Genomic DNA, 67,665 nt, shown 5'->3' with positions numbered 1-67,665 from the left:
ATAGGCTCCTGAAGCAAGCCATTTCTGACTGCCAAACTGGGAGCAGGCTTCTTCAAGACAAAGTTTGGGGACAGCCAGCTGTGGGCTTAGCTGCCTGTGTGGGGTGCAACTGCAAGGCAGCATTCCCATGAAAGTCTCCGAGGCCAATGCAGGTGACCAGGGATTGAGAAGCTGTTGTCTCAAGCAACCTGGCCAAGCACAGATGAAGAGGTTCACCTGTCTGATTGAGAAAGCCTTTGGGAGCAACAGTTCAGTGTCTGTTTGCTTCTTTGTTTGTTTTTTCCTTGATAGCAGCAATGAGAGGAAATGGCAGTTAGCAAGGCTGTGGAAGTGCAAAGGCTGAAGCACTTTCTGGAGTTGGAGTCTGTAGGAAAGCTGCCATTTGCAAGCGTCTTGAGCAGCGCTGGGAAGGCTTGGCATAGGCCTGGTTTACTGCAGTCAGCCTCTCTACTAAAGCTAGCACTCAGCGCCCCTTGCAGCTCGGCAGGAGTTTGCTGAGGCCTTGCACATACCCCACTGCCTTCTTGTGTGCATGCCACCTTGTTCAGCAGCTACTTGCACAACTCTGCAAGAGTTGGACAAGACCTCGTCTTGGGCATGCCTAGTTTCTTGGCAGGAGACTGACCTTGAGAGGTACAGGCCCATTTTCTCACTCGAGCTTTAACATTGGCAGGCCGCAGCAAGGGCCAGCTGCTCCCTCAGCTGCTGCTGGGAGCTGGGAGCCAAACACAGTCCCACGGCTGCCATGGCAGCAACGTCCCCAGCCAGGGCCCCATCCCACAGTAGCCACATGAGGTGAGCGAGGCAGGCCCAGAGATGGCAGCTCGCTTCAAGCAAGAGTCCAGATCCTCAGGCGTGCTCGTGGGGATGAGACAGGTGCGAGGTCAAGCCGGGAAACCAATGCACAGGTCAAGGTCAGCATGAGGTCTGACGAGGGTGCCTAGGGTCAGACACAGCCCAGTAACCAGCAGGTAGGCCCCGGATCAAGCCAAGAGGTCTGGCCATGGGCCAGGTGTCCATGACCAGGCACAGGCATGGCTGGAGCTGAGCAGAAGACTAGTGCTCCTACAGTGCTCCTTGTACTCGCCTCAGGAGAAAGCAGCAATGGCCAGCTCTGTGTGCAGGCCAGCAGCTCAGCTCTGCTGAGCCCACAGAATGGTGCAAAGGAGCTCTTCTGCTGCCTCTCAGCACCTGGGGCCCTCTCCTGACACACATGTTCAGAGTTGCTCTTTTGATGTCAGCCAGCACACAGGCCATTCTCAGCCAGGCCCTCAGCCTGTGCCTGATGCCCAAGGAAAGGGGAGGAGGTTATGTAAGAAGTCTGGCAGATGTGGAGACCAGAGGAGGATGCAGCAACGGAGCGGAAGGTGTGTTTGTGGCAGGCTGAGGAGGCAGGTGCAGGCATTAGGAGTGGGAAATAGGAGGAGGTGGCAGCAGAGGTCGAGAAGAGATGGGCAGGAGAGGGCAAGGAGGCAGTGGCCGTGCTGAGGCTTCCAGGTGGTGGCCGCTTGGAGAAAAGGCTAACAAGGAAAGGAAGGGGATGACAGTGAGGCACAGAGTGTCTGTTCCAGGGCCAGTGGCCACATCTACCACCATCTGTTTCAAGAGGTGAGGGCCACCTCTGCTGTGAGGGCCGAGAAAGCCCTGCCACAGGAGAGCTCCGGCCGCTCTCATCTCTGGCCCACTCTAACCCCAAGCCAGGAGGCAGGCACTGAAGACGCCTTGGACACAGGCTGCTGAGACACACCCACCGCCCCCCCAGCAAGGGCTGGGGCAAAGGCCAACCCTCCAAACTCCCCAGGGCACGCGGCAGGACAAGCCCCGTGGGCAGCAGGGTACCTGACAGCGCAGCTGCAGCAGCAAGCTCTCAGGCCACAGCCAGGACACGCGCAACACAACCAGCACACCTAGGAGAGGACAACAGCACTTTGCTTTTATTGTGTGCATGCAGGCACAGATGGCAAGGGGCAGCTCCTCATGGATCCTCCAGCCTGCAGCCTTTCCAAACACACTATGCTGCCTTGCACAAGCCAGAACACCCCAAGAACGTGGAAGCAAGGGCAGGCCCTGAGCTCCTGCGACAAACTTGCCCCAGGGCAGGCAGAGACTGAGAGCTGCAGGGCGCAGCTGGTGTCTTGGTGCTGCAAGAGCAGGCAGCCACTGGCCTGCAAGGGCCCAGAGGAGCCTTGGCAATGGGCCCTGCTCAATGCTGCAGAGGAAGGCGAAAAACCCCCAGGCACTGCTGCCAATGTGTCCAGGGGGAAAATTCCTTCCTGACCCCAAAGCTGGCGATCGGCTCTTCCCTGGGCATGTGAGCAAGGCCTGCCTCCCGGCCAGCCCTGCGAGGCTTCTCACGCCCACCTGGGCATCAGGCACCAGCGCTGCCCAACCCCTTTCCTCTCTCAACCTGCAGCCACCTTAGGGGCTCCAGAGAGTGGCCAAAAAAAACCCCAAAAACTAAAACAAATAAAACCAAACACAGACCTGGCAGAGCTGGGGGGAAAGAAATCTTTCCCGCACCCTGCAGGAAACCGCCAGCTACTCCAGAGGGTTGGCGGAGAGGTATGACACTGAGGAGAATCACCTGGAACATCCTCACATCCCATCGCCTGCATTTCCTGGCTGCTGCATCTGGCGTCAAAGCAGATCTGCATGGGGAGCTTTGGAGGGGTCTTTGGCTGCCGAGAAGGCATGTCCTTGTTCTTTGCAGGCCCTCGAGTTCACTTTTCCCACTGATCTGCAGCTGGAAAGGCCTGGTGCCCTTGGGCATCTCCAGGTGTGTGGGGGTCTTCTCGTGCCAGCAAGGGCTTGGTCCAGTCTCTGCAGGACAACAGCTACATCCAGCTTTGAATCCGAGCCTGCTCGGAGCATGCCTTGGATCAGAGCACCTGCAGAGAACTCTTGCGACGGAAATGCTTCCACGATCCAATGGCTACACAAGGGCTGAATCAGCTGTGAGATTCAGCCTGTTGCCTTCCCATCAGGAAATGCCTGGGCACAGTCTCCACTCCCAGAGGAATGGCTGCTGACAGTGGTGGGAGGTGTCCCTTCCATTGCCCACAGCAGGCCTGCAGAGGCCAGCAGTGCCCAGCAGCACACCACGAGGACAGGAAGAAAGCCTTCAAGCCTGCTTGCCTTGACCTCCTTGGGTCCGCTCAGCTGACGGGGCTTCCAAGAGACCTGCAGCTGGCAGATGCTGACCTCCCTCCGCTTTCCGGAGAGGGAAAACACTGTGAAAACATTGCTGTGCCTTGGGATTGCTCTCTCCGTCTTTGGAGGCGTCCCAGCAGAAGAGGAACAGCATCAGCAGTCTTGCTGAGGCTCAGACAAGCCAAAGGCCCAATCTGAGAGCAGGTGCTGGCCACTGCAGCAGCACTCTCTCCCAACAGGTAGCTGCTGCCCAACAAAAGCCCCTCCTGGCACAGGCCCCTCTCCCAGCAGGCTGCAAGCACTTCCTCTGAAGAAAGAAGGCTATTGGTCCACAAGCAGCAGGCAACCTCTTCTCTGCCCGTGCTGCTGCAACCTGCCACCGGTGCAGGCAGACGCGAGACGCCAAGCACAGGCAAGGAGAACTGGCACCTCCGAGAGTCCCTTGTCCTCAGGGGGAACATTGGTGCCGTGATGGGGAAGGGCCGCCTGCTTCCCACTTCCAGCAGCTCTGCGAGGCTTTGCCAGGGAGCTCGGACTACCCCTCTACATCAGGCTCTCAGCAGTCCTCATCCCAGGCAGCCATTTCCTGAGGCTCTTTCAAAGAGCCCTCTCTCCTGTCACAGCTCAGGCACTGAGGGCCACTGCGCTCAGCAGTCCAGCAAAGGTGCTGCACATAGGGCAGTTGCCACAGGCCAGGTCGTGGCCACATGCCACGAGCATCAAGAGCTGCTCTACGTCATTTGACTGAAAGCACACACACAACACTGCCTCACAACACACATCCTAATACCCATTGCTGACTCCTGCCACCACACTGAGTCCTTCAATGAGCCAGCAGATTACTGGCTCCCAAGATGGAGCAGCCCCAAGACAATTTCCACCATGCCCCTTGAGGGCCTGACAAGCACCAGATGCCTGAGGTCACGGCAAGCTTTCAGAGGACACCTCCAAACACCTAGCAGCACACCCGGAGTCAGCACAAGGCAGAACACAGCCAACCTGGGAGCTCCACAAAGGCAGGGTTTTCTCCACCCCAAAAGCACAGGACAGCTTGGGCTTTGTCTCAGCACTGCTGAAGCTCATGCAGCCTCCTCAGAAAGCTCCCGATGCAACACCAATGGCCACCACAAAGGGAGAAGCAAGGGCAGCAGGGGCGGAGCAAGAGGAAGGCAGAGCTTTGTTGCACTGCATGGGAAAGTGGTTGGGCCAGCACCAGGCTACTCGGTTGCCTGCAGTCTCTTGCCAGTGGGACGTGCAGGCCAGTGCGGCCAGAGAGATCACTAGTGCTTTGGGGCTCTCCTGTCTCCCTCGTGGCCTGAGCAGGCTGCAGAGTGGTGCCCCTCTCTTTGCTAGGCCCCTTCTCTCACGCTCCTTGGCCAAGAGGCATCCTAGGGTCTCACCATGCCTGTCTTCTCCATCTTGGGTTTCTTCAGGCCCTGTTGAGGCAGTGTTAGGGAGCGGAGCGGCAGACACAGGCACTCGACGAGCCCGCGAAGCAGAGCAGTGAGTGGTCTCTGCACCAAAGCCGGGCAGATAAGGTGCAAAGCAAGGGCTGGAAGGATGGTCAGAGGAAGGCCAGGAGGAGGTCTCCGTACCAAGTAGAGGTGCAGCTGCTGGGTGCTTCCATGGTTCAGTGTGCTGAGGTGCAGGCACTGGTGCCCCTGCATGTGCTGCGATAATGCCCTGCTCGGTAGCCATCGATAGCCCTGCTGGCCTCGCAGGAGTGTGTTCGTGCCCAAGGACAGCCTGCCGAGAGCCTGCCGAGAGCCCTTGGCTGCAGGCAGCTCTGTGCTCTGGCAGGGGGCCCGGGAGGCTGCGCCTCTTCTGCTGCCCCGGGGCATTGTGACTGCGTTGCCGGGGGACAGCACTGTGACATCGGGGCCCCGGGGCCCCGCCGCAGCCTCCCCTGCCAGCTGCCTGCTGGCCCAGCATCAGCGCATGGCACAAGGTCCCTGGGGTGCCAGCCCTCGCGCAGTCCCTGTGCCCAGGACGCCAGGGCAGCTGGTCCTCTCCTTGCCTGGCTGCACACTGGGCGTGGCCGGCAAAGCCTGCTGGGCTCCTTGCTCTGTGTCCCTGTGCACCAGGGTGTCCCTGTCACCGCAGAAAGGGCAGGAGTCCAGTCACATGCTGGCATTGGCAAGTGGCTTCTCTCGCAGCTCCACCAGCAGCCGGGGAGCTTGGCAGAGCTGGGCACAGTGCCAGCAGCTGGGCAGCAGTGACCTGCTGGCAGCTGGAGGTGGGGGTGTTGGAGGGGAGGGCGAGCTCAGTTGTTCTGGGCACCAGAGCGTGGCCCCGGGCCACGGGTGCAGGCCCATCTTCCGCCCTGCCGCACAGCATCGGTGCCAGGGCCCTAGCCGGACTTCTTCAGGCACAGAACAGCAGCAGGTCCAGCAAAGAAGGGCTCTCTCTTCTCAACACAGCTTCAGCAGAAGCACAACCTCTGGAAGCTTACACAGTGGCTCCTGTGGCTGACAACACTAAGACCATGCCCTGAGGCAGCTGCTGCCAGGCCTTCCAGCTGTTGGCGTCTGCAGGTTGAATCACATGTGCCTAGGATTTTCCAAAAGGCCGGCCTCTAAACCTCCTCTCTTTAATAGGCTCCTGAAGCAAGCCATTTCTGACTGCCAAACTGGGAGCAGGCTTCTTCAAGACAAAGTTTGGGGACAGCCAGCTGTGGGCTTAGCTGCCTGTGTGGGGTGCAACTGCAAGGCAGCATTCCCATGAAAGTCTCCGAGGCCAATGCAGGTGACCAGGGATTGAGAAGCTGTTGTCTCAAGCAACCTGGCCAAGCACAGATGAAGAGGTTCACCTGTCTGATTGAGAAAGCCTTTGGGAGCAACAGTTCAGTGTCTGTTTGCTTCTTTGTTTGTTTTTTCCTTGATAGCAGCAATGAGAGGAAATGGCAGTTAGCAAGGCTGTGGAAGTGCAAAGGCTGAAGCACTTTCTGGAGTTGGAGTCTGTAGGAAAGCTGCCATTTGCAAGCGTCTTGAGCAGCGCTGGGAAGGCTTGGCATAGGCCTGGTTTACTGCAGTCAGCCTCTCTACTAAAGCTAGCACTCAGCGCCCCTTGCAGCTCGGCAGGAGTTTGCTGAGGCCTTGCACATACCCCACTGCCTTCTTGTGTGCATGCCACCTTGTTCAGCAGCTACTTGCACAACTCTGCAAGAGTTGGACAAGACCTCGTCTTGGGCATGCCTAGTTTCTTGGCAGGAGACTGACCTTGAGAGGTACAGGCCCATTTTCTCACTCGAGCTTTAACATTGGCAGGCCGCAGCAAGGGCCAGCTGCTCCCTCAGCTGCTGCTGGGAGCTGGGAGCCAAACACAGTCCCACGGCTGCCATGGCAGCAACGTCCCCAGCCAGGGCCCCATCCCACAGTAGCCACATGAGGTGAGCGAGGCAGGCCCAGAGATGGCAGCTCGCTTCAAGCAAGAGTCCAGATCCTCAGGCGTGCTCGTGGGGATGAGACAGGTGCGAGGTCAAGCCGGGAAACCAATGCACAGGTCAAGGTCAGCATGAGGTCTGACGAGGGTGCCTAGGGTCAGACACAGCCCAGTAACCAGCAGGTAGGCCCCGGATCAAGCCAAGAGGTCTGGCCATGGGCCAGGTGTCCATGACCAGGCACAGGCATGGCTGGAGCTGAGCAGAAGACTAGTGCTCCTACAGTGCTCCTTGTACTCGCCTCAGGAGAAAGCAGCAATGGCCAGCTCTGTGTGCAGGCCAGCAGCTCAGCTCTGCTGAGCCCACAGAATGGTGCAAAGGAGCTCTTCTGCTGCCTCTCAGCACCTGGGGCCCTCTCCTGACACACATGTTCAGAGTTGCTCTTTTGATGTCAGCCAGCACACAGGCCATTCTCAGCCAGGCCCTCAGCCTGTGCCTGATGCCCAAGGAAAGGGGAGGAGGTTATGTAAGAAGTCTGGCAGATGTGGAGACCAGAGGAGGATGCAGCAACGGAGCGGAAGGTGTGTTTGTGGCAGGCTGAGGAGGCAGGTGCAGGCATTAGGAGTGGGAAATAGGAGGAGGTGGCAGCAGAGGTCGAGAAGAGATGGGCAGGAGAGGGCAAGGAGGCAGTGGCCGTGCTGAGGCTTCCAGGTGGTGGCCGCTTGGAGAAAAGGCTAACAAGGAAAGGAAGGGGATGACAGTGAGGCACAGAGTGTCTGTTCCAGGGCCAGTGGCCACATCTACCACCATCTGTTTCAAGAGGTGAGGGCCACCTCTGCTGTGAGGGCCGAGAAAGCCCTGCCACAGGAGAGCTCCGGCCGCTCTCATCTCTGGCCCACTCTAACCCCAAGCCAGGAGGCAGGCACTGAAGACGCCTTGGACACAGGCTGCTGAGACACACCCACCGCCCCCCCAGCAAGGGCTGGGGCAAAGGCCAACCCTCCAAACTCCCCAGGGCACGCGGCAGGACAAGCCCCGTGGGCAGCAGGGTACCTGACAGCGCAGCTGCAGCAGCAAGCTCTCAGGCCACAGCCAGGACACGCGCAACACAACCAGCACACCTAGGAGAGGACAACAGCACTTTGCTTTTATTGTGTGCATGCAGGCACAGATGACAAGGGGCAGCTCCTCATGGCACCTCCAGCCTGCAGCCTTTCCAAACACACGGTGCTGTCTTGCACAAGCCAGAACACCCCGAGAACGTGGAAGCAAGGGCAGGCCCTGAGCTCCTGCGACAAACTTGCCCCAGGGCAGGCAGAGACTGAGAGCTGCAGGGCACAGCTGGTGTCTTGGTGCTGCAAGAGCAGGCAGCCACTGGCCTGCAAGGGCCCAGAGGAGCCTTGGCAATGGGCCCTGCTCAATGCTGCAGAGGAAGGCGAAAAACCCCCAGGCACTGCTGCCAATGTGTCCTGGGGGAAAATTCCTTCCTGACCCCAAAGCTGGCGATCGGCTCTTCCCTGGGCATGTGAGCAAGGCCTGCCTCCCGGCCAGCCCTGCGAGGCTTCTCACACCCACCAGGGCATCAGGCACCAGCGCTGCCCAACCCCTTTCCTCTCTCAACCTGCAGCCACCTTAGGGGCTCCAGAGAGTGGCCAAAAAAACCCCAAAAACTAAAACAAATAAAACCAAACACAGACCTGGCAGAGCTGGGGGGAAAGAAATCTTTCCCGCACCCTGCAGGAAACCACCGGCTGCTCCAGAGGGTTGGCGGAGAGGTATGACACTGAGGAGAACCACCTGGAACATCCTCACATCCCATCGCCTGCATTTCCTGGCTGCTGCATCTGGCGTCAAGGCAGATCTGCATGGGGAGCTTTGGAAGGGTCTTTGGCTGCCGAGAAGGCATGTCCTTGTTCTTTGCAGGCCCTCGAGTTCACTTTTCCCACTGATCTGCAGCTGGAAAGGCCTGGTGCCCTTGGGCATCTCCAGGTGTGTGGGGGTCTTCTCATGCCAGCAAGGGCTTGGTCCAGTCTCTGCAGGACAACAGCTACATCCAGCTTTGAATCCGAGCCTGCTCGGAGCATGCCTTGGATCAGAGCACCTGCAGAGAACTCTTGCGACGGAAATGCTTCCACGATCCAATGGCTACACAAGGGCTGCATCAGCTGTGAGATTCAGCCCCTTGCCTTCCCATCAGGAAATGCCTGGCCACAGTCTTTGCTCCCAGAGGAATGGCTGCTGACAGTGGTGGGAGGTGTCCCTTCCATTGCCCACAGCAGGCCTGCAGAGGCCAGCAGTGCCCAGCAGCACACCACGAGGACAGGAAGAAAGCCTTCAAGCCTGCTTGCATTGGCCTCCTTGGGTCCGCTCAGCTGACGGGGCTTCCAAGAGACCTGCAGCTGGCAGATGCTGACCTCCCTCCACTTTCCGGAGAGGGAAAACACTGTGAAAACATTGCTGTGCCTTGGGATTGCTCTCTCCGTCTTTGGAGGCGTCCCAGGCAGAAGAGGAACAGCATCAGCAGTCTTGCTGAGGCTCAGACAAGCCAAAGGCCCAATCTGAGAGCAGGTGCTGGCCACTGCAGCAGCACTCTCTCCCAACAGGTAGCTGCTGCCCAGCAAAAGCCCCTCCTGGCACAGGCCCTTGTCCCAGCAGGCTGCAAGCACTTCCTCTGAAGAAAGAAGGCTATTGGTCCACAAGCAGCAGGCAACCTCTTCTCTGCCCGTGCTGCTGCAACCTGCCACCGGTGCAGGCAGACGCGAGACGCCAAGCACAGGCAAGGAGAACTGGCACCTCCGAGAGTCCCTTGTCAGGTGCAAGGTCAAGGCAGGAAACCAATGCACAGGTCAAGGTCAGCATGAGGCCTGACGATGGTTCCAGTGCTGTTTTCTGCTGCAGTTCTCAGCATCAGGGCACAGTAGGAATGTGCTTGGCAAAGGGGATGTAGCTCAGTGGAAGAGCGCCTGCTTTGCATGCAGGAGGCCCTGGGTTCAATCCCCAGCATCTCCAGGGCTGCTTTTGGCTTACATCTCCCTCCCCAAACTGGCCTGAAGGCTGGCAACTAAATGCGTTGCTCCTTCCCAGGAATGGGGGTGTTGCCCTCTGACAGGATGCCCTGTGGGGAGGGGAGCTCCCAGGGTGGGAGGTGACCATCTGAAATGACATCCCTGGGCAAGGGGAGAGGGAGTTAAAACTGACACTGAGGGGACATGGGCTTTTGTGTCACTACCATTGCAACAACCTGACTGACCAGCAACAGGCAAACAGGCAGGAGCTGGGAGGTCATTAAGTGCATCAAAATGTCCTCTCAGGAGACATCACTACCCTGTGGGACAGGAGGGGGTGGCATGTATGTGGTAGTGACAGGCCTGGATGGTACCTGAGAGGTTCTTTTAGCTGTAGCATCAGGATTGCCCTGGGCAGGCAGGAAGACAGACCCTGTGAGGGCATAAAGTGCATCAGATGCACCTGACCATGGGGCATTAAAGCTCAGCAGGAGGGGAGAGGGGAGGCAGGTGGAGGTGACCACTGGGGTGTCACTGGTGAATCACTACTGTCCCAGCAGCGCCTTACCAGCAGCAGATGAGCAGGAACTGAGGTCACTGCAGGCAGGAGGAGCTGATTCAGCAGCTGGGGAGCCTCTTGATGGGCTCCAGTGACACTTGCAGGAACTAGGGCAAAATCAGAGATGGAGCAAACCCTCCCTGGCCCTTGGTCAGGGCCTTTTTCACATTCAAATACCCCAGGAGACTGTTGGCGATACTTTCGTTAATGACAGTCTGTGTCCCCACCTCTTTTTCCCCATCTGCCTGATGAACCCCATGATGGTGCTGTGTCTTAAGCAGAAGGCGCTCCTGCTCTACGAAGTACACGCAGCTGCAAACACATTTTCTCCTCAGTGACCACTATTTCCTGCCAAATTACAGCCCTGCATCTAATCTCTAGCTTACCCATCTTTGCAGATAGAAAGCAGAGCCTCTCAAGGTGAGCCTGGGTTTAAGGCACAGAACAACTGCTGCTGCAAACCTGGCCTGGCCAAGTTACTTGGCCCTCCAAACCAGTGGGGCTGCACCTCTATCCAGGAGCACTAGGAGCACTAGGAACATCCAGGACAGCCGGGCCTGGTTGTCTCCCCAGATGCCACCCCAGCAAGGATGTGGAGGTGCTGCCAAGACCTGCTGTCCAAGGGGCTGTGGAGGGCCCCATCCGTCTTCTCATGGATGGATTGATCCTGAGGGATCGCTGCTCCCAGCACCTGCATTTGCAATTTGCACCTTGCACCTATGTTTGTGATTTACAATTTGCACCTGCATTTGCAATTTGCACCTCAAGCCACTGGTAAGGAGGAAAACCCAGCATTTCTAGCTGACAGCCTCCCCTGTTGCCCTTGTTGCTTCTTGAAGGGCTCCTCAGCTCCTCAGGGTACCCTGCAGTTCCCTGACATCTCGCGGTGCCCGCCCTGACCCCATGCCTGCTGGGACACCTCACCTCAGTCACCCTGAAGTAGGGGTGTTTGCACCAAGAGGGGGGTCAAACACTGCGACCTGGGGGCTCCATCCTCGGAGACGTTCAAATCTCGAGCAGGCCAGCCCCCAGCCTCCCCCATGTCAGGGAGACATATGCATATTTTGCTTCATACTTGGTACAAAAAAGGCTGCAAAAACTCTCTTCTGCATCAAGATTATGCAGCAGGCTGGAAGAAGGATGAACTTTTAATGTTTTCTCCCTAGCAAACACGCATCTCCAAATTCACTTGAACTTTTCACTTTCGGTCTTGCAGGGAAACTCCCAAATGGGGGTTTTGACCAAGATGGGACCAACCCCTTTTTGGTTATTCCCCTAAAAATGCATCTAGCAATGCCAAAAGAGCAACTTTCCCAAAGTTCCTTCACTTTTCTGAAGAGCTTCAAGAAAACCCAGGAACCAGCAGCTCCCATTTATCAATATTTATATACACATTTAATCTCTATCCCTTTATAAATGTGAATATATAAGGAAATATCTGAATATATATTATGCATATAGTGTCATAAGCAGACACAGTACATATAATGCTGCATTTTCATATAAATAAATGCAGTCTATATTTATTTATTTTTCTCCATTCCTCTCTCTCTCTATTTCCATATGTGCATATACTGTCTATATTGTATATAACTTTATATATTTTGATGCTTGAGGACTTCCTGAGGCAACAAGGCAGAGCAGCCAAGCAAAGCGGATCTGAGAGCATGTGGGAAAAACAGTCTCAGAAAAAAAAAGTGACCAGTCTCAGAGCAGTGTGGAAAGACGGGGGGGTTGTGGCATTAAACAAGATCGTAGCCCCCCGGAATAAAATGGTGGTAAGAACAAAATGGTGGCACCTCTAGGGGGAAAACTTCCTGTCTGGAGGTACTTCCGGGGACACTGGAGCAGGGGCAGCTGGCCAATCACAGAGCATCTTGTCATCAGGTGGTGGTGGTGGGGATGTTACACAAAATAAGGCCACGTATTACACATGTATTACATGTGTCCACAGCATCGCAATCCCATCACACATGTCCTAAACTGTGGAAATTGGGGTAAATTTATGGGATGTAGATTTGGATTTTGAGGGCCATGTAATGGCAAATAGAGAAGGTTTAGAAGTGCCCTTTCTAGTGGATACTGGAGCCACCCTTTCCCTTTTAAATTTTGAGCCTGAAGGATGCCAGTCATCAGATAAAATAGTGATGCAAGGAGTGATGGGAAAAGGGAAACGAATGTTATCTAAGCCCTTATTACTCACTATTGGGGCTAAAACAGTGTGGGGACGTTTTATAATTTCTACAGACGTGCCCATGTGCCCTTTAGGGAGAGATCTCCTGCAAGCCTTGGATACTCAGATCTGCTTACAACTGGAAGGGATAAAGCTAATAATTATGGGTTCATGTGTTCTGGCCAAGACACCAGAACCAGAGTCAACTAATCTGCAAATTCCAACAGGTTTAGAATCAGTTTCTAAAAAATTATGGAGCTCTTCAGGAATGGATGTTGGACTACTGAAATCAGCTAGTCCAGTCTTGATAAAAACAAAGGGGGGATTGCCTCCTGCAGTTAAACAATACCCTATCCCAAAGGAAGCAGAGAAGAGTATCCAAAAACAAATTGATCATTATCTGAAACTGGGTATGCTTAGAGTCTGTGAATCCCTGTACAACACTCCAATTCTGCCAGTTAAAAAGAACAGGCAAGATTCTGATGGTGATCCAGAGTATCACTTTGTACAAGACTTAAGGGCTATAAACCAACATGTAGTTGCTCCACATCCAGTAGTTCCTGACCCACCAACCATTTTACTACAAATACCTCATTGGGCAACTTATTTTACTGTGATTGACCTAACGGCAGCCTTTTTTAGTATACCGATAGCTGAAGATAGCCAAGATCTCTTTGCTTTCACTTGGAAGGGACAACAATTAACTTGGACGAGGCTGCCACAGGGATTTACTGGGTCTCCGACTATTTTTTTGCATATACTCAAAAATGACCTCTCAGATATCGAACTTCCAGGACATTCTGTATTAATACAATATGTAGATGATTTGTTATTAGCAAGTAAAGATTATGAGACATGTTTAAAAGATACTGTTTCTCTATGTAACGCTCTTGCAGAAAAAGGGCATCGGGCATCTCTGTCTAAACTCCAGCTGTGTCAAAGAGAGGTAAAATATTTGGGTTTTATCTTAAAAGAAGGACACAGGTTAGTTGATCCAGAAGGAGTAAAGACAATTCTTGATATGCCTCGTCCTGTAACAAAAAAACAACTTAGGGGATTTTTAGGAGCTGTAGGATTTTGCCAACCATGGATTCCTGGGTTAGCAGAACTTACTAAGCCTCTAGTACAGGCAGCAAAAAAGGAGGAGATAGAGCCTTTGGCCTGGGGCCCAGAAAGGGAGAAAGCTTTTACATCTGTGAAAAGAGCATTGGTTTCAGCCCCTGCTCTAGGGTTACCAGATTATAGCAAACTATTTGAATTATTTGTCCATGAATGACAGGGAGTAGCAAGTGGGGTACTCACTCAAAAACTAGGCCCTCACCGCAGACCAGTGGCCTATTATTCCATGCAACTAGATGAGGTAGCTAAAGGCACTCCAGGATGCATCAGAGCAATAGCAGCTACGGCAGCTCTTATTGAAAAAACACGACCTGTAGTTTTGGGTCACTCATTGACTGTGTATGTGCCACATGAAGTAGAACTGTTAATGAAACAATACGCGACTCAAACACTATCCCCACAGAGAGCTCACCGCTATGAACTGATAATACTGCATGCAGATAATGTGACTTTAAAGAGATGCAATATGTTAAATCCAGCAACGCTATTGCCTCTACCGGAGGATGGAGAGCCACATCATTCCTGTGAGCAGGTGATCGTCAGCTCGAGCAAGCCCCGGGAGGACCTGAAAGATGAACCCTTGGAAAACCCGGACTTAGTTCTGTTTACAGATGGATCATCCTATTATTTGGATGGAAGGCGCCACTCCGGCTATGCTGTCACTAACGTCTTTGAGGTACTTGAGGCCAATCCTTTGCCTTCATCTGTAAGTGCTCAAGGAGCAGAATTAATAGCATTGACCCAAGCAGCAAAAATAGGTAAGAGCTTGCGGGTAAACATCTATACCGACTCTAAATATGCATTTGGAGTATGTCATGCAACAGGGATGTTATGGAAAGAACGAGGATTCTTTTCGTCATCAGGAAAGAAAATAGCTAATGGAGAAGAAATACGTAATTTGCTGGAAGCAGTTCAACTGCCCAAAGAAATTGCGGTAATACACTGTCCAGCCCATACTAAAGACACTACAGAAACTGGCAGAGCAAATGCTTTAGCCAATGCTGCTGCGAAGGCTGCAGCTCGACAACCTCTGAGAGAATGTATGGGGGCAGTTCCAAGGATGGACCAGAGTGAGTGGCCAAACTTAATAGACCCCAAAACTACGTATGAAAAAGACTGCTCAGTGGAAGAGGAAAAACAATGGGAGCAGTGGGAAGCAAAACAAAGTGATGATGGAATATGGACAATTGGGGGAAAACCAATTCTACCAAAAAAATATTTAATTACTATAACTAGGTGGTTTCACGATAAAGCTCATGGGGGAGCCGAGGCAATAGCTAAGCAGGTACAGAAAGTATGGGCTGCTCCAGGAATTTATGCAGCTGCTAAAAGAATAACAAATAGCTGCCCAACCTGCCAGAAGTTTTCAAATAACAAGCCAAGCTCAGATTTAGGGGGGCGACCATGGGCCCACTTCCCTTTCCAGGAGCTACAGATAGATTATGCAGATATGCCATCTGTCTATGGATACAAACACTTGTTAGTGATAGTAGATCAGTTATCAGGCTGGATAGGAGCTTTCCCAACAAGAAAGGCCGACACAGGGGGAGTGGTAAAAGCCTTACTGAAGGAAATCATACCCAGGTATGGGGTCCCAGAAGCCATTGATTCAGATAGGGGTGCCCATTTTACAGCAAGCATAATCAATCAGTTATACAAATCATTAGGAATAAAAAGAAACCTGTGTACCCCTTATCACCCACAATCTTCAGGACAAGTGGAAAGAATGAATAGAACATTAAAAGAGAAAATAGCAAGAATATGCACACATGCTAGCCTAAAATGGCCAGAGGCATTAAACTTAGCTCTATGAGATGTTTGAAATTCCCCACGGCAACCCTTAGGACTAACACCAGCAGAAATGCTTTTGGGGAGACATTTAGCGATACCAGGGACTTATATCCTTGCTAAGACCAGCCTGTTAGACAGAGATGAACGAATGACACAGTATGTACTAGCCTTACAGGAACGGTTTAATGCTTTGCAAAATCAGGCTCAGTGGTTTCAGCCGGTGCCATCAGACATTCAGGCACATGATATACAGCCTGGAGATAAAGTGTTGATAAAGGTATTCTCGCGAAAAACAACATTAGAACCAAAATGGGAAGGACCCTATACTGTATTGTTAAGTTCTTACTATGCTGTTAAAATTCTAGGAAAAGAGAATTGGATTCACCACTCTCACGTGAAACGAGTGACAGTCCAAGAAGCAAACACAGCAGAGGCTGCAGCGGAACAATGAAGACAACCACGTAAAGCTCGATGGGATACACGACTTCCCCAGGGTAATCTGTTCGGACTCGCCTCACTAACACAAATCTCTTTCCCTTTACTGTGCCCTGCAGGATGGCAGGCAGAAGTGCCGTGCTCATGCTGCTGTTTCAAACCCTGGCAATGCTACTTTCCCTAACCTGTGGTCAAAGAACCTCAGAGTGGCCGTGGTCCCAGGCCTGTGTTAAATATACTGGAAGTATGGGATTAAATTCTGCTAAAAACTTAAATCTCTTAACTCTAGTCATGCATGGAACTGAAGTATACTCAGAAAATGACTGGAGCTGGGATAATACTAACCAACTTCCCCAACTCCTGGGAAGGACAGGAAAGGAAATAAAGATAGGATGTGGAGTGATCAGTGGGTCTACTCATGAGAAGGCAACTCAAATCTCTCTCACTAAAATCAAATCAAACGAAAAAGAAAGTAAAATTTGTGCCACTGAAAGACTGGATTGCTGGTACAATTTTACCTTAGAACAACCTGTTTTTATAGTTTGCCTGTGGACTCACCACAATGTGGGACTATCATTTAAATTTAAAATAGGCATTATTGAGCTCAGGACAACAATACCTACCCCAACTACCATTATTTTCACCAATATAGATAGCTCGGTTACCATGAAGAATAAGAAAACCTTATTCCCACAAATCTTTGAAACTGGACCGTATGTGACCAGAAATACAGGCCAACAATAAGTATTATTTAATCCATCATGGTCTCTCAAACGAGTAGAGCTATTAATGCAAATTAATATATCTACATTCAAACTGACCTGTTCACCATTCTTAGGTACGTCCTATGTGGGATGGACGGCGTGGTTACATAGGCGAACCCTCACCTCTCCAAAACGAACAAGGGGAGATGTGACTGGTATCATAGGAACAGGATTGGGAGTCCTAAACAGTATAGATGCTGAAGTCCTCGTAAATAAACTGAGCACAACAACAAGTGACTTATACAGATTAAAACATCCATTGAGGTCTTCTCTATTAGCACTGGGAACTAACCAATGGCTTTCATCCGAGATATTACCTCAATGGGAAAAAATGAATGAAAAAGATCACCAATTGATAGTGGAGGCACTTGGGGAAGCCCAAATTAATATTTCTCTGGCCCTCATTTGCATCCAAGCTCAACTGTGGATGCAATCTATGGTAGCAGCGATTATAAGGGAAGGGGAAGAGGGCACCTTACACACTGAAATTCGAAAGGTAATTTGGGATAATGCGACCAAATTTGAAAAGGAATTCCAGTCCTGGTGGTATCTGGTCAATTTTACTTATGATCCTATCAACACTAAGGCCACAGCCTTTGTTTTAACAATATACAATGCTCCAACATATACAATATATCCAATCATTGCGTTAGGATTAAATCACAGTGGAGCTATACTCTATCCATTGGAACACAGAGTATGGGCCCAACGAAATGGAAATAAATGGCAAACTGTGGACGTTAGTGCATGTATTGTACGGGAACAGCAAGGGTTTATTTGTGAAAGTAATACTATCAAAGCCCAAGACATTTATCTTGACCCTGAGCAAAATGTTTGTCATTTGGAAATACACCCTGATGAAACAGCTGAAACTATACTTGTATATATTGGGAGAGGGTGCATATGTATGAGAACCTTTTGTAGTCTTATAGTTGTAGATGGCATTGTAGTAGATATGAGTAATCATTCAAATATCTGTATTTGTAACTTTACCAAAATCATGGGATGTGATTTCAATTATTCAGCTCCTCTCGCGTCTTATCAATTGTTACAATCGAATTATACATTAATTCAAAATTTACTACCTACCCCCATTGGGATGAATCTCACCCTGGTAAGGAAACTACTACAACATGATGATTTGCATTGACTGCTAGAGCGCATCCGGAACAGTGGACAGAAAACTCTAATCACTGTTCACCATGATGCAAAAGAGATACATCATATCTTAGAAAGGGTAAAAAGGGACAGAGAACATCATGGCTGGGAAACTCTTCTAGGGTGGTCACCAACCCCAACAGCGATTTATAATCATATATTGCACCCAGTAGTGGTTGTGTTCAGTTTAACTGTGTTATGCCTATGGCTTACGATCATATTATACATAAGATTAGGGAAAGTGACAGTACGCCTCGAAAGACTTTGAGAACTCTGTTTAAAATATTAGCAGGGATGCTTCATAAAAACAAAGGGGGGAAACTGTTAAAGAATAGTGAATTGAAACTGTCTAGAAATGGCTGCTTAGCACAACTTATATAAAACTTGCTTAGCATGAGTGGCTAGATTTGCTGAAGCCTTAGGCCGTGCGTGGGAAAAGTAACGAATCTTTACTTAGCTTAATAAAAAATAGTGCCTCAGAGCTCGTTCAGGCTGGGAAAATAAGGGAGCCACACGCAGTCTGCGCACCTGTGTTACCCGCTCCGAGAGGGAAGATGCCAAAACAATGGGGAAAAATAAGACCTTGGGAGACAACCGCCAGACCCAACAAAAACAGAGGTACAACCATCATCGGAGACCGCAAAAAACAAAAAGAAGGAGAAAAACAGCTTGCCTCAGAATGACCATGAGACCCAATGAGGAGCAGGAGACCCCAGACCAAAAAATTATTATTGGTCTAACTATCACATGAGGGGTGGGAAATGGAAGTCGAAAAGACTATAATTACCCAGAATTTGTTTATGTTAGGGTCCCTCTTTGGAGGCACCCAGGTCGAGCTGTAATTACGGCACGCGCGTGATTAAAATTATCTGATTTGTTTTGATTTGACTCTGAACTTTTCTGCGGAAACCTAGGGTCGAGCCCTCTTATGGTGGCCGACAGGCCTAATTTCCATAACAGCAGCAGGCACCTGGGTGTGGATGTGCCTGTGAGGTCACCTCCATCTGTGCAGCTTAGAGGCCAGCAGCAAGTGTACAGCTTGAATGTTCATCATGCAGTCACTTATAATGCAGCAGCTGATAGGCCAGTAGCAACTACATGGCAGTGAAGGTGATTGGTGACTGTGAAGTCATTGCAGTATCAGCTCTTGATAGGCCATCAGGAGGCACGTGGCTTGGATGTTGATTGTGAAGTCACCTCTTCCATAGCACCTGACTGGATAGCAGTAGGCAAATAGCTGGGTCATGTCCATCAGAGAAGTGGAACGGCCTGCAGAAAGCACCTGGGCTTGACAGATGATTGTGAGGTAACTTCTTTCTGAGCAGCTGACAGGTCAGCCTTTGGTTCATGCCGAAGGTAATTGTTTGTGAAGTCACTTGTCCTGGAGAATGTGATAGGCAAGCAGCAGGCTCACAGCAGGAGGATGTGCTTCTGAGGTCGCTTGTGCCTGAGGACCTGATTAGACAGCAGGCACAGAGCCTGCTGATGCAGAACCTGCAGGCACAGAGCCCTCGTCCTGCTAGCAACACGCTTCGCAGTGCAGCCCAGGAAACCACTGGCTCTTTTTTGACATGAGGACGTGTTACTGCCTCATGCTTCTCCATGTTGTCTACCAGCACCCCCAGGTCCTTCTCTGCAAAGCTGCTTTCCAGCCAGTCAGCACTCAGTGTGTCCTGGTGCATAGGGCTACTCTTTCTCATGTGCATTTCTCTTTGTGGAGCTTCATGAGGTTCCTTTGTGTCCATTTCTCCAGCCTGCCAAGGTCCCTCTGAGTGGCAGTGCAAGCAGCTGTTGTATCATGGCTGTTTTTTAGGAGAAGATTGTGTCTCAGAAGCTTGTAGGCCCTTAGGAGGCACATGACCATGCAGGTGACTGCGAGGTCACTTCTGTCTCTGCAGGTGATGGGCCAGGAGCAAGCACAGGAGTTGGAAACTGTCTGTGAGGTCACTTCTGCCTGCGTGCCTGATAGGCCAGCAGCAGGCACATGGGTTGGATTGTGATTGTGAGGTCACTTCTGCCTAAGTACCTGACTGGATAGCAGCTGGCACATAGCTGGGTCATGTCCCTCTGAGAAGCAGACCTGCCAGCAGCAGGAATGTAGGGTTGGAAGATGACGATGAGAGTACTGGTTTCTGAGGGGTTGGTAGGCTCCAAAGCTCAGAGGCCAATCTGAGGCACATGGCCACAACGGTGATGCTGAGGTCACTTCTGTCTCTGCAAGTGATTGGCAAGGAGCAACAGTCTGTGAGGTGACTTGTGTCTCAGTATCTGGGGTGTGATTTTTCTACCTGTGGGGTTTGCACCTCTAAGTAGATGGAGCCATCCTCTCCAGTCCTTCTTTCCTGAAGCTCAGACATGGACGTTTTGCCATCAGGGGAGCTGAATCCCACCCATGACTGTTAAGCCCATGCCCTGTGTTCATCCAGAGGACAGCAGGGAGGGTTTTCTCCTGTTGGCTTGCTGCCATGCCACATGGGCTCTTCAGCTGGAATTTGTCTCCCCTTGTTTTGGACAACCACCATTTGGAAGTCCATCCACTCTTGCTCGTACAAACTTCTCTTACAGCTGACAGAGGGTCTCAACCCTTATCCAGGGTAATTCATCCTTGCAGCACTATGAACTCACCTGGCTCCTTCATCCTCTTGGCCTCTGGCAGCCTGATCAGCGCAGGCACAGCTTGGCTATTAGCTCACTCCCGGACTCTTCTTTGGAGGTGTACCCCCTCTGAGATGATATCCCAAGCGTGGATCTGAAGCTAATTTGGACAAAGGTCCCCTCTTAGCATTCAGGTGTGGAAAAAATGAGTTTCAATTCTTTCTAGCATCGTCCAGGGCTGTCCCAGCAGGCCTCGCACAGCTAAACTCACCCACCCATCATCAAACTGTACATTAGAGCACGCAGTGTGACTCCTTCTTGGTATCGCACTATATAAAACCCCCCATGGCTGGTAATAATACATGATGCAAAACCTTGGGCACACTGAGCTGCCACTGAGCTGAACCTTCCAGATAATGCCTGTGCTGTGCCTGAGCTACAGGGGCAGCACACTGGGCCTGGAGGAGATCTAGGCGAGGAGCTGTGCACTGCTTGGTGGCAGGTCCACTGTGTGGGGGGGGGTGGTCCTGAGCAGGGTGACTGTGAGCCGTGCCTGCCTGCCTTCTGGCCATGGGCTGGTGGGGTGGCCTCAACAGAGGTGCCCTCACAATCAGCACCCAGACAGGGCCCTTTCACTTGCATCACCTCCTCCCCTCCCCAGGACTGTCATTGCTGCTGGGTGGGCTCTCTGAGGTGCTGGGTGACATTACAAAGCCTGCTGGCCAGCACGTCTCCTGAGGGCCAATCAGGCAGCTACAGTGGAAGTGACCTCACAATCAACACTGCAGCCATGTCCCTTTTGCCTGCCTCTCCCCATCCTCTGCAGATGCAGATGAAAGGCCGGAGGGGCAGAGGAAGACATAGGAAATACATCTATTTGAATATAGTAGTTCTTCAGAACAAAGTTTCTCCATGCAGAGTGCTGGTAGGAAATGTATCGGGAATGAATAACTGTAAGTATATATATATGTATATAATAAATATGTACAATAAAAAAAGAAATAGAAAATCCATTCCAATTGATAAAAAAAAATTGAAATTGTGGAGATGGGGATATTTTTCAGCTCTTGCATAGAGTTATTTTTTGGATAGGTTTTACCTTATGACTAGAAGTTGGTGTTCAGGCCTTTATTCATCTGCCCACATATAGAGGCTATTGCTGCCTGAGATGCCCTGTGGTGGCTGTGTTCCCATGTGGAGCTGGGAAATGTGACCCAGGACCTAGAGGAACCTTTCTGGAGTATTAAATGGTCACCAGGAGAAGTCTCTCAAGACCTCTCAGTGAGACAACTTATTTCTCTTCCTTGTTTAGAATGGGAAGTCCAGACACTTGTGTTAGACATAGACATGTGCACTAAAATGGCCTGGCATTGGGGGAGATCAGCCTCATCCCTGTTGTCACCTCAAATGGAGTAGCACTTCGTTTACCACGCAGGGAAAGAAAAGGGAATGTGGCTAGACGATTAGGGACTCCTTTCAGACATCACTCTAACACAGCTCTGTTGAGGTTTGTGCAGATTTGGCCATCCAAAGATACAGCATTTCACTGAAGCTGGTCACCCTGCTTGCCTCTATCAGTCGAGAGAGCCCAGCACCTCAGAGTGTAACTCGCTCCATGCAAAGAGTGAGGAGTGGCATGGACAGCCCTGGGCAGGAGGTGGTTTTGGTGCAGTGGACTCCGTGTGAGACACAGAAATATCTGCTTTAATGGTGCAGGCCTGATTATAACAAAAATGTCTAGAAAAAGTCAATAAAAAATGAAATGAGGAAGAAATTAAGAAAATGACCCAAAGCGAAGGAATGTTTGGTTACAGTTTCCAGGTTTTAATCTTCTTTGTGTTCTTATGGTCCTTCTTTGCTTTGTGGTTTTTTTTTTTTTTTTTTTTTTTTTTTTTTTAATACAGTGGTCTTCTATGGGGATTTTGTGTTTTTTCTTTGGTTTTTTTGTTTTCAGAAGGAAAGTGGTTTTCAGAACTGGGGTGGGTTGCAGTCACAGGGTCATGGATGTCTGCTGCCACTGCAGGTGCCCTGATCCCCTCTGCCCAGCCTCCCTCTGCAGCTCCGAGGGGCTCTGGTCTCCCGCAGGTCCCCTGTGAGAGGTGCCAGGTCCAGGCAGGTACCTCAGATGCACCGGGGCCTTTCCAAGTTGACTAATCCTAATGCCAATGTTTTCCCATGATGAAAGAGTGGAAATTCTGAGGAAGGGTATTAATCTCTGGATATAGATCTGTCCCTCTCAATTTGCGTTACCACTGCTCTGTCTGTTATGCTGTGGCTGACATCTCAGGAATCTTTCACATATTCCCCCATGTCCCGATTAAACTGATCATTTCTAAAGTCCCCTTTGCATCAGACTATCTGGACATATGCACTTTCCATAGTTCTCCAGCCTTCCTCCTTCCCTTTCTCTTTATCTGTTCAGATGCCTCTCAGCTCTCTAGCTCTGCTCCGAGCTTCAGGGAGTCTAAAGCTTGCCTCATCTTTCAGGAGTCTAATTGTCTCTTTAGCCAACTCCTTAGCTGTGTTTCTATCTAGCTCTATTTCTCCTGCCTAAAATAGTTCAAGGAATGTTATGTCTTGTGGAAAGTGGAGCTCATTGGAGACAGCTTGGACTTAACATACAGTAGAGGAGTGCATTTTATTTTTTTTAATTGAACTATATATTTTTTTTTCTTGCAGTTAAGAGAAATCCTGCTGTGTCTGCAGCTAGTTCTCTAAGGCAAGCAGGTGGGAATTGGGACATATGAGCTGCAACATTCAGCTACAGACTGGAGCAGAAAAAGGTTAGATGTTAACAAGAGTGATGCAAGTCCTCAGTGGCTGAAGAGAGAAATGGCAGGGTTGGGGAGGTGAAGCAGAAGGTTGTCCATACATGTCTCCTATCAAAACTACTGCTTTTCCTACATGTCCCCAGACCTCATTAGCAGACACTCTGGATCAATATCAATTGGAGCATGTGGAGATCACTGATTCTGCAATGTGAAGAATAAAGAAAGCTTGAAAAGCAGACATCTTTCTCTTTTAGGTGCTCACTGAAACCTTGCTCTTGTAAACGTGCTCCTGAAATATCTCCAATTATCCACACAAGAACTGAAGAACTGAAGAAAATTATGGATGATTCTGGAAAATTATGGAAAGAGACATGGCTCCTTAGGGGCTATATGCATTTTAATGATCCCTCTGGTGCATTTGGGTCTGAGGCAGTTCACATGTTGAGAGGAAGCTGAACAAACCTCTCAAGAAGTTAAAGTCAGATGAAAATCCCCAAGTTTCTTGGAGCATTAATGGGTCCCACTGAGGGCCATTACCAAAGAAGGCTCCCGGGGGCTAATTAGAGCAGAAAATTGGAGGCACTGATGGTAGCAGGCAAAGGAATTGTGTAGGTGGCCCTGATGCCAAGTCAACCTTGATGTGTTTTATCAAGCAGAACAGCCAGGCACTGACACCCAGCCCCAGGGAAGGGTGATCCTTTCCCTCAGCTGTTGCTCAGGGCTCTTTCTGGAGGGCAGCGTGAGGGTTGAGGTGTGCAATGCCAAGTGCAGGACAATGATACAGCATCTCCTGGGCTCCCTGGGAACGAGGAAGCGGCAAGGTCACCATGTTTTAAGGAGATGGTGTCTTCTCAGAGGCCTTGGTGGCAGAGGCACCAGCCACAGAGAAAAGGAAAAAGACCTCAGTTCTGTTGGGTGCTTTTAGCCCTGGCCGTGCCCTGAGCTGTCTCCACCACAGGCTGTCCTACACTCTCCCATGCCTTTGCCTGTTTCCCTGCAGACAGGAGATACCCAACCTGCTTCCCCACCTTACTTTCACCCCAGAATGTCTCCACCTCTACTGCTGTCTCTCTGTCCTCACTTGCTTTTCCTTGAAACACATAGCCAGCGGCTGATGACAGGCTCCCTCTGGGTGACCTGTGGCACCACAGCACTACCCTTCAAGTGACATTTGCTTTTCCTGATGTCACAGCTGAACCCCACAAGCTGCATTTGTGGCTGTTTCCCCTTCTCATGCTGTTTCCCACTACCAAGAAAAGCTCCACCATCTCTGAAACCACCCTTCAAGCAGTCACAGGCTCCTACTCTACTGCCCTCAGGCTCGCCTTCACCAGGCTAAAGCAGCCCAGGTCCTTCAGCCTCTCCATAAAGGCCTTGTCCTTTAGACCCCAACCGTATCTTAGCAGACCTCCTCTGGACCCTCTCCAGTTCCTCCCCATTGCTCCAGCACAGGGCAGCCCACACTGGGACATAGTATTCTAGATGTGGCTGCACCAGTGCTGAGACGAGGGGGATAATAATTCACCTTGTCTGGGTGGCCACTCACTTCTTAATGCAGCCCTGTACGCAGCTGACCTGATTTATGGTGAGCATGCACCACTGGCTCATATGGCATCCCTTGCAATGTCCAGGTTCTTCTCCTCAGGGTCACTCCTCTACCGGTCAAGTCCCAGCCTGCCCTGATGCACAAGCTGTTCTGCCCCCTGATACAGCACCTGCCATTTCTCCTTGTACAATGCCATGAAGTTTCTGTCGGCCAAATCCCCAAGTCTTTCAAGACCCTTCAGCTTTGTACCACTGTTCTCCACCCTTTGAGCCAGGTGGCCTGCAGCTCATTTCCCACACCCTCCATCGCTTACTTCTCCATCCCACATCTCCCCAGTTTGGCTACAAAGAAGTTATGAAAGACCATGTCCAAGGCCTCCCTACATTCAAGGAGTGCATGCATTGCCCTCCCCTTGTCCACACAGCCAGTCATTCTGTCACAGAAGGCAGTCAGATTGGTCGGGCACAGTTTGTCTTAGATGACTTCGTGCTGGCTGTTCCCAGTCCCTTCATGTGGCTGGAACTAGCTCCAGGAAGACTTGCTTCCCAGAGGCAACGCTGACCAGCCCATCACTCCCCAGATCCTCTTTCCTGAAGATGGATGGATGGATGGATGGATTACATCCTTGAAGATGGATGTAAAGTTTGGCAGGCAGGAGGGGAGGGTCAGGGGCTGGGCAGCAGCTGTGGGGCTGCATCACTGGTCCCTGCAGTGTCGGAAGAGGGACAAAGGACGAGGCAGCACGGGGGTGGTGGCAGGTTGGCAGGGGCAGGTCGGCAGGGGCAGGGGCTGGTGGGGGCTGCAGTGAGAGGTCATGGCTGGTGTTTCAGCAGCAGTGGCTGTCACATTCACTTCACAGGCAAAAATACACTGAGCCCAGGCAGAAAGAGACCATTTCCCTGGTGCCCATGCCACCCTCCCAGCAGGATGGGGACGTACAAGGAGCGTACTCTGCCTGTTGTGGTGCACAGGGCAGCTCCCCAAGGAGCACAGCTTTGCCTGAGGGACCTCGTGGTCCTCCAGCACAGCTGGAACAAGAACAAGAGCTGGTGGGCCAGGCCTGGGAGAGCTCCTCTGGGAGTTTCTCTTTTGCAGTGGAGTGGTGAGGAGCATCGTGGCTCCCATCTGCACCCCATCCCTGCACCTGTGCAGCCCCACTGCCCTCACCATGCCCCAGTGACCCCCCTGTGCAGGCACCGTACAGGGCAGGGTGCATTCAAGGCCAGGGAAACATCCCCCTGGCACAGTCCCTGCGACAGCCTTCGGTGTCCCGTCCCCCACAGCCCTCCTGCTTTGGCAGCCTCCACAGTTTCTGCACCTTGCCCAGCCCTGGCCATGTCCCACACAGAGGTTAGCACACAGCTGTCCCCAGGGCCTGCTGGGGTCTGGGCCAGAGGAGAGGCTGCCTAGGCCTGGCTCTTCCCCTCGATAGCAGCACTGAGCCCAGCAGGAACAAGCTGGCTGCACAGCAAGACTCACCCATAAACCTGGGGTGTGCAGCCAGGGCTGCAAATGGCCTCCACTCTTCTGTGTCCGGCATGTCTTGCTTCCCCTCCACGAGACCTGACTCTGCCCCACAAACCCACCAGTGTGTGTCCTCACCCCAGGGAGTGCATCAGTGCTGGCCTGCCTGGCCATTCCTGGAGCCTCCCCTATGCTCCCCACAGGGCCCCGAGCTGGTGGTGCTGCTCTGCAGAGTGAGTGGGCTGTGGTGCCCCAGGGCCAATGGGGTGACTCTGCACTGGCCATGGTGGTCGAGGTGAGCAGCAGACCCGGATGATCAGGCATCATTGCACCTGACAACCCCCTACCAAGGGGTCTGTGGGTGTGGATGATGCTCTGAGCAATCACAGGACATTTCAAATGGCTCAGGCTGTGTCCAGATGTGTCCCGAGATCCAGCCCAGGGTTTTTCAATGAAGGTGACATGAACCCCTCTCCAGGCTCCCTTCCCTCTGCCTGCAGGGTCCCCACTGTGGACATCTGTCACCAGCCCTATCATAGGGCAGACAGTCCCAGGCAGATACTCTTTGAGGATTCAGCATCTCCAGGAGCACTGGGCACCCACAAGTGGGAGCTGAATGCAGCCCTCATTCCCTAACATATCACCCCATGAGCTCATCGCCTTGAGCCCATGGGAACCCTCCAGAAAGCAACAGTCCTTTTCATGGTGAAAGCCCTTGAGTGAATTCTTGTCTCCAGCTTTGGAAGAAGAAACCAGCTTTCAAGCACAGCACTGAGTAAACAGCCTTTTATTAGAACCAGGCCAGCCCTGACACAGTGATAGACACATTTACAGAAGGCCTCTGGCTTAGGCAGACAGGGTTTGTGCCTCTGGAGAAGTGGGATGAATTCAAATAATTCTGTACAAGCATGATTATCACAGGGAGAATGGTCAAAGCACAAGAGTTGTCTGAGATAAATTCAAGTCACTTACAAAGAGGGATGCGCAGCTTACAGCTGCTGATCTGGTACCAGTTGAATCAGTTTCTTCAGTGCCTCCTTGAGCTCCTTGTTCCTCATGCTGTAGATGAGGGGGTTCACTGCTGGAGGCACCACCACGTACAGAACAGCCACCATCAGATCCACAGCTGGGGAGGAGATGGAGGGGGGCTTCAGGTAGACAAACATGTCAGTGCTGACAAACAGAGAGACCACGGCCAGGTGAGGGAGGCACATGGAAAAGGCTTTGTGCTGGCCCTGCTCAGAAGGGATCCTCAGCACGACTGTGAAGATCTGCACATAGGACACCACAATGAAAACAAAACACCCGAAGACTAAACAAACACTAGCCACAAGAAGGCCAGCTTCCCTGAGGTAGGCATCTGAACAGGAGAGCTTGAGGATCTGGGGAACTTCACAGAAGAACTGCTCCAGGGCATTGCCTTGGCAGAGTGGTATTGAAAATGTGTTAGCAGTGTGCAGGGCAGAATAGAGAAAACCACTGACCCAGACAGCTGCTGCCATTCTGACACAAGCTCTGCTGTCCATGAGGGTCCCATAGTGCAGGGGTCTGCAGATGGCAATGTAGCGGTCATAGGCCATGACAGTAAGAAGGAAATATTCTGCTGAAAGTAAGAAGAGAAACCAAAAGACTTGGGCAGCACATCCCAAGTAGGAAATGGCCCTGGTGTTCCAGAGGGAATTGGCCATGGATTTGGGGACAGTGACAGAGATGGTGCCAAGGTCGAGGATGGAGAGGTTGAGGAGGAAGAAGTACATGGGCGTGTGGAGGTGGTGGTCACAGGCTATGGCTATGATGATGAGGCCATTGCTCAGGAGGGCAGCCAGGTAGATGCCCAGGAAGAGCGAGAAGTGCAAGAGCTGCAGCTCCTGTGTGTCCGCAAACCTCAGGAGAAGGAACTCATTGAGGAAGCTGCTGTTGGACATTTGCTTCCTCTGGGCTTTGGAGGACTGTCCAGGGAGGAGAAGATATTGACAAGTTAGGACTGACTTGGAACAAAACCCACAGCATTTCTCACAGCAACTTCCCACATGTCCTTTCTCCTTGCCAGCAGGACCTTCCATTGCCTCCTCTACTTCTGCTCTAGTCTGTGCTTTCAGAGTCTACCATAGGGAACAGGGTCCGCTGTCCATGGGCTCCAGAGGAGACAGCCCTGCTTGTTACACAGACACTCAGAATCAAAACCGGATGGTCAGTCATTGTGCAGTGACAAAGTATCCTTGCAGTGCTATCAGCTGGATTAGGTGAGACTCCTGAACCCCTGTTTGGCTCAGTTCTAATCCAGTTGGCTGGGGACCCACATGACCACCCAGCACATGCATAATTCATTGCTATTGATATACCTCAGCCACATAGTATGTGACAATAACTGCAGGAACACTTTGTATTTGACTCTTTACAAATGTCATAGCTATGCACACTCTGATCACTGTTGCAGCAAGGACACTTTGGGATCCTCCACCCAGGATGTTTATCAACACATTTTGGGATACAAATTGGACTAGACACAGCAGGATTTGCCACTGAGGAATTTCTAGAACCTTCAACAATTCCCACCTGCAGGGCTGCCATAACTCTTGGTCAAATACTTAATTACCTAGGTCCAGTCAATCACCTAGTTTCATGGCAGTCCATTGTCTCATGACAGCCTATTCTCTCATCTTTGCAGATGACTGGCCAGGAAATTCTCGGGCCAGGCAAGGAGCTAATGGCCAAAGTGCTCGGGGTGTGCACACAAGCATAGCCCTGATACCCAGCCAAACCACAAGTATGACTCCAGAACAAAACAGATTTTTGCATATCTGAAACTCATCTGTAACTTCAGTTCCTTAGCTCTCACCATCTGCTCTGCCACACTGGGTACATGCAGATAGCAAACAGCAACATGTATTTGGGGGTGGGGTGGGAGGGGCACTTTCTGGGAATGGATGCCCTTAGTTGAATGAGGGGGATTTCATACAGTGATCCCATGGGAATACTCTCCAAGTCCTGCAGGGACAGATGACATTAGCATCCAGCCCATCAGCCTCGAAAGAGAAGAACCCTGGGAGGAATTCATCTCCTCCTCTTTCACCCTGCTGAACAGAGGTGTCTGTATCCAAATCAATCACCCCCAGCTCCTTTTCAGCACAAGGGAGGAAAATAGGCACGTGAAGGCAGGGATTACAGGACCCATTCCACTAAGGTAGAGCCTATCCTCACATCAGTTTACCACCTGCACCACATCTGCAGCCACAATAGGAGTTGCAGGGCAGGGCGTACAGGCAAGCTCTGTGTCCACATCCTCTCTCCGATTAAGCCTACTCAGAATGGGGAAGAGGTGTGCAACCTCTTCACAACCCATTCTCCAGAAGAAGGGCTGTAGCAGAGGGGCTTACTCACCACACATGGGACACATCTATGAAGGGATAGAAATCCTTGGCTTTTTCCATTCCTAGAGAATCCTGAGTGACAAAAGTGTTTGGGTTAGTGCATTGCCCAAAAGAGGATGCCTCTTTAGGGAGACTTGGCGCATTCCCCAGCCCTACAGACTGCATAGCCCAAAGACCCACAGGCTAGAAGGGGCCTTGGACCCCTCACTCCCATGCAAACACCTCCAGATCCAGGGCATGCAGGAAAGCCTGCATCTTATTCAGCTGTGAACATGCCCCAGCAGAGGAGGTTTTGCTCTCAGCCACTCTGTCAGGCAGTGGTAAAATGGGCACATACAGGAGAGACGCACCTCTGCTCTCCTGGCGGCTGGACTGCAAAGGAGGTGTCTCCTGCCCTGGATGCTGTGGCCTTGAGGGCAGAGGCTCTGCTAGGTGGCAGAGGAGACACAGGGGCTGGCTCAGGGGAAGGCATCTGCATTGCAGAAACTGTCAGGGAATTGCCCACATTCACCCTCCCACAGCCTTTCCTGTGAGGAGTTTCCTCTCTTTCATGCATCATACCGCTGCTGCCTGGCACTGTCCCAGGGGCAGATATCTTCAGGTTTGCAGGTGCTAAGGAGCAGCTAAGACCAACCCTGAGGAGGCTAATAAAGATTATGGTGGTGCTGCGTGTAGGCAGAGGGGTGGCTGAAGGGATTTGCTGAGGTTCCTTGCAGACCTTTTGATCTCTCTGTGAAAGAGTTCAGGAGTCGCAGTTTCTTGTCTAAACTGAACTGTGTTTCCATTCCAGCCCTGTCAAGAGATGGGGAGATTAAACACACACTTAGGAAGGAAAGCTCTGCCCTTTGCAGGTATGACCAGCATATACCTTCCTCTTGAAAAGTCCCCTTCAGAAAATGTCCTGGGGGTGATCTGGAGCTGAGAGCAGCCCTGACCCATGCAGCACCCTCTCAACAGCAGAATGAACCTGCCCTGATGCCGGTCGCTCCTTCCATGCAGAGCTTCTCCCTGCAGCACCACAGGGAGCTCCCCGGGCAGGCTGAGTGCTGACGCTCACAGGCAGCAGAGTCGCTGCCCCGGGGCACACAGCACCCTGGGGTGCAGGGACACTGCTCTGAAATGCAGCATTGGGCAGATCTGGGTGCCCTCCCTGGCTTCACGCCCCTGCATCACATCCCTGAAGAATGTAGCTGTGATGCCCTGTCAATCTGACGGTGTGGGAATCTCACTCTAAAGCAGCAACTGCTCCAAACAGGAGAAGCTTTGAGAGCCACCCTGACAGACCTTATCAGCTGTGGAAGATGCCAGCTTCAGAAGAAACTGCCAGGAACCACAGCAGCAGTGCCTGCAGCCAGAGACTTACTGTGTCAAGGGCAGTGAAGATTTCTGCTCACAGTGAGCTCTTTGCTGTCCTCCTGTTCCCAACTGTCTTTAACTTCTGAGTCACTCATCTCATCCTGGCACCTGCAGGCAGTGCCCTGACTGCCCGCCTTGCTGCTCCTTTAAGAGGAGCTGCACCTGGACAGAGCTGTCTCTCTGCAGTGCCTGCCAGGTTGCCATGGGCTCCTGCAGTCCCAGGAGCCAGGCCCAGCTCAGGAGCAGAGGCCCAGCTGAAGATGTGACTTTCTCTGTGCTCTGTGCACCCTCAAGATGATCCCGGGGTGCCAGGACTGACAGTTCCTGAAAGACAGCAGGGTCACCCAAGGGGAATGTCCACTGAAGTAGACTAAAATGGTAACTGGTGGTCCCTCTCTAAACAGTGGAGAGAGATTGATTCCAGCATTGCAGTTTGTCTCATTGGAGGATGGCTATCTAAGGGAGGTAGAAATCCCATCCCATCTGCCATCTCAGAAGAAGACAGGATCCCTAGACAGGGACAAGAACCAAGTTCATTGACTTGTGCTTCAGGGACTGATTCAGAGGAGTTAATCAATATCATCTATGCCCACTGAGAAGCCCCTGAGCTGGAGTGGGATTCAGATCCCTCCCATGCACTCCACAAACTCACAGGAGGTGGGATTCTCCTTGTCCAAGACTTGGGGTACACAAAATGAGTGTCTGCATGCAAGCTCTTTGACTAAGCTCCCACTGGAATCAATGTAGAAGGAGGGTGGGAGTCAGTTGTTCACACAGAAACACCTGATGACATTGGAAGAGACAGAGGTGGGCCAAGACAAATGCAAGTGTCTGCTAGCTCTGATGGAGCAACTAGGAGACCCACATCCTTCTAGAGCATCAGCTGGGGCCCAGGTGGAGAATCTTCTTGGCCCTCTGAAATGACACTAGCTGCCTACTACTGCAAGAGCTCCACTCACTGTGAAGCTGAGATATATGTAGACCCTGATGTTACAAACAGCTCATGTAATTCAGTGCCGACACTTGATTTAATGCAATGATGATAGACCTGCAGGGCCATGTCAGATGCATGGGGTGTCCAGCAGAACCACTGTGTTCCCAGGATGCTGCAAAAATGGGAGACATACACGAAGGTCTCCACACGTGTGCCTGCACTTTCAAACCCCACTAGTTCTCCTCTCCCTAAGCCTTTTCTCATCCCCAATGATATGGACAGGGACTGTGCTAATGGTGCAGCCACAGCATGGCTGGATTGCAGGCTCTTCAGGCCCAGGGACCTTCTCAGTGGCACCTTGTCCTTCCTGGACATCCGGTCACCTTCGTCATAGGACCCCTAGGTGCTGCAGAATCATCTGGGGCACTAAACACCTCTCCTGCCATGGCTGCATGGCCCAGCTCTGTTTCTCTCTGGCCTTGGCTACTGCAGGGTTTGCTCTCCTAGTGGGCACCTCATATCATCATTGCACTGCCATCTACTATCTACGCCAGCAGGTCTCTGCTCTGAAGCTGGGCCTTTGCATACATGGCGCCCTTGGCTCTTGGGAGCAGGTATGACTGTGACAAGCCTGTGCTCAGCCCTGGGGCCACAGCTGAGGGAAATTCAGACTGGACATTAGGATGAAGAAATGTCATTTGAAGGATAGTTCTGTGGTGCAATAGGTCACCCAGAGGAAGTCTGTGATCAGCCCATGGTTCTATGTTTCAAGGAACAGCCAGGGAGGACTGAGGGAGATCCCCAAGCGAGAGCAAGTTGGGGAAACATGTTGGATGTCTACAGTCTGCAGGGAGCAGGTGTGGGACAGAGTAGGACAGTCTGTGGTGGAGCTAGCTGGAGTGCTGGCAAGGCTGAAGGACTGGACAGAACTGAGGTCTTTACTCCCTTGGCTGTCGCTGTTGTCTCTGCCACTGAGGCTACCAGGAGACAGGTAGAAAAAGCAGTGTCCCAGAGATCAGACGCTCTATGGACGACCTTCTTCCTCATCTCCCCAACCCTGCCATTGCTCTCATCAGTCACCTGGGACTTGCATCATTCTGGTTAAAAGCTACCCCTATTCCACTGAAGTCTTACAACTGAATGTTGCAGCTCACATGCCCCAGTTCCCACCTGCTTTCCTTAGAGAACTAGCTGCAAATAGACACAGAAGATTTTTCTTTTAATTGCAAACAAACAAAAAATAAAGCACTATACAGGTTCATAAAAAAGAATTGCACTCCTCAACTGTATGCTAAGTCCAAGCTGCATCCAGTGTGGTCCGCTTTCCACAAGGGATAACCTGAGTAGAAATCTTTTGGATAGATAGGACATGCTAGAGAGAAACAGAATTTAGGAGACTTGCCTAAAGGGGCAGACTACTGAAAGACGGAGCAACCTTTAAACTCCCTGAAGTGCAACTCAGCAGCTAGGTTCAGCTTTCTTCATTTGAATGAATGGGCGGTGTCACAATGTTACAATGCCCAGAGAGTGTGCTCTAAAGGGAATGTTAGAAATTGTCAATTTAATCAGGACATGCAGAAACAGAAGAGAAAGCCACATGGCTGCTGGGGGTCCTGGGCTGTGCCAGGGGCTGTGCTGCTCTTGGGGATCCCAGACCAGGCTGTGTTTCTCTACAAAAGTCTGGAAAACACTCTATGCAAGCCCCTAGAGAAGAGGGTTTTTCCTTGGCACTCAAGAGCAACCCAGGCAGGACGCAGGCATGTCAAGGGAAACCCATCCCACCCACACCAAACCTACTGCTCTCTCCGGACACCTTCCTGGAACCTCAGGCCAGGAGCAGGAGGGGGCATGCGGGCATGGCCACGTCCCAGACTAACCTCCATCAGGCTTTCAGCTCCACAACTTGTCACAGCTTCAAGTGAGCTCTCTCAAGCAACACTTCCCATGGCCCTGGTGCATAGAGATGACTCTGCGTAGACACCCAGGAGACAGGGCAGAGAAAGGGCAGAGACCTCAGGGTGCATGGCTGGGCTCACAGAGTCACAGAGGGGGTGCCACAGGCTGAATAAGCAACCCAAAGAAGTGAACGAGTCCTTCCTTTTGCAGTGACTTGGAAAGCCACATCTCTGACAGTATTCAAGGGGGATGGAGTCTCTCTTCTGCAAGAGTCACCCCCAGACTGTGCAGAGACTAGGAAGAGCAGGAAGGCTGGTTGTAGGGACGTTCTCAAGCTTCAGCAGCTGCAGAGGTGGGAGCTGGTCACCTCACAAACTTCTGAATGAGCCCAAATGCAGGTTCTGAGACATTATATTGCCTTATAGGCTCCACACCAGAGCCCAGAGAGCAGCCCTGCAGTGTATGGGCATGTCCTGAGAAATCCAGGGTCAAAAATATGGGAGATCGAGGGAGCCAGGGCTGCACAGCTCCCAAGAGAGCCAGGGTCCAGAGGGGTCCAGGGTGCCAGGGACTGTACCCAGGCAAGAAGCATTGCTTCAAGGCGACACTGAATAGCCCAAGCACCAAAATATGGATTTGCCCAGGCTCAGCCAGAAGGAAAGCTGGGCAAATTTCATGAGAAATGGGAAAATTTCCCCAGATACGCTACCTCACTTGGCTCATGGCTTTGGATCCTGGCACAGAGCAGGGTCCTATATAAAGCCCTCCAGATGATCTGTGTTAAGGGCACGTTTGCTCTTTCCTGGCATATCATACCTATCTTAAGCACCACAGACCGAGAAACCTTGCTGAGGACTTTTTTCTTAAAAGAAGACCCTGCTTTGGTGCCTAAAAGAGGAAGCCTCTGACCTGTCCCATATTGTCCTACATGCTACTTCTCAAAAAGAGTAACACACAGAAGAAACCAGTTTTGAAGCTTACCAAAGCAGCTCAGCCCACAGCCATGCTTTGTGCTGTTTCATCTCACATGACTTTGATCCCACCTTTGAAAAATGCCAAACCTTTAACCAGCCCTGAAGCCCCAGCTTCCCACACAGGTCTGTTGGTGCCAGGATGCTGAAGTGACCTCTCCAGTGACCCACTGCAGATATTTCACAGCCTTTGGCACCATCTGGAGATATTCCTGAAGGACTTATCAGCAAGCTCTGGAACATAACTGAGGTGAAGGGAGGTGACTGCTTTCCAGGATGTGAGGGGAAATCTCTCTGCTCTTGTCCTGGCTGTGCCATCTCCATGGCAGTGACCTACTGAGCCCCCAGATGACACGAGCTGAGGTCACAGGGAGGTCTCCCTGGTGCCACAGCAGTGCCCTCACTTCCCTGCAAGGCCCAACCGCTGCTGGGCAGTGCCCACATGCTCCCCACTGCTGCCCTTTGGAGCCACTCTGTGGCAAGGAGAGGAGAGGAGAGCTGTGCTGGGGCCTCTCACTGACAGGCAGAGGAGCAGGGACATGTTGGAGAGGAGTTTTGGGTGATGAGATGGGAAGAGTGTCCTTCCTCCCTGGCTGGAGGGGCGAGTCAAGGACAAGGGGGCAACCACCGAGATGGAGGACTGCTGGACCAACATCCCCAAAGGAGGGGGGGGGGGTCCAGTTGCCATGGCAATGTCCCGAGGGCGGCCCTCATATTGGCTGGCAAGGGGAGGAGTGTGGGGCTGGTTAGACTGATGGCTCTGCCAGCCAATTAGAGCCCAGCATGTGGGGTCCTCACAAGGGGTGGGGGGAGGAAGTGGCGGGGGCTGATGTGCAGGAGAGAAGAGAGAGAAGAGGGAGAGGGAGCGAGCAGGAGAGAGAGGGAAGGGAAAAGGAGAGAAAGAGAAGTGAGAGAGGAGCGGGAGCCAAGCAGGGCAGAGGGAGCAGGAGAGAGAGCGGGTGTGAGTGGGGCTGGCGGGGCTGTGGGCGCGTCCCGATGGCGGCAGCTGCCCTCCCGCTGGGGTGGGGGCAGCGGTGTTGCCCCGGGGCTGCTTTCCTCCAGGAGCTGCAGCAGGGGCTGGGGGGGCCATGAGCACGGGACAAAGTGTCCTGGCCCCAGGGGAGCTGCCCTGCGAGCCAGACATGCCAGTCTGTCCCAGAGCAGCTGGTCCAGGGCGGCTGGGGGGCCTTGGGGGCAGGAAGCTTTGCCCCTGCCCTGGGCCTGAGACCCATTTTCAAGGGTTTCCCTGAGCTGCTGCTGCCACCGCAGCCCCCAGGTGCTGCTCAGAGCTGCATTTGGGAGCTGCTGGGCAAAGTCTGAGCAGGCTGCTGGTGTCCTCGCGAGGGGCCCTTCCCAGTGGTCTCTTTTGTTCTGAAAAGGGCATTTCTGAGTGGCTCCGAGAGAGGCTTTCAGAGAAGTTGAGGCACAAGCGAGAGGCAAGAGCTGCCTGGTCAGCCCTCTCCAACCTGCCATCACGGTGTCCTGAGAGACCTGGGTGTGGAATGTTGGTGGTGGCCCCAGTGTTTTGTGCTCAGCATGGGAGGAAGTGGCTGGAGAGGGCAGTGCTCTGCTCCCAGAGCCCAGCCTGCCATCACAGAGTCCTTCTGGGAGACCTGGGTGAGGACTGTTGGTGACCGTGTGCCCTCCTTGGAGCATCCTGGTGCGAGACAGGGATGCTCGCAGTATGGTGGTTTCTGTCAGCTGAGGTTCAGGCCTGCAGTTTCTGACAGTCTTGATGCTTCCCTGAGTCTTTGGGATTTTACTGACTCTGCTGGAGAAAGTTCTCTTCTCACTCCTTGAAGGCTTTCTGTTGAAGCTGGACCCTCATTGCATCTTCTCATCTCAGGCCCTAATCCATTCCGATCCACCAGAGAGATGGGTAGTTAATCAAAGCAGTCAGAGGCATTTCTCCACGTTGTGCTTCCCCAGACACTTGCAGACAGGGCAGATACCACCTCACCGGAAGTCAGGCCTCTCAGGACGATGGGTGGCTCTGAGACACCTATCCTCGGTCAGTGGTGGAGGCGACATCTCCAAAGCCACTGGTCCCTTTGGCAGGAGTCTCAGAATAGCAGATTCCTTGAGCCTGCAATGGGAGAGGCATCTGGAGGTAGGGATCCAACACCCTGATCAAGGCAGAGGAGGTATCTTGGGGCCTTTTCCAGTGAAGTTTTGATTATCTCCAAGGATGGAGATCTGAGAAGCTCTCTGGATCCCTGTGCCACAGTTTGGCCACCCTCATGGAGAAAAAGGTTTGTTCTTACATCTAAGAAGAATTTCCCCTTGTCCAATTTGTCCCTGTTGCCTTTCATGCCCTTTAGTGTGCACCTCCAAGAAAATCCAGCTCCATCTTCTCTGTGCCTTCCATAAGGTAGCTGTGCACAGCATGAAGATGCCCCTTGGCCTTTTCTTGTCTAGGCTGAACAAACCCAGCTCTCCCAGCCTCTCCTTGCGTGTCCCATGCTCATGCTCCAGGCTGGACCATCTTGGTATCCCTGTGCTGGATTGCCTACTGTGTCTTAGTGCCTTTCTAGAATTGGAGAGCCCAAATGGGAGCCAGTATACAGACATGGTCTCCCCTGTGCCAAAAAGAGGGGCAGGACATCTCAGTGGCGTGCTGGCTGCGTTCTCACAAATACAGCCCAGCACAGAGGGGAGACATTTGCCCCGACTGTTGTGACTCTGCAAGGCCAGCAGAACTGACAGTAACACTCTGATATTTTTCTTTCTTTCTAGGTTGCTCCACTCATGTAGGTTCCCAGTGCAGTCCTGGCACCCCTGAGGATGGAGGCAGGATGCCAGCGTGTGTCCCTGTACCTGTCAACATCTCTGCCAACATCATGAGCCTTCTGTGAAAGCAGCTGCAAGTGAATGAGATGAGGTTATGTATGGATGTGAAGGCTTCCAAAAGTGTGTGTGGCTTCCATGGGTGACTTGGGGTGTTGGTTCACCTCCTGCTACCTCTGCTGTGCCACTAATTCTGCATCCTACAAATGCTGGTACTGCCGGCCCACTCAGCAAATGCCATTGTGCCCCCTCCTTTCCCCAGAAGGTTGTGGTGCCATAGAGGACGAGTCCAAGACCCTTATAATTAATTGCCAGCATCTCTTGAGTGCCTTTGCCTGAGTGCCCCAAAGCCTCCGTAGCTTGAACTGAGGAAGTCTCACAGCTCTTGGGCTTCTGTTTCTGCAATGGGGGAAGCTGTGCCCAGGGCCAGGTTGCCCGTGGCACCCAGCCCTCAGTGCTCTGTGAATGCGGCTGTGGAGCCTGGACTGCTGCTGCAGAGCCTGTGCAGCCAGGACAGCTGGCATTTCAGCAGACCTCCAGTGTGGGGCTGTCTCCTTGCTTGGGCCTCCTTTCAAAGCCTCTGCACCCTTTTTCCCTTCACGGGGGCTCCTTGTCCAAGGAACTAAAGGAAAGGAACCAAGGTTACTTTGGACTCAGGAGGCCCTCAGGACTCTCGCATGTTTCTGCACTGTATCTGTAACTTCTATATTACTGAACAAAATCCCCATTCCCCCCATCCCTAGCTGGAGGATCCTGAGGGGATGGGGGTGGAAAGCAGCAGCCTGCTCTACCCAAAGAAAGCAGGCTTCTTCCCTCTGAAAAGAGCAGCATCACCCAAGCAGACTGCTCTGTCCCTGGTCTTGTGCTAATCATTTTGCACCTGCCTTGTGAGCCTGGAGTGCCTTGGCCACATTCTGGTGTTACGCAGGAGCTTCCATGTGTGTGTGAGTTGAGAAGCCAAGGGAAGGCAGGGAGCAGAGCAGTGCCTGGGGAGTGTGCAAGTGGCAAGGGTCCTGCATCCATCTCTGCTTGTTGGCACTTGGTTGTATCCAGCAGAAGAGCCAGCTCTGTGGGGCAGAGACAGTGTGTTTGTAGACTAGCTGCCACAGCTGAGGTCTGATGTCAGGTTGATGCCTGGTGCAGTGCTGAGTTGATGTGACAGTGTCAGGGACCCTTTCCAGTGTAGCTGCTCCCTCGGCTGATCTCTGTACCGAGGCCCTAGAAATGGCAGTGGCCTCCTGCTGTCATTGTGTAGGTGCTCCAGTGCAAAGGCTTACAGCTCGGACTTGCTCATAATAAAGGAAAAGCAAGACCAATTGTTGCCTTTTGTGATTTGTGTCCAGGGTGACAGAGTGGAGATGTCCCATGACCTGGAGTTGATCTGCCAGGAGATGAAAGCCGTTTGCAGAAGACTGTTCTGTATGGAGTGATAACAGCATACTCAAGGGCCATGCGAGTGGCCCAGGTGAGCTTCTCCTCTGTGAAGGTTTGCACTTCTCTGGTCACTTGTGACTCGGTACCAGCTAGGCCAGCAGCAGGCACGTCGATGCCTTTTGTGCTTGTGAGGTCAGTTGTGCCTCTGAACCTGGTGGGCCAACAGCATGCACATAGCTTTGGTGATGATCGTGAGGTCCCTCCTGTCTCAGTGCCTCACAAATGGGGAGCAGGTCCGTTGCTGTTGCTGTGCTTTTGTGGTCAGCTGTGCATCAGTATTTGATTGGTGATGAGCAGGCACAATGCTGCTCTTTGTGCTTGTTTAGGTCAATTGTGCCTCAGTCGCTAACAGGCCAGGAGCAGCTCTATGGCTTCATGGCTGCCTGTGAGGTCACTTCAACCTCAGTACCTGACTGCAGCTCGATGCATATTGCTGATGTTTGTGTTGGTGAAGTCATTCAGCCTCAGGATCTGCTACACCACCAGCAGCCACGTTGCTCCTTTTTATACTTGTGAGGTGACTTTTGCTTCGGTACCTCATTAGACAGCATCAAGCACGTTGCTGCTTTTGTGCTTGTGAGGTCACTTCTGCCTCAGTGCCTAATAGGCCAGCAGCAAGCACAGGGCTTCAGTGCAGACTGTGAGGTTGCTTTTGTTTCAGTATTTGAGAGGCCACTGGTAGACACATGGCTGCGGTTTTTGCTTGCGAGGTCACTATTGCCTTACTATCTGATAGGCCAGCAGATGGCACGTGGCTTTGATGAAGACTGTGAAGTCCCTACTTCCTCAGAACGGGATAGCCAAGCACCAAGCAAAATTCCTGTGATACCCATTGTTAGGCCACTGTGCATCTGTAAATGACAGGCAACAAGGAGACATATTATTGCTCTTTGTGAGGTCACTTCTGCCTCAGTTCCCGATAGGCCAATGCTAGGCCTATGGCTTGTGTTTCTGGTCGTGAGGTCACTTCTCTCTGAGCCCCTGATAGGTAAGTGCTGGTCACATGGCTGGTGTTTGCAGTTGTGAGGTCACTTGTGCCTCAGTGCCTGATAGGCCAGTGCTAGGCCCATGGCTATTGTTTGTGGTTGTGAGGTCACTTCTTCCTCAGTGCCTGATAGGGCAGTGCTAGGCAAATGGCTGCTGTTTGTGGTTTTGAAGTCACTGCTGCCTCTGTGGCTGAAAGGGCAGTGCTGGTCACATGGCTGCTGCCTGTGGCTGTGAGGTCACTTCCACCTCAGTGCCTGATAGGCCAGTGCTGTGGTCATGGTTGCTGTTTCTGGTTGTGAGGTCACTTCTGCCTCAGTGCCTGATCAGCAGTACTGCTCCTCTATCCACTGTTTGCTGTTGTCAGGTCACTTGTGCCTGAGTGCCTGATAGGCCAGTGCTGGTCGTGGCTGGTGTTTGTGGTCATGAGGTCACTTGTGCCTCAGTGCCAGAAAGGGGAGCACTGGGGCCATGGCTGTTGTTTGTGGTTGTGAGATCACTTATACCTTGGTTCCTGATAGGCCCTGTTGTCTGTGCTTGTGAGGTCACTTGTGCCTTAGTGCCTGATAGTCCCTCAATGGGCACATTGCTGCTCTTTGTGGCTGTGAGGTCACTTGTGCCTCTGTACTTGATAGCCCAGCAGCAAGTGCATGGTTTCAATGCAGATGTGAAGTCACTTCTGCCTCAGTGCCTAATAGGTCAGTGGCACATACAGGGCTTTAAAGCTGCCTTGGAAATCATTTTTTCTCTGTGCCTGAGAGGCAGGCTGCAGGAACAGTAGGACCATGGCTTTGGGGCATACTGTGAGGTCGCTTCTTCCTGAGTACCTTAGAGGCCAGCAGCAGGGACATAGCTGCTCTCTGTGCTTGTGAGGTCACGTTTTCCTGAGTGTGTTACAGGTGAGCAGCTAGCTGACGGCTTCAAGACTGATAGCGAGGTCACTTGTGCCTCATTACTGGATAACCAAGCAGGCAGCATATTGCTACCATTTGCACTTGTGAGCTCATTTGTGACTCAGACACTTTTAGGGCAGCTCCAGGCATATGGCTTTGAACTGGACTGTGAGGTAACCACTGCCTCAATACGTGATAGACCAGAAGCTGGAACTGGCTGCTGTTTGTGGTTGTGAGGTCACTTGTGCCTCATTGCCTGATAGGCCAGTGCTAGGCACATTGCTGCTGTTCGTATGTGTGAGGTCACTTCTGCCTTAGCAATAGATAGTCCAAGAATAGGCAAATTGCTTCTGTTTGTAGTTGTGAGGTCACTGTGCCTCTGTACCTGGTAGGCCAACAGCAAGCACATAATACAAATGATCTAGCAGCATGCAAAACTGCATGCCAAAATCTAGTTTTAGCAATAAGAACTTCAGGGCAAATGGGCGTTAACTCGGAAAGGGTACTATCTCTAGCAAAAGTCTGAGGAACACCCGAGCAATTTTTGGAATTGCTTAACGATTTGTAATTGTTATAGAAGGTTAGGCTCGCTGGCCACCATAACAGGGTCTGACCCTAGGTTCCCGCTGAAAAGTTTGGAGCCAAATCAAAGCGAATTAAATAAATAAATGTTAATGATGCACGTGCAGTAATTACAGCTCAAGCTGGGTGCCTCCGAAGAGAGACCCCGAACAAAGAAAACCCTTGGCAATTATAACTTTTCAGTCTAAGTTCTCCACCCCTCATGCGGTAGTTCGGACCAAGAGCAATAGTCAGGTCTGGGGTCTGCTGTTCTTTATTGGGTCTCATCGCTGTCCCTACGCAGGCTGTTTCTTTCCTTATCTTTACTGCTGTGGTTTCTGCTGACGGATGTGCCTTCGTTCCCTGTTGGGTCCCACCTTTGTCTCTTAAGGTCCTGATGAGGAGGAGGTAATTCCAGACCCTAACAATTAACACTGCCCCAGCAATGAGAGGAGGCTTTGTCCCTCAAGGTCCTGATGCCCTGCACAGGCCTTATTTCAAAGTTTTGACATCCTCCCTTTCGGAGTGTGTGACACAGGAACACAGACTGCTTGCAGCTCCCTTTTCTTCCCAGCCTGAAACTGCTCTGGGGCCCTTTCTTACCAAACTAGGGGAAAGCTCCTCATCTGAGTGCAGCCTAAGGCTTCAGCAAATTTAGCTCCTCATGCTAAGCAGGTTTTATGGAAGTTGTGCTAAGCGGCTACCTCTAGACAGTTTCAGCTCAATAACTTCCTTAACAATGAGCTTATTGCTCCTGAACCCATGGAGAACCCTGCACAGTACGCCATTCTGGGGCACAGTTCCTTGGGCCTATGCTTGACACCAGCTTTGGAAGAAGAGCCAGCCTTCAAGCACTGCACCAGGAAGAACCTACTTTATTACAGAGATACTGTGAGGGAGTCAGCTCTGACCCAGTGTTAGACACAATGTAATGTGGGCACCAGGTGAGACAGAGCAGTCTCAGTAAAGGTGGAATGAATCCAAACATTTCTGCAGCAACAGGATAACAAATACTACTAATAATAGTAACAATACTCATAATAAAGTGAACAAACAATGCTCAGTCCTGGTATGGGACACAGCGGGAGTCATTTGTGAAGAGCAATGTCAATGTTACCGCTGCTGAAAAATGTCCATGAAATCACTTTCCTCAGGGCATCCTTGAGCTCCTTGTTCCTCATGCTGTAGACGAGAGGGTTCAGAGTTGGAGGCACCACCGCGTACAGAACAGCCACCACCAGATCCTCAGCTGGGGAGGAGATGGAGGGGGGCTTCAGGTAGGCAAACATGACAGTGATGACAGTCAGAGAGACCACGACCAGGTGCGGGAGGCACATGGAAAAGGCTTTGTGTCGGCCCTGCTCAGAGGGGATCCTCAGCACAGCAGTGAAGATCTGCACGTACGACAGCACAATGAAAATGAAACACCCAAACAATAAACAGGCATTAACCAAAATAAGCCCAACTTCCCTGAGGTAGGAGTCTGAGCAGGAGAGCCTGAGGATCTGGGGGATTTCACAGAAGAACTGGTCCACTCTGTTGCCTTGGCAGAGTGGTATTGAAAATGTGTTCACAGTGTGCAGGAGACCATTGAGAAAACCACTGGCCCAGGCAACTGCTGCCATTCTGACACAAGCTCTGCTGCCCATGATGGTCCCGTAGTGCAGGGGTTTGCAGATGGCAACATAGCGATCATAGGCCATGACAGTGAGAAAAGAATACTCTCCTCCAAATAAGAAGAAAATGAGGAAGACCTGGGCAGCACATCCTGCATACGAAATGGCCCTGGTGCCCCACAGAGAATTGGCCATGGCTTTGGGGACAGTGGTGGAGATGGAGCCAAGGTCCAGGACAGAGAGGTTGAGGAGGAAGAAGTACATGGGGGTGTGGAGGCGGTGATCATAGGCTATGGCTGTGATGATGAGGCTGTTGCCCAGGAGGGCAGCCAGGTAGATGCCCAGGAAGAATGAGAAGTGCAAGAGCTGCAGCTCCCGCATGTCTGCAAAGCCCAGGAGGAGGAACTCATTGAGGGAGCTGCTGTTGGACATTTTGCTATCTCTGGGCATGGGGGACTGTCCAAAGAAGAAAAGATATTGAGACATTAGGAGAGACTTTTCAAGCAAAAAAAATCCCCCAATTGTTGCAGTTCTCATACAACCCCCCACATTGCCTCCCTTTACTGAGAGGATCTTTGTGCAGCTCCCTTGCTTCAGCTCCACTTTGCACTGGCTGAGTGTGCTGCTGTGAGGAGCAGGGGCCTCTGCCCGTGGGCTCCAGAAGGGTCAGTCATGCTGTACAGCTGTGGGAACAGGGGAATGGGAGTGACCAGCTCTGACATTCACCATTTCTGTCAGGTGAAATACACTCGTCATGTAGAAGGGCTTTCCAGCATCTTCACTCCCAATTCTAAAGAATGAGGTTTGAGGAACAGAGTTTCAGGGATTTTTTTATATTCTTTGAGAAGTCCTTGTCACCCCTGGGGTGTTCCTCAAAGGTAGAAATCCTTGGTGTTTCTACTGTGGGTCCCGAGAAAAACGGATTCACTGTCCCTTGTTGCAGCGTGAGGACAGCTAGTCTGTCTGTTAGTCTTGTTCCCAGCTGTCTTGTGCTCCCACCTCGTTGAGCTGGTGGATGATTGCACTCATATGTTGCCCTAAAAGGAAACCAGTCACAGCTGAGAGCAGAGGAGTCCAGTTTCAAAGAGCAGCTCTCCAACCTTCTCACCCTTTCTCCAGGCACCAGAGGGAGGTCTCCATACACCCCTTCTAGCCAAGGACACACAGGGCTTAACTTATCAGATGCCCATATACAGCCTCCCACCATCATCTCCATACTCTCAGCATCTCTGGACCATCTTCATGGTCTCTCAGATATCACAGATATGCTATGAGACAGCAATGCCTTTCTGGAGGGCAGCTCGCAGCCTGGCAGGACACCACAGGGAAACAGTCGAAGGACCATCAGGACTGAAGATGGGCTCTCCTTAAGGGAGGATCAGCCCTTTCCCAACCCCACAGACTGCATTTCCTGGAGCTGCACAGGTTAGAAGGGGGCTGCGGACCCCCCCACTTCCATGCAGACCCCTCTGTTGCCCAACTCGCAGTGGTGGTGTCTGAACTGCAGCTGAAAACCCATCCACCCTGGAGAGCCTGAGAGAAGAACAGGAGCAGCATGGCGAGGAGAGGAAACAAGGAGCAACACCATGATCCTGCTGCCAAGGGAGGCAAGGAGAGAGACAGGACACTTGGGGAAAACCTTCACCTTACCCTGCTGGGCATGCCACCTTACAGATGGTGACGTTGCAGGGCAGTCACTCTCAGGCCCTTTGTTGGGCAGCACTGAACGGGCCCGTGGCAGGAGAGATGCCCCTCTCCTCTGCTGAAGGTCTGGCTGCAGAGGACATGGCTCATGGCCTGGACTCCACGGCTGTCAGGGCAGAGGCTCTGCTGTGTGGGAGCAGAGACATGGGGGGGCTTGCTCACTGGAATGTGTTTGCACTGGAGGGACTGACCATGGCTTGCCCAAATCCATCCTCCCATGATGATTCTGTTAGCAGTTCCCTCTCCTTCCCTGCCCAGCTCTGCTGCCTGAAGCAGTCCCTGCTGGAAGCTTTCTCTGTCCCAACATCTTTTCCCAATCAGTGCTCACAGACCACATCACACCTTTTGTGTGCTCAGATCTGCCCAACAGAAACCTCCTGGGACAGTGCACTGTCCAGAGGCGTCTCTGTGCCTGCAGTTTGTAAGGAGCAGGTAGCATAAACCCGAGGGAGACCACATTGCTGATGCTGATGCTGTCTGTAGGTGGAGGTGGGATTGAAGGGGTTTGCTGAGCTTTCTTACAGACCTCCTGATCTCTGAGAGGGAAGGCTTGTGAGTCCCAGTTCCTTGCTAAAAAAGAAAACTCTCCTTTTTTCTCCCTGCTAAAATTAGGGAGAAAACGGAAAGCACAGATGACAGAAGGAACACCCTTTCCCTTTCAAGTAGCCCTTCTCTTGATCGTCCTCTTTCAAAGACCCCTTGGACATGTCATGTGCATGAGCTAGAGCTCTGAGCAGCCTTGACCCACACAGCACCCTCTTGATGGGAGAATGAAGCTGCCTGGCCGGGAGTCGATCCTCTCTCTCAGAGCTTCTCCCCGCAGCACTGAGCTTTGCAGGCAGCAAAGTCACTGTCCTGGGCACACAGCAGCCTGGAGCACAGGGATGCTGCTCTGACTCACAAACCTGGGCAGACCTATGTGCACACCGCAGCTTCACTCCCCTGCAGCCATCCCTGGGAGAAGGTAGCAGGATTCTCTGTCCCTGCGATGGTGTGGCAGGGAATCCCTGCTCTGAAGGATCTCCTCCTCCTGCAATGCCCTGGATAATCCAGGAGAGAGATCTTTAAAAATCCCATCAGCCATGGTATGGGCTGGGTTCAGAAGACCCCTCCAGGAACCTCTGGAGCATCGCCCTGCAGCCAGAGACTTACTGTGCAAAGGGCTGTGAAGATTTCGCCCACAATGAGCTCTCCTCTGTCCTCCCACTCCACACTGCCTTCCACATCTCTCTGTCTGGTCTCATCTCATCTCAGCAGCAGCAGCAGGCAGTGCCCGCAGCCCTGCTGCTCTTTGCAGAGGAGCTGCTCCTACACACAGCTGTCTCTGGGCAGTGCTGCCGGGTTGCCATGAGCTCTCTCCATCCCAGGAGCCTGGCCCCTCTCAGAAGCAGAGGACCAGCTGAAGGCATAAATTTCTCTGTCCCTTGTGCTCCCTCCTCCTGGGAAGTGTTCACTGCAATAAACTAAAATAATCACCAATGGTCCCTCTCTAAACACGGAAGGAAGACTGATTGCAGCATTGCAATTTGTGTCATCAGAGGAGGGTTATTTGTAAGAGGTGGAAGTGTCCCATTCTGGAAGCCCCTATTCCCATCTCTTAACTAGGCAGGACACCTAGAAAGGGCCAAGAAGGGAGACAAAGGGAGGCAGCTCTGAAGGGCAGAGTTGCTCAGGGATCTGGACAACAGAAACTTGCTGAAGATGTGCAAGGAGAAGTGGCAAGGTGTGCACAGGGGGCAGAATAACCCCATGCCAAAATAATCACCAATGGTCCCTCTCTAAACAGTGGACAGAGACCCATTCCAGCATTGCCTTTTGTCTCATCAGAGGATGGTTGTCTACGAGAGGTGGAAACGTCCCACTCTGGAAGCCCCTCTTCCCATCTCTTCACTAGGCAGGACACCTAGCTGGGGACAGGAAGGCAGTTCATTGACACATGGTTCAGGTCTTGATTCAGATGAGTCAATCTGGACATCTCATGACAGTTTAGAAGGCGCTGGGCTGCTGTGGGATTCAGATCCTTCCCATGAACTCCACAAATACACATGACCTGCAACTCCCCTTGCCTAAGCTGAACCGTGCACAACAGAGAGATCTGCCCATGAGCTCCTCGTCTAAGCTCCCATTGGAATCACTGGAGATGCAGGGTGGGAGTCAGTTGCCCACATACAAACATCTGGCAACATGTGAAGAGAGAGAGAGAGAGACGGTCCAAGGCATGTGCCAGTGCCTACCTGCTCTGTTGGAGTGACTGCATGACCCCCATCCTTCTAGAGCATGAGGTGGGGGCCAGATGGGGAATTTCCTTGGCCACCTCCAAGGACACTAGATGCCCATTACTATGACCATGAAATTGTGGCGTCCCAGATCCTGAGGAGACTGAGGAAGCACAGTAGCAGAGTACAGACCCTGGACTTCAGAGGAGCAGACTTCCTGGGCTGTTCAGGGGACCGGTGGGGGATGCCATGGGAGGCAGCTCTCAAGGGCCCAGGAGCTCAGCAAGGCCAGCAGGTCTTTAAGGACAGACCTGCCAAGCACAAGGATGGGCCATCCCAATACTTGCTAAAACTAGCAGACACCTCAGGGAGCCAACTTGACTGAACAGGGACTTCGCACCTTAGCTGCAGGGTAATAGGGCAGCATACAGAAGGGGGAAGAAGGGAGAGGCAAAGAAGAAATTTAGAAATATTGTCCAGCATCATAGGCATGGTGTTAGGGAAGAAAAAGCTCCCCTACAATTGACAGTTGCAGGGGATGTCAAGGGCATGAAGATGAGCTGCTGCTGCTCCAGTAAGAATCAAAGAATAAAAAGGAAAATGTGGCCACACTGCTAAATGGGACAGGAATCTTGTAGCCGCAGATGCAGGTAGGTCCAAGGAACTCAACCCGTGGTTAGCTTCCGCTTCCATAAGCAAGGTCTCCCAGGTTGTTGTGCCTTGAGTCAGGACTCAGAGAAGAAAAACAGCCAATGGTGGACGAGGTTAGTGAGGGATTCCTTGTGAGAACTGAAACTACACAAGTCAGTGGGGCTGGATGGGCTGCATATGAGCATGCAGTGAGAGCTGACTGCTGTCACTGCAAGGCCACTCACTACCATCTTTGCAAGATTGTGGAGATGGGGCGAAGTCCCAATGACTGCAGAAAGGCAAATGTTGCATCCATCTTCAAAAAGGGCCACGAGGACAACCTGGGGAGCTGCAGGCAGTGCAGCCTCACTTTGGTGAGGAGTGGGTCATGGAATGAATCCTCTCAGACCACATTTCTGGGCACACGAAGGAGGAGAAGGTGCCTGGGAACAGTCAGCATGGATTTACCCAGGGTAAGCTGTGCCTCACCAACCTAATTGCCTACTATGAATAAAGAACTCCCACAATATTCATGCATTTTAGAACGTTACAGTCTAGAAGAGTAGACAACCGGATGGATAAAAAGCCGCTTGGAAGGTCAGGCTCAGAGGGCAGTGGTGAATGGGTAGTACTCTTCCTGGAGGCCATGGAGAAGTGGAGCACCACTGATCTCTCCAGAAACTTGTCTTGTTTATCATCTGTATTAGTTACAGGCAGGAGGAAACACTCCTCATTGTCGCCTTCTGATGCGACAATCTCCCGTTCGCCTGAGACGGCATGGAGGCTCCCCCTGCCTCCGGGCCAATGAGCACTGACACCAATATGAGGATGCTGCAAATGGCGTTTATTGTACGCATGTATTTGCTTATATACCTACAAGCATACTGCTATCTCTACGTCATATCCTTCCTCTTCCTTCCTCTTTCCGTGCCATCGCGAGATCTTCCGATCGCCGTTCCCTACACCTCATGCTTGTGGATGACCCCAAACTGGAGGTGGAGGGGCCCAGCCATATGCTTGAGGGCTGCCATTCAGAGGTACCTAGACACTCAAGAGGAATGGGCTGTCAGCAACCTCATGAAATTCCACAAGGACAAATGCCAGGTCTTGCACCTGGGAGAAACCCACACCCTACAGTGTTACAGGCTGGAGCCTGAGTGCCTGGGGAGCGGCTCTGTGGAAAAGGACCTGAGGGCCCTGGGGGACAGGGGCAAAACATGAGCCAGCAGCTTTCCCTGGCAGCAAAGAAGGCCAGAAGCATCGTGGGCTGTCTGAGCAGGAGCACAGGCGGGAGGTCGAGGGAAATGATGCTCACCTTCTAGTCAGTATTCATTAGACCTCGAGGAGAGCACTGCAGCCAGCTTCGGGTTCCCAGGAAAAGAAAGAGGCTGATAACTGGGAGAAAATTTGGCCAAGTAGTTGGGGAGCTGGAGCACTTGCTCTGTGAGGAAATGGGGCTTGTTCTACTTGCAGAAGAGGTGGCATCAGAGGGACATCATAGCAGCCTTCCAATGGCTGTGAGGAGGTTATCAAGAAGATGGAGCCTGGCTCTTCACCAGGGTGCACAGTGGGAGGACAAGAGACAATGGGCATAAGTTGAAAGAAGAGACATTTGTGCAGGACATAAGGAAAACTTCTCCACTATGAGGATGGTCATGCCTTGGAAATGGTTGTTCGGAGAGGCTGTGCAGTCTCCTGCCTTGGAAGTTTCCAAGACCAGACTGGATGAAGCCATGAGCAACCTGGTCTGACTCCTTGCTGCTGTGAGCAAAGAGATTGGGCTATAGACCTCCTGAGGTCCCTTCCTCCACTCTGAAGGAGTCCATGAATCTTCCCACCCTCCATCCTCTCTTGTTGGTGCTTGGGAAAGGACGCAGGTGCCCTGTAACAGTGGAAGCATGCCAGCTTTCCTGTCCTCCTCCAGGCAGAATTATTCAGATGCCGGGCTTCATGGCAGGAATCCCCAAGACAGCCCTGTTCAATCCCTTACTTTGCTTTTAATTTCCCTCTTCTTTTTGTTTTTTTTTTCTTTCTCACCTTCTAAGTTTGTCTCTATTACCATCCTGATCCCTTCCTCTACAGTCAGCCCACTCCTGCTGACCCTTAACTCATTGGTGCTGTTTTGGTTTCTTTTTCTTTGTTTGTTTGTTGTTTTTGTTTTGACACAGGAGGACCTTCAGTCCAGAAGGATCTTGAGTAACTCGGGTGATTCAGACAACAGATAGCTTATGAAGATTTATAAGAGAGAAATACCAAATCCTGCGCATAGGTGGGAATAACCCCATCCATGAGGGGAGGCTGAAGGACCTGAGCTTCTTTAGCCTGCTCAAGGGGAGGCAAATGGCAGTAGAGTAGGAGCCTGTGACTGCTTGAAGGGTGGTTTTAGAGATACTGGAGCTTTTCTTGGTAGTAGGAAACAACAGGAGAAGGGGAAAAAGCCACAAACTGCATCTGGAGAGATTCAGACTGGACTTCAAGTAAAAAGAATGTCACTCATAGGGGAGAGCGGTGGTGCTATCGGTCACCCAGAGGGAGTCTGTGATCAGCCCCTGGCTTTGTGTTTCAGAGAAAAGCAAGTGAGGACAGGAAGACATCAGGAGAGGTCGGGAGATCCTGGGGTGAGTGAGAGCAAGATGTGGAAGCAGGTTGGGTGTGCACAGTCTGCAGGGAAACAGGCACAGGTCTGGGAAGGCATAGGACAACCTGAGGTGGAGGTGGCCGAGGGCACTGCCAAGGTTGAAAGACTCCAACAGAACTGAGGTCTCTGTCCTCTTGGCTTTCACTGGTGTCTCTGCCACCGAGGCCCACGAGAGGATGCCATTCTTTAAAGCACTGTGGCCTTGCTGCCTCCTTGTCCCCTGGGAGCCCAGGAGGAGCTGTATCATGGTTCTGCACTCGACATTGCACACCCCCAACTGTGCACTGCCGCAGGAAGAGCCCTGAGCAATGCATGATGGTAAGGATCACCCGCCCCAGGGGCTGGCTGTCAGTGCCTGACTGCTCTGCTTGATAACACACATCAAAGCTGACTTGGCGTCAGTGCTACCTGCACATTGCGTTTGCCTACCTGCAATCAGGCCTTCACCTGCTGAGAGCCTGATGGAGGTGGGAGGTCCGAGCTCCCTGGCAAAGCCTCGCAGAGCTGCTGTAACTGGAAGCAGGCGGCCCGTCCCCATTACAGCACCAATGTTCCCCCTGAGGACAAGGGACTCTCAGAGGTGCCAGTTCTCCTTGCCTGTGCTTGGCGTCTCGCACCAGTCTGCACTGCTGGCAGGTTGCAGCAGCATGGGCAGAGAAGAGGTTGCCTGCTGCTTGTGGACCAATAGCCTTCTTTCTTCAGAGGAAGTGCTTGCAGCCTGCTGGGACAAGGGCCTGTGCCAGCAAGGGCTTTTGCTGGGCAGCACGTACTTGCGGGGAGAGAGTGCTGCTGCAGTGGCCAGCACCTGCTCTCAGATTGGGCCTTTGGCTTGTCTGAGCCTCAGCAAGACTGCTGATGCTGTTCCTCTTCTGCCTGGGATGCCTCCAAAGACGGAGAGAGCAATCCCAAGGCACAGCAATGTTTTCACAGTGTTCTCCCTCTCCGGAAAGTGGAGGGAGGTCAGCATCTGCCAGCTGCAGGTCTCTTGGAAGCCCCATCAGCTGAGCGGACCCAAGGAGGCCAAGGCAAGCAGGCTTGAAGGCTTTCTTCCTGTCCTCGTGGTGTGCTGCTGGGCACTGCTGGCCTCTGCAGGCCTGCTGTGGGCAATGGAAGGGACACCTCCCGCCACTGTCAGCAGCCATTCCTCTGGGAGCGGAGACTGTGGCCAGGCATTTCCTGATGGGAAGGCAAGGGGCTGAATCTCACAGCTGATTCAGCCCTTGTGTAGCTGTTGGATCGTGGAAGAATTTCCGTCGTAAGAGTTCTCTGCAGGTGCTCTGATCCAAGTCATGCTCCGAGCAGGCTCGGATTCACAGCTGGATGTAGCTGTTGTCCTGCAGAGACTGGACCAAGCCCTTGCTGGCATGAGAAGACCCCCACACACCTGGAGATGCCCAAGGGCACCAGGCCTTTCCAGCTGGAGATCAGTGGGAAAAGTGAACTCCAGGGCCTGCAAAGAACAAGGACATCCCTTCTCAGCAGCCAAAGACCCTTCCAAAGCTCCCCATGCAGATCTGCTTCAGCGTCAGATGCAGCAGCCAGGAAATGCAGGCGATGGGATGTGAGGATGTTCCAGGTGGTTCTCCTCAGTGTCATACCTCTCCGCCAACCCTCTGGAGCAGCCGGTGGTTTCCTGCAGGGCCCAGGAAAGATTTCTTTCCCCCCAGCTCTGTCAGGTCAGTGGGGTTTTTTGGTTTGTTTGTGTTTTTTTGCTACTCTCTGGAGCCCCTAAGGTGGCTGCAGGTTGAGAGAGGAAAGGGGTTGGGCAGCGCTGGTGTCTTATGCCCTGGTGGGCGTGAGAAGCCTCGCAGGGCTGGCCGGGAGGCAGGCCTTGCTCACATGCCCAGGGAAGAGCCGATCGCCAGCTTTGGGGTCAGGAAGGAATTTTCCCCCAGGACACATTGGCAGCAGTGCCTGGGGGTTTTTCGCCTTCCTCTGCAGCATTGAGCAGGGCCCATTGCCAAGGCTCCTCTGGGCCCTTGCAGGCCAGTGGCTGTCTGCTCTTGCAGCACCAAGACACCAGCTGTGCCCTGCAGCTCTCAGTCTCTGCCTGCCCTGGGGCAAGTTTGTCGCAGGAGCTCAGGGCCTGCCCTTGCTTCCATGTTCTTGGGGTGTTCTGGCTTGTGCAAGACAGCACAGTGTGTTTGGAAAGGCTGCAGGCTGGGGGATCCGTGAGGAGCTGCCCCTTGTCATCTGTGCCTGCATGCACACAATAAAAGCAAAGTGCTGTTGTCCTCTCCTAGGTGTGCTGTTTGTGTTGCGCGTGTCCTGGCTGTGGCCTGAGAGCCTGCTGCAGCTGCGCTGTCAGGTACCCTGCTGCCCATGGGGCTTGTCCTGCCGCGTGCCCTGGGGAGTTTGGAGGGTTGGCCTTTGCCCCAGCCCTTGCTGGGGGGGCGGTGGGTGTGTCTCAGCAGCCTGTGTCCAAGGCGTCTGTGGCGGACAGATGAGTGAACTTTTGCCTTAAACATTTCTTGGTACATAAGGTGCAAGCAAACCAGTACTCCGACCAAGCCATCTGTTCCCGACGGAAACAGGACTAAGCTGCTGCAACCACCCAGGACACACCGAGCCTGCGCCAAACCAGGGCATGATCGGGCAGAGAGTTTGGGACCTGGACTGTAAATTATTGCCACTTAGCACAACTTTTATAAAACTTGCTTAGCATGAGTAGCTAAATTTGCTGAAGCCTTAGGCCGCACTCCCTAGTTCAGTGAAGAAGGGCTCCAGAGCTGGTGCAGACTGGAAAGATAAGGGAGTTACAAGCAGTTTGCATTCCTATGCGTCACACTCCGGGAGGGAGGATGTCAAGGCTTTGAAGTGAGGCCTGCTTGGGCGCCAGGACCCTGGGAAACAAAGCCTCCCCTCACTGCTGAAACAGTGTTAATTAGCGGGGGGTCTGGATTATATCCTCTTCGTCAGGACCTTGGAAGATAACACCCACTGTCACTGCTGGGGCAGTGCTAATTGCTGGAACAACATCTGTTTGTCAGGGCCTTGAGAAAGAAGGGCAGAACCCGAGGGATCAAAACACATCTGTCAGCAGAAACCACAACAGTAAAGATAAGGGAGAAAAGCAGCCTGCCTAGGAACAACGATGAGACCCAATAGGGAGCAGGAGACCCCAGACCCGAAAATTACTATTGGTCTGAACTACCGCGTGAGGGGTGGGAAACTGAATTTGAAAAAGCTATAATTGCCCAGGGCTTTCTTTGTTCGGGGTCCCTCTTCAGAGGCACCCAACTCGAGCTGTAACCACTGCACGCATGTCATTACAATTCATTTATTTAATTTGCCTTGATTTGGCTCCAAACTTTTCAGCGGGAACCTGGGGTCGGACCCTGCTCGAGTTGTCATTACTGCACACGCATGGCTAAAATTTACACCCAGGGTGAAGAGGACCAATGGGACGCCGCTGGATCCACGGGTGGTGAAATCTCTTTCTCTCTCCCCCTTTTCTCTCTCTCTCTTTCTCTCTCTCCTCCCCTTTGCCTTTCCCCACCTTTTCTCCCCACTCCGTGGAAAATAAATTTAAAAGGTTGTACGATATTTGACCGGTTTTAGCGTGTTAATCTGGTCCTTGGAATCGTAATGAAACCTCCCCCCCCCGATATTCGATCGCGACAGCGTCTTCAGTGCCTGCCTCCTGGCTTGGGGTTAGAGTGGGCCAGGGAGGAGAGTGGCCGGAGCTCTCCTATGGCAGGGCTTTCTCGGCCCTCACAGCACAGGTGGCCCTCACCTCCTGAAACAGATGGTGGTAGATGTGGCCACTGGCCCTGGAACAGACACTCTGTGCCTCACTGTCATCCCCTTCCTTTCCTTGTTAGCCTTTTCTCCAAGTGGCCACCACCCTGAAGCCTCACCACGGCCACTGCCTCCTTGCCCTCTCCTGCCCATCTCTTCTCGGCCTCTACTGCCACCTCCTCCTATTTCCCACACCTAATGCCTGCACCTGCCTCCTCAGCCTGCCACAAACACACCTTCCGCTCCGTTGCTGCATCCTCCTCTGGTCTCCACATCTGCCAGACTTCTTACATAACCTCCTCCCCTTTCCTTGGGCATCAGGCACAGGCTGAGGGCCTTGCTGAGAATGGCCTGTGTGCCGGCTGACATCAAAAGAGCAACTCTGAACGTGTGTGTCAGGAAAGGGCCCCAGGTGCTGAGAGGCAGCAGAAGAGCCCCTTTGCACCATTCTGTGGGCTCAGCAGAGTTGAGTTGCTGGCCTGCACACAGAGCTGGCCATTGCTGCTTTCTCCTGAGGTGAGTACAAGTCCCACTGTAGGAGCACTAGTCTTCTGCTGAGCTCCAGCCATGCCTGTGCCTGGCCATGGACACCTGACCCATGGCCAGACCTCTTGGCTTGACCCGGGACCTACCTGCTGATCACTGGACTGTGTCTGACCCTAGGCACCCTCGTCAGACCTCATGCTGACCTTGACCTGTGCATTGGTTTCCCGGCTTGACCTCGCACCTGTCTCATCCCCACGAGCACGCCTGAGGATCTGGACTCTTGCTTGAAGCGGGCTGCCATCTCTGGGCCTGCCTCGCTCACCTCATGTGGCTACTGTGGGATGGGGCCCTGGCTGGGGACGTTGCTGCCATGGCAGCCGTGGGACTGTGTTTGGCTCCCAGCTCCCAGCAGCAGCTGGCCCTTGCTGCGGCCTGCCAATGTCAAAGCTCGAGTGAGAAAATGGGCCTGTACCTCTCAAGGTCAGTCTCCTGCCAAGAAACTAGGCATGCCCAAGACGAGGTCTTGTCCAACTCTTGCAGAGTTGTGCAAGTAGCTGCTGAACAAGGTGGCATGCACACAAGAAGGCAGTGGTGTATGTGCAAGGCCTCAGCAAACTCCTGCCGAGCTGCGAGGGGCGCTGAGTGCTAGCTTTAGTAGAGAGGCTGACTGCAGTAAACCAGGCCTATGCCAAGCCTTCCCAGCGCTGCTCAAGACGCTTGCAAATGGCAGCTTTCCTACAGACTCCAACTCCAGAAAGTGCTCCAGCCTTTGCACTTCCACAGCCTTGCTAACTGCCATTTCCTCTCCTTGCTGCTATCAAGGAAAAAACAAACAAACAAACAAAGAGACACCGAACTGTTGCTCCCAAAGGCTTTCTCAATCAGACAGGTGAACCTCTTCATCTGTGCTTGGCCAGGATGCTTGAGTCAACAGCTTCTCAATCCCTGGTCACCTGCATTGGCCTCGGAGACTTTCATGGGAATGCTGCCTTGGAGTTGCTCCCCACGCAGGCAGCTAAGCCCACAGCTGGCTGTCCCCAAACTTTGTCTTGAAGAAGCCTGCTCCCAGTTTGGCAGTCAGAAATGGCTTGCTTCAGGAGCCTATGAAAGAGAGGAGGTTTAGAGGCCGGCCTTTTGGAAAATCCTAGGCACATGTGATTCAACCTGCACACGCCAACAGCTGGAAGGCCTGGCAGCAGCTGTCTCAGGGCATGGTCGTAGTGTTGACAGCCACAGGAGCCACTGTGTAAGCTTCCAGAGGTTGTGCTTCTGCTGAAGCCGTGTTGAGAAGAGAGAGCCCTTCTTTGCTGGACCTGCTGCTGTTCTGTGCCTGAAGAAGTCCGGCTAGGGCCCTGGCACCGATGCTGTGCGGCAGGGCGGAAGATGGGCCTGCACCCGTGGCCCGGGGCCACGCTCTGGCGCCCAGAGCAACTGAGCTCGCCCCTCCCCTCCAACACCCCCACCTCCAGCTGCCAGCAGGTCACTGCTGCCCAGCTGCTGGCACTGTGCCCAGCTCTGCCAAGCTCCCCGGCTGCTGGTGGAGCTGCGAGAGAAGCCACTTGCCAATGCCAGCATGTGACTGGACTCCTGCCCTTTCTGCGGTGACAGGGACACCCTGGTGCACAGGGACACAGAGCAAGGAGCCCAGCAGGCTTTCCTGGCCACGCCCAGTGTGCAGCCAGGCAAGGAGAGGACCAGCTGCCCCGGTGTCCTGGGCACAGGGACTGCGCGAGGGCTGGCACCCCAGGGACCTTGTGCCATGCGCTGATGCTGGGCCAGCAGGCAGCTGGCAGGGGAGGCTGCGGCGGGGCCCCGGGGCCCCGATGTCACAGTGCTGTCCCCCAGCAACGCAGTCACAATGCCCCGGGGCAGCAGAAGAGGCGCAGCCTCCCGGGCCCCCTGCCAGAGCACAGAGCTGCCTGCAGCCAAGGGCTCTCGGCAGGCTCTCGGCAGGCTGTCCTTGGGCACGAACACACTCCTGCGAGGCCAGCAGGGCTATCGATGGCTACCAAGCAGGGCATTATCGCAGCACATGCAGGGGCACCAGTGCCTGCACCTCAGGACACCGAACCATGCAAGCACTCAGCAGCTGCACCTCCACTTGGTGCGGAGACCTCCTCCTGGCCTTCCTCTGACCATCCTTCCAGCCCTTGCTTTGCACCTTATCTGCCCGGCTTTGGTGCAGAGACCACTCACTGCTCTGCTTCGCGGGCTCGTCGAGTGCCTGTGTCTGCCGCTCGGCTCCCTAACACTGCCTAAACAGGGCCTGAAGAATCCCAGGATGGAGAAGACAGGCATGGTGAGACCCTAGGATGCCTCTTGGCCAAGGAGAGTGAGAGAAGGGGCCTAGCAAAGAGAGGGGCACCACTCTGCAGCCTCCTCAGGCCACGAGGGAGACATGAGAGCCCCAAAGCACTAGTGATCTCTCTGGCCCCACTGGCCTGCACTTCCCACTGGCAAGAGACTGCAGGCAACCGAGTAGCCTGGTGCTGGCCCAACCACTTTCCCATGCAGTGCAACAAAGCTCTGCCTGCCTCTTGCTCCACCCCTGCTGCCCTTGTTTCTCCCTTTGTGGTGGCCATTGGTGTTGCATCGGGAGCTTTCTGAGGAGGCTGCGTCAGCTTCAGCAGTGCTGAGACAAAGGCGAAGCTGTCCTGTGCTTTTGGGGTGGAGAAAACCCTGCCTTTGTGGAGCTCCCAGGTTGGCTGTGTTCCGCATTGTGCTGGCTCCGGGGGTGCTGCTAGGTGTTTGGAGGTGTCCTCTGAAAGCTTGCTGTGACCTCAGGCATCTGGTGCTTGTCAGGCCCTCAAGGGGCATGGTGGAAATTGTCTTGGGTCTGCTCCATCTTGGGAGCTGTGGCAGCGGCATTTGCAGGAGAGGTCAGCGGGGAGGGCCATGCTGAGGTTGAAGTGTGCGGTGCTGTGTTGTGGTGCTAGTGCAGAGCTTGGAGGCAGTGCACTGCGCAGGGCTGGAGGAAGACTGCTTGGGCGTTTGCAGGAGCTGTGCGGGATTTGACTGTGGAGCGCTCCCTTCCTCCAGCTAACAGGAGGCAGACAAGGCAGCAAATCAGAGAGGCTGCCTGTGCCCGCATGTCTCTCCAAATCCTGCTCTTGCAGCGTGCTTGCCTGCTGAGTGTCACGCAGGGCTATTCTGCACTTCCAGCTGTCCAGGGAGAGCTCCATTCCACTGCTCTTCCCGAGGGGGAAACACAGCTCTTCCATAGACTCCAGAAAGATAGCAGCCGTCTCATTCTTTCTGAAGCCATTTCCTGGCCATTCTTGCCACCACTGGAATGTGGGTTCCAGTGCCTAGGAATCTGCTGGCTCATTGCAGGACTCAATGTGGTGGCAGGAGTCAGCAATGGGTATTAGGATGCGTGTGGTGAGGCAGTGTTGTGTGTGTGCTTTCAGTCAAATGACCTAGAGCAGCTCTTGATGCTCGTGGCATGTGGCCACGACCTGGCCTGTGGCAACTGCCCTATGTGCAGCACCTTTGCTGGCCTGCTGAGCGCAGTGGCCCTCAGTGCCTGACCTGTGACAGGAGAGAGGGCTCTTTGAAAGAGTCTCAGGAAATGGCTGCCTGGGATGAGGACTGCTGAGAGCCTGATGGAGATGGGAGGTCCGAGCTCCCTGGCAAAGCCTCGCAGAGCTGCTGGAAGTGGGAAGCAGGCAGCCCTTCCCCATCACGGCACCAATGTTCCCCCTGAGGACAAGGGACTCTCGGAGGTGCCAGTTCTCCTTGCCTGTGCTTGGCGTCTCGCACCAGTCTGCACCGGTGGCAGGTTGCAGCAGCACGGGCAGAGAAGAGGTTGCCTGCTGCTTGTGGACCAATAGCCTTCTTTCTTCAGAGGAAGTGCTTGCAGCCTGCTGGGACAAGGGCCTGTGCCAGCAAGGGCTTTTGCTGGGCAGCACGTACTTGCGGGGAGAGAGTGCTGCTGCAGTGGCCAGCACCTGCTCTCAGATTGGGCCTTTGGCTTGTCTGAGCCTCAGCAAGACTGCTGATGCTGTTCCTCTTCTGCCTGGGATGCCTCCAAAGACGGAGAGAGCAATCCCAAGGCACAGCAATGTTTTCACAGTGTTTTCCCTCTCCGGAAAGCGGAGGGAGGTCAGCATCTGCCAGCTGCAGGTCTCTTGGAAGCCCCGTCAGCTGAGCTAACCCAACGAGGCCAAGGCAAGCAGGCGTGAAGCCTTTGTTCCTGCGCTCGTTTTGTGCTGCTGGGCACTGCTGGCCTCTGCATGCCTGCTGTGGGCAATGGAAGGGACACCTCCTACTACTGTCAGCAGCCATTCCTCTGGGAGCGGAGACTGTGCCCAGGCATTTCTTGATGGGAAGGCAGCAGGCAACGTTGGCATGGCTAAGATGTGGTGGGATCCCTCACAGGACTGGAGGGCAATGCTTGTAGGATACAATGTCTTCAGGAGAGACTGTCATGAAAGATGAATAGAGATGCCTGTTATGTGAAGGCTCAGCTCGAGTGTACATCAGAGCCCAGGGCAGTGCCCAGTGTGCAGCAGAGAGACCCGAAGCAGGGAGGCCTTCAGCAGGAAGAGCTCAAGACTCTTCCTCACCTGTTATATTTCACTGGATTGGAGGGAGGTTAATCAGAAGGTTAGTTAAGGGCTGATTGGGGGATACTACTGCATTATAGGCAAAGAGTTTCTAGGATCCTGCCACATGAGAAGAAAAGTGTGTCTGCACCAATTAGGTATACAGTTAGTATGCCAATGCAGCCCTTGCTAATAGGAGAGGGAGGCAAATACTACACCTCTAGCCTAATAAAACTTATGGTTGGAGAGATCTCAGAACTACTAAAATTCAAGAATCTCCAACAAGGAACCCCTTATGAAGGATGACCTCTCATTACTCAAAATGCTCTAAGCAGCATATTTCTGTGTATTTCAGTCTGTGTGGCATATCTGGCTGCAGATCCTGGCAAAAGCTGACAAAACTCAAGGCCGGAACCTCAGTGCACAGAAGGCAGCAGGCTGCCAGCATCCTGAGGGCCCCAAAACACACAAAGGCCACCTTTCCATCCCTTTACATTTTCTTCCATTCCTCCAAGGCCTTGCAACAGGGAATTCCGCTGAACACCCACAGCCCTGGTCCTCTTCACTTCCCACCTCTAGCAAGCAGAGAGGAAGAGCTCTCACAGGGGCTCAACAGCACAGCTCTTGTCTCTTTTTTGCCGCAGCTTCTCTGAATAGGAGGCCTCTGTACACATGTGGCCCAGGCCTTTTGGGCAGGGGGGACATCCTCTCCAGCTCCTGCTAGAGCCTTTGCAGCCATTTGATAGGTGTCACACAGGCAAGCGTGGGACTCAGGATGGGGCAGCCCATAGAAGAGAGTTTGCTCTTGGGTGCTCTCCAAGAGTTAAGGAACCCTGGGGGCACCACGGCCAGAGTCACCACACTGTGCAGTTGCTGTAGCCTGGTGACACACCCTCCAATGACCCCATGATCGCTGAACAAACCTAGTCAGCAAAGGGGAAGTGACACCACAGACTCACACCGCAGGCATCTGGGTACTGTGGAATTCTCCACTGAAGGACCTGTTGGTGTGTGTACTGTTATCGACTAAGTACGATTGTCTGTGCAATACGTGTACTGTTGTCAGCTGAGCACTGGGTTATCTCTTGGTATGCCTACTGGTATTGACTGGGGCCATACAGCTGTTGTGCAAACGAGGTCCGGCATTGTATGACTGGATAATGAACTAAGCCCGAGAAGACTAAGAGAGTAAGCCACATACCTCTGTGTGGACTCAGACCACTGGCCTGCGGACCTGACAACCCACTCATCAGTGGGGACAACCCTGAGGCCAACTGCCAGGGAGTACATGAATCATCCTGGCACAGCTCAAGCATGGTGAGAACAATCTGGGGAAACCTATTACCGGAGGGGTGGCCTCATAAGGACAAGGAAAAAGCGAGAATGGTCACTATACTGTGCATCCGTGGCTTAACAGTAGGGCTTGGATATACCTTTAGGTTTATTAATACTTACAGTTTGTAGATTGTTTGGTGTTGCCCAATGTTTGTTATACGTGTAGAATCACTTATCTCTAGTAAACTCCTATACTGGACAAACAATTGCTCTCAAGCTCAGCGTGCCTGGCCTATGAGGGCCTGAGGCAGAAGTGACCTCACAAGCACAAACAGCAGTCATGGCCATGACACTGACCTATCAGGACCGCAGGCACAAGTGACCTCAAAATCTGCATCAAAGACGTGTGACTGCTCCTGGCCGTTCAGGGACTGAGGCAGAAGTGGCCTCACAAATACAAACTGCACCAATATGCCTGTGCTGGCCAATGAGGTACTGAGGCCAAGGCACCTCACCATCTGCATCCAAGTCATGGACCTGATGCTCGCCTATGAGGTGCTGAGGCAGAAAGAACCCAACAAGAACAAACAGCAGCAATGTGCCTGCTCCTGGCCTAGCACGTCTTGAGACACAATGACCTCACCAGCATCACCAAAGCCATGTGCATGCTGCTGTCTCTCTGGTCTCAATGTCCTCACCAAGACAACCAGCAGTAATGTACCTGACTCTGGCCTACCAGCTATGGATTGAAAAGAGGCCTCACATTAAGCCTTGAAGCCATGTCCCTGCAGCTGCCCTATCAGCTACTGAGTCACCATTGAACTCACAAATGCAAACGTCAGCCATGTGCCTGCTGCTGCCCTATCCCATACTGAGGCACCACTGACCTCACACTCAGCCTCGAAGCCGTGTGCCTGCTGCTGGCCTATCAAGGACTGAGGCACAAGTACCTCACAATCTGCACCAACAACACTTAGGTGCCTCCCCCTGGCCTGGGAGGTGCTGAGGCACAAGTCACCTCACAGGCAGCACCCAAGCCAGGTGCCTGCAGCTTGCCCAGCAGGTCCTGAGGATAACATGACCTCACAAGCACATACCCTCCCCATGGGCCTGCTGATGACCTATCAGGTACTCAGGCACAAGGGACCTCCAAGGCCACACTGAAGCTATTAAAAGGTTTCTTCCTGATCAGCAGAATACACAGAGGGGGCATTCCAAGAACCTGCACCAACCAAGAGCCTGCTGGCCACAGCCTTTTCTCTACAGGAAGGTGCTTGGCCAAAGAATCTGTCACAGGGGCAGCTGGGAACCTCCACTGCTTCTTCAGGCATGAGAAACATCTCTGGGACAGTCTGTATTTCACAAAAACACATGGCCTGAGGCAGGCTTCTCTGATGCCCTTCACAGAGGAGAAGCTCACCTGGGTCGCCCTCATGTGCCTTGAGGTCACTGTCATCACTCCTTTCATGACACTCCTCTCCAAACAGCTGTCACCTCCTGGCAAGATTCTCTCCAGCTCATGGGACATCTCCACTCAGTCACCCTGGGGACAAATCTCAGAAAAGAACAATTGCACTTGCATTTCCTTTACCATCGAGTCCTAGCCGTGAGCAACTTGTTCTGTAGCACCTGCTAAATGGCAGCAGGATTCCACCTCCACTTCTAGGGCCTGGGTAAAGCGATCAGCCCAGGGGGTATCTGCACTGGAAAGGGTTTCTGACACTGTCAGATCAGATCAGCACTGTAACACGCATTGACCTCACGCCAGACCTCAGCTGTGGCAGCTAGTCTGCGAACGCACTGTCTCTGCCCCACAGAACTGGCCCTTCTGCTAGACACAACCAAGGACCAGCAAGAAGAGATGGACGCAGGACGCTTGCCACTTGCACACTCCCCTGGCACTACTCTGCTCGTTGCCCTCCCTTGCCTCCTCAGCTCAGACACATGGGGAAGTTCTTGTGGTGACACCAGAAGGTGGCTAAGGCACTCTGGGCTCACAAGCTGCATGCAAACACCCAGCACAAGACCAGGGCCAGAGCTGGCTCCTTGGGCGATGCTGCTGCTTTCAGAAGGAAGGATGCTGCTCCCTGTGGGCACAGCAGGCTGCTGCTTTCCACCCCTCCCACGACCCCACCACATCATGAACCTCCAGCTAGGGACAAGGGTTAGGGCATTTGCTTTGTAATGAAGAAGTTACAGACACAACTTGGAAACATCTGGGAGTCCTGTAGGTCTCCTGAGCACAAAGTAACCTCTGTCCCTTTCTTTCGTTAGCTGGACAAGGAGCTTCTGTGAAGGGCAAAAGGGTGCAAAGGCTTTGAAATGAGGTGCCAGCAAGGAGACAGTCCCAGACTGGAGGTGTGGGGAAACACCTGCAGTCCTGTAGGAATGGGTTCTGCAGCAGGAGCCTGGTTTCTGCACTTGGATTTGCAGCACACTGATGGCTGGGTGCCACGGGCAGCCTAGCCCTGGGCACATCTTCACCCCTCACAGAGCCAGAAACCCAAGAGCTGTGAGACTTCCTCAGTTCAAGCTAAGCAGGCTTTGGGGCATGCAGACAAAGGCACACAGGTGATGCTGGCATTTATTTGAAGTGTCTTGGACTGGTCCTATATGGCACTGCAACCATCTAGGAAAAGGAGGGGGCACTACGGCATTTGCTGTGCGGGCCGGCACTAACAGCATTTGTGGGAGGAAGAATTTGCAGCAGAGTAGAGGTACCAGGAGGGGAACCCGCACCACAAGTCACCCAAAAAAGCCAGGTGCATTGATGGAAGCCTTTGCATCCATATATAGGCTCACCTCATTCACTAGCAGGTGGTTCTGCACAGGACTAACAACGCTGGTAATGGAGTTGACAGCTACAGGGACACACCCTGGCACCCTGCCTCCATCCTCAGGGGTTCTAGGACTGCACTGGCAGCCTACATGACCATGACTGGAGCAACCTAGGAAGAAAGAACTGGAGGGCTATTATCCGTTCTACTGGCCTTACATAGTCACAATAGCCAGGGGCAAATGTCTCCCCTCTGTGCTGAGCTGTAATTGCGAGAGCAGAGCCAGCAGCACCACCGGAGAGATTCTACTTAGCTTTTTGGCACAGGTGAGGCTACATCTGGATACCAGGTCCTGTCTGGGCTCTCCAGTTCCAGAAAGGCAGGAACACACAGGAGGGAGTCCAGCACAGGGCCACCAAGAAGGTCAGGGGCTGGAGCATGGGGCATATAAGGAGAGGCTGGGAGAGCTGGGTTTGTCCAGCCTCGACAACAGAAGGTCAAGGGGGATCTACCTGCTCTGCACAGCTACCTGATGGAGCGCACAGAGAAGATGGAACCAGATTTTCTTGGAGGTGCACAGTAACAGCCTGAGAGGCAACAGGGACAACTTGAAGCTTGGGACATTCTCCTTAGATGTTAAGAGCAATCTTTTTTCTCCATGAAGGTGGCCAAATTGTGGCACAGGGACCCAGAGAGGTTCTTGCATCTCCATCCTTGGAGAGATTCAAAACTTCACTGGAGAATGCCTGAAGATACCTCATCTCCTGGGACCTGCCTTGAGCAGGGTGTTGGACCCCCACCTCCAGATGTCTCCCCCACTGCAGGCTCAAGGAATCTGCTAGTCTGAGAGTCTATTCCAAGGGGACCAGAGGCTTTGGAGGTGCCAGCTACACAGCTGACCAAGGACAGGCATATCTCTGATCCACCCATTGCCCCAAGAGGCCTGACTTCTTGTGAGGTGGCATCTCCCCTGTCTGCAAGGATCTGGGCAGGCAAAAAGGGGAGAAGTAGCACTGACTGCTTTGATTACCTCCCCATCTCCCTGATGGATTGGAATGGATTACGGTCTACGGTGGGAAAATGCAATGAGGGTCCAGACTCAACAGAAAGCCAAGATGACTTTCCCCAGAAGTCTCGGTACAATCTCAAAGATTCAGGGAAGCACCAAGAGCTTCAGAAACTGCAAGCCTGAACAGAAAGAAGAACTGTCAGCTGACAGAAAGAAGCCAGCAAACTGCAAGCATCCCTGGCTCGCACCAGGATGCTCCAAGAAGGGAACATGGTCACCAATGGCCCCCACCCCAGGTCTCCCAGGAGAACACTGTAATGGCAGGCTGGGCCCTGGGAGCACAGCACTGCTCTCTCCAGACACCTCTGCCCGTGATGAGCACCAAAACATGGGGGCCACCACTCGTCCCAACCACAGGACACCCCACCACTGTGACACCTTGCATCCCCCATCCCTCGCCTCACAGAGGGTTCCCAGCCAACATGTGCCTCTGCAGCAGGGACACAAAGGGCATAGCAGCACACATGGCAGCAGACAGGGCACCCCCAAAGGCCCCAAAACACACACACACACCCCAACTCTCCAGCCCTTCCATTCCCTTCCAGTCCTCCAAGGCCCTGCAACAGGCACTGTCTCTCAACAGTCAGGCACAGCCCTGCACCTGCTCCCTTCCCACCTCCAGGAAGCAGAGAGCAAGTGCTCTCCCAGGGGCTCAGCAGGCCAGTTCTTGCCTCTCTCTTTTGCCCCATCTTCTTCAAAAAGGAGGACTCTGTGGACATGTGGACCATGAGTTCGTTAGCGGTGATGTTCCCACTGTCTCTTCCAAGAGCCTTGGCATCCATCCTCCAATCAGAATATCATAGACATCCAATGTATTACAGTCCCAAATGTGACATAAAAGCAGGTGGCACCTAAAGGACAGTGCCCTGATCCAGTATTGGGGGGGGGGGGGGGTCGTTACGATCCCAAGGACGAGATTAAGACGCTAAAACCAGTCAAATATCGTACAACCTTTTAACTTTATTTTCCACGGAGTGGGGAGAAAAGGTGGGGAAAGGCCAAGGGGAGGAGAGAGAGAAAAAGAGAGAGAGAGAGAGAAAGGGATATCACCACCCATGGATCCAGCGGCGTCCTGTTGGTCCTCTTCACCCTGGGTGTAAATTTTAGTGATGCGCGTACAGTAATTACAACTCGAGCAGGGTCCGACCCTAGGTTCCCGCTGAAAAGTTCAGAGCCAAATCAAGGCAAATTAAATAAATAAATTGTAATGACATGCGTGCAGTAGTTACAGCTCAAGTTGGGTGCCTCTGAAGAGGGACCCCGAACAAAGAAATCCCTGGGCAATTATACTTTCCAATCTAAGCTCTCCACCCTTCATGCAGTAGTTTGGACCAATAGTAATATTTAGGTCTGGGGTCTCCTGCTCCTTATTGGGTCCCTAGGTAGGTTGTTTACTGTTGTGGTTTCTGCTGACAGATGCGTTTTCATTCTTCGGGTCTTGCCCTTATCACTCAAGGCCCTGACAAATTATTACTTCCCCGGCAGTGATAGTAGCTGTTATTTCCCAAGGTCCAGACAAAGGGAATATGATCTGGACCCCGAGATAGCACAGACCCCCCCCAATCAGCATTGGTTCAGCAGTGAGAGGAGGCCCTGCTCCCCAGGGTCCCGGCGCCCAAGCAGGCCTCACTTCAATGCCTTGACATCCTCCCTCCCGGAGCACAAAGCACAGAAATGCAAACTGCTTGCAACTCCCTTATCATTCTAGTTTGAACGAGCTGTCAGGCCCCTTTTCTTCCTGAACTAGGGAGTGCGGCCTAAGGCTTCAGCAAATTTAGCTACTCATGCTAAGCAAGTTTTATAGAAGTTGTGCTAAGCAGCAGTAATTTACAGTCCAGGTCCCAAAGTCTCTGCTCGATCGTGGTCTGGTTCAGCACAGGCTCGGTGTGTCCTGGGTGGTCGCAGGGAGACCATTTTGGGGGTCGCAGCAGCTCAGTCCTGTTTCCGCCGGGAACAGATGGCTTGTTCGGGGTTATGGTTTGCTTGCACCTTATGTACCAAGAAATGTTTAAGGCAAAAGTTCACTCATCTGTCCGCCACGGACAGACACCCAGTTCAGACCTTGCAGGAAAATCAAACAAGCTCCCTGCAGTCGGATGGGAGGAATTTCTAAGGCACACAGACCCTGGGAATCACAGATTACTAACACCACTGCTCACACCAGCACTGCATTCCTTCAGTGGCCTATACAACTCTTCCCATGCTCCTTTGCAGACTGGGAGCAGGCTTCAAAGCCTCTAGTTAACATCGACTGCAAAGGTGTACTCCATTTCTATGGACACCCAAGACTACCAAGCCCTTTTCAATTGTAGCAGTACTAATTCATGATGAGGCAGTGGAATAAAATCTAGTGTCAGATGATGGGCATCATTATCATCTACCTCTCCTTTATTTTTTAGCTACATTTCATTAGCAGGAGAAGTCCTTCTGAAACAACGGCGTGTCACTGTGCTTGGTGCTGGACAGAGTCAAAACAGAGAGAAGGTCCCTGTGCTAAGGTGCCTGCAGTCTGTGAACATGCTGAGAAACAATGGGGGATGCACAGAGTCAGCAAGGGGCTGCTCAAAGACCCGGAAATACAAAGGCTGTGGATGGGGCTGCTGGGGAACTGACAACAGGCTTTTCCAAAAATGCGTCCTGTGCTCAGGGATGTGGTCATGAGGGAACTGTTGCTGCAGCTAACGAGAGGGCCAGCCCAGAGCTGCTGCTGTGGGAAGACATTGCACAGGCTATGGTGGGCAGGGAAGGCTGTAGCTTTGCCCCAAATCGTTTTGCCCACAAAATGAGCAATGAGGGGCACCGATCCCTCAGCCAAGGCCAGCACAGCACTCTCCTGGAGACCCGCATCAGCGCACACTCATATTACAGCGAGGACCCTCCACTCGGGAAAAACAGACTCCCCAGCAGGCTCGCAGCTCCCAGTCCTCACCTGGGGTCTGCGCATGAAACACCTGAATCACCTGGCGTCTGCTCTGGACCAACAACTCTTTCCAAAAATGCTGCTCTGTCTTTGCTGGACAGCCACGGCCCAAGACAGAATGACTCGTGGGAATGGAGATGCTCACGTGTCCCTAGCTGGCACCTGGCAGAGAACTATGCTCTGCCCAGCAATGGTGCTTCCTGATCACACTCCCTGTGCTGAGCCTCAACATCAAATGTCTTCCTCAGTCCCGCACCACCTGCTGCCAAAAGCACACTTTTCACCAGAAAATGTCACAGATGGGGCTGCATGTCTCAGGTGTACCATGAAGTGCAATCCAACTTGCCTGACAGAAGCAGAAGTACTCGCTTCCAGCACATAGGATCAACAATGCCTGCCCAAAGCTGGGAATCTGCTTGGAAGATGGATGCATGTGCAACAGGAAAAAAGTCCAGCTGGGAATAAGCATCTCCTACTGCCTCATCCTCCTTCAGCAAACACTGCTTCTCGACACAGAGGGTGGCCAGCCAACATGCATCTCTGCAGCAGGGGCACACAGGGCACAGCACCACACATGGCAACAGCCAGGGCACCCCCAGGGCTCCAAAACACACACACACCAACTCTCCAGGCCTTCCATTCCCTTCCAGTCCTCCAAGGTTTTGCAACAGGGAGTTCCCCTCAACAGCCGGGCACAGGCCTGTGCCTGCTCACTTCCCACCTCCAGAATCAAAGGACAGTGATATCGTTCAGATCTGGGAGAAAAATCTCAGAAGCCCCCTGGTATTTGGATGGGGCAGAATTTTATGCAGCACACAGACAATTAAAATCAGAGATTACCAATGTCACTGCTCACGCCAGCACTTAATTCACTTTGCAGAGTAAAAATTCTAGCTGGACTCCCTCATCCACTTGTAGCAGACTGTAAGCCAGTACCTCATCCACCCATA

General features: G+C 52.6%; 2 protein-coding genes and 1 non-coding gene across 3 annotated transcripts; 1 reads left to right on the top strand and 2 right to left on the bottom strand.

Annotated features, from left to right (window-relative positions):
• Window positions 1-9,466: 9,466 nt before the first annotated feature.
• On the top strand, window positions 9,467-9,538 carry TRNAA-UGC (transfer RNA alanine (anticodon UGC)). Its single transcript has one exon. It is a non-coding gene; the product is annotated as a tRNA-Ala (tRNA).
• Window positions 9,539-18,943: 9,405 nt separating this feature from the next.
• LOC135330438 (olfactory receptor 14A16-like) lies at window positions 18,944-27,633 on the bottom strand (the record flags this gene model as incomplete). The annotated part of the gene is made up of 2 exons (XM_064524083.1): window positions 18,944-18,988; window positions 26,992-27,633. Coding segments are annotated over 2 exons (687 nt in total), but the record flags the coding sequence as incomplete, so codon positions are not given.
• A 14,551-nt stretch (window positions 27,634-42,184) lies between these two features.
• Window positions 42,185-42,799, bottom strand: LOC135330437 (olfactory receptor 14J1-like). Its single transcript, XM_064524082.1, has one exon. It carries the CDS (start codon window positions 42,797-42,799, stop codon window positions 42,185-42,187), a length of 615 nt encoding a protein of 204 aa, XP_064380152.1.
• Window positions 42,800-67,665: the final 24,866 nt, after the last annotated feature.

Source organism: Dromaius novaehollandiae, chromosome 21, assembly GCF_036370855.1.
Source record: "Dromaius novaehollandiae isolate bDroNov1 chromosome 21, bDroNov1.hap1, whole genome shotgun sequence".
Classification (NCBI taxonomy): Eukaryota; Metazoa; Chordata; class Aves; order Casuariiformes; family Dromaiidae; genus Dromaius; species Dromaius novaehollandiae.
This window is presented reverse-complemented; position numbering and strand designations above follow the sequence as displayed.

Excerpts from the sequence above, each read along its gene's own strand:
- LOC135330437 (XM_064524082.1), bottom strand. The coding sequence starts at position 42,799 with ATGGCCTATGATCGCTATGTTGCCATCTGCAAACCCCTGCACTACGGG.